Source organism: Hemitrygon akajei, chromosome 31, assembly GCF_048418815.1.
Source record: "Hemitrygon akajei chromosome 31, sHemAka1.3, whole genome shotgun sequence".
Lineage (NCBI taxonomy): Eukaryota > Metazoa > Chordata > Chondrichthyes > Myliobatiformes > Dasyatidae > Hemitrygon > Hemitrygon akajei.
This window is the reverse complement of record NC_133154.1, coordinates 17,794,062-17,865,760: the sequence shown is the minus strand read 5'-3', so window position 1 is coordinate 17,865,760 and position 71,699 is coordinate 17,794,062. Positions and strand designations below refer to the sequence as shown.

General features: G+C 46.8%; 2 protein-coding genes and 1 non-coding gene across 5 annotated transcripts; 1 reads left to right on the top strand and 2 right to left on the bottom strand.

Annotated features, from left to right (window-relative positions):
* Positions 1 to 331: 331 nt before the first annotated feature.
* Positions 332 to 482, top strand: LOC140719515 (U12 minor spliceosomal RNA). Its single transcript, XR_012096931.1, has one exon. It is a non-coding gene; the product is annotated as a U12 minor spliceosomal RNA (small nuclear RNA).
* Positions 483 to 12,160: 11,678 nt separating this feature from the next.
* Positions 12,161 to 23,427, bottom strand: rrp7a (ribosomal RNA processing 7 homolog A). The gene is made up of 7 exons (XM_073033983.1): positions 23,348 to 23,427; positions 23,101 to 23,240; positions 22,245 to 22,370; positions 15,440 to 15,557; positions 15,090 to 15,187; positions 14,537 to 14,735; positions 12,161 to 13,329 (listed from the first exon to the last, which is right to left on the bottom strand). The coding sequence occupies exons 1-7, from the start codon at positions 23,397 to 23,399 to the stop codon at positions 13,244 to 13,246; spliced, it is 819 nt and encodes a 272-aa protein (XP_072890084.1). The 5' UTR covers positions 23,400 to 23,427; the 3' UTR covers positions 12,161 to 13,243.
* A 9,376-nt stretch (positions 23,428 to 32,803) lies between these two features.
* Positions 32,804 to 66,402, bottom strand: poldip3 (polymerase (DNA-directed), delta interacting protein 3). 3 transcript variants are annotated; one of them, XM_073033552.1, is made up of 9 exons: positions 65,929 to 66,393; positions 54,935 to 55,355; positions 51,096 to 51,173; positions 49,938 to 50,057; positions 44,106 to 44,297; positions 40,822 to 40,899; positions 40,091 to 40,220; positions 39,114 to 39,180; positions 32,804 to 36,449 (listed from the first exon to the last, which is right to left on the bottom strand). In XM_073033552.1, the coding sequence occupies exons 1-9, from the start codon at positions 65,985 to 65,987 to the stop codon at positions 36,278 to 36,280; spliced, it is 1,317 nt and encodes a 438-aa protein (XP_072889653.1). In that variant the 5' UTR covers positions 65,988 to 66,393; the 3' UTR covers positions 32,804 to 36,277. The 3 variants fall into 3 exon arrangements, with proteins under 3 accessions (XP_072889653.1, XP_072889656.1, XP_072889655.1); XM_073033555.1 differs by having other exon boundaries at positions 65,933 to 66,386; XM_073033554.1 differs by lacking the exon at positions 44,106 to 44,297 and having other exon boundaries at positions 65,929 to 66,402.
* Positions 66,403 to 71,699: the final 5,297 nt, after the last annotated feature.

Genomic DNA, 71,699 nt, shown 5'->3' with positions numbered 1-71,699 from the left:
GTAGGGCGTTACAGAGTGGATTCACGAATGATGTTTCTCCCAGCCTTGTAAGACATCCAGGACAAAGGTGAGCTTGGAACTACAAATCCCATGAACCTCTATCACACGTCCGCGAAAAAAAGCGTTCCCATAATACCCCGGGAAACCCTACTTTACATATATTTTCTTTTCTATACATCGGTAGCTTGTGTGTAGGGAAATGACCGAAGGCGGGTGGGATTCATTTGATGAGAGGCATGGAATGTCTCGCCGTTAAGTAGTTGGCCCTGTCTCACCCCGACTATGAGTGGATGTGTTCAAACTCTAGTTGCAGCGGCGGCGCTAGGTCCGTATGCCTTAAACTAATGAGTAAGGAAAATAACGGTCCGGGGTGACGCCCGGGTCCTCGCCGCTTCGTGCGAGAGGAATTTTTGAGCGGGTAAAGGTCGCCCGATAGGTGACCCGCCTACTTTGCGGGATGCCGCAGTGCCGCGATCTGCCCGGTAATCCCCTTTGTGAATGAAAAACAGGCTGTGCGGGAGCTCCCCTTGCTCCATCGCTCCCACGGTGCCCAGAACCCGGCCGTGGAAACGCGTCCGCTCTCTGTTCCCACTCAACAATAAACCACTCATCGACTCTCCAACTTTAGGGCAAGGATTAAAGACAATGAAGTAAAAATTACTAACAATGAACATTCAGGCGTTGACTCTCATTCCTTTTCCGAAGTTCCTTTGCGGACTATACATTTCCAGCCCCTCCTGGAGCACCATGTTAACTCACCGCTGACGAGGGGTGTTCTCCTCCCCACCCGACCCCTCCCACTCCTGCGGGTGATGAACCTTAAACTGCTGCGAACGAGTCAGCAATTCATTCTTCCCCTGCATAATTAAAGCGTGGAATTATCTTCATCCTACCATAGTCACACAATCAAACCCAATTAAATTTAAGACAGCTCTTCTTCTTCAAAAATCTCCTTCTTAAATCCACCTTTCGCCACCTCCAGTTTAAATTCCATGGAATTATCTTCATCCTACCATAGTCACAGAATCAAACCCAATTAAATTTAAGACAGCTCTTCTTCTTCAAAAATCTCCTTCTTAAATCCACCCTTCGCCACCTCCAGTTTAAATTCCATGGAATAATCTTCATCCTACCATAGTCACACAATCAAACCCAATTAAATTTAAGACAGCTCTTCTTCTTCAAAAATCTCCTTCTTAAGTCCACCCTTCATCACCTCCAGTTTAAATTCCATGTGGAATATTTTGGAGGACCAAGGTCAATATTCACAAACACCAGTGGATCTGCAGTTTCTGGAAATCCAAAGCAACGCACACACAAAATGCTGGAAGAACTCAGCTGAAATCTAGTTTTTTTAAATTTCCCAGCCCTGAAGAAGGGTCTCGGCCTGAAAACGTCGACTGTGTATTCCTTTCCACGGATGCTGCCCGGCCTGCTGAGTTCCTCCAGCATCTGAGATGGAAATTGCTGTAAATGCTCTCAAACGCGAGAAAATCTGCAGATGCTGGAAATCCGAGGTGACATACTCAAAACGCTGGAGGAACTCAGCAGGTCTTTGAGAACTTCTCTTGACTTTTTCCAGTCCTGATGATGAAGGGTCTCGGCCCAAAATGTCGACTGTTTATTCCTCTCCATAGGTGATACCTGGCCTGCTGAGTTCCTCCAGCATTTTGTATGTGTTGCTGGGAATACTCAGCAAAACATGCTGTTTCTGTGAAGAGGGAAACAGTTAAAGTGTGCGTTGCCTCAGAATTAATGATTCAGATCCAAGGCTCTTGAGTGGTATCTGATCAGCTGATTATCTTTCCCCTTTTCTCTTTATTACTGGGAGCGCAGAACTTTCTTAGCCAACAGCCAGGCGTGTGAGCTCCATTTCACACCTCCCACTTGTTTTGTCTGCGTTCTGCCTCTTTAACTGCTCCCATTCAAAGTACATTTATTATCAAAGTGTATATACATTATAAAAACCTTGAGATTCGTCTCGTTACAGGTTAACATGAAACAAAGCCAAGAGAGCCCATAAAAGACCGACGAACACTCAATGTGCAGAGAGTGAAGAAAATCAAATCGTGCAAACAATAAAAGTCAGCAAACAGCATTCCGAACAAAAGTGAGTCCATAGAAGTGAAGCCTGGAGCAGCCACACATCGACCCTCGGCCCAGGCTCGCTGCTCCATTGTCTGCAGTGATTGTTTACCGGAAAAAAGTTCTATTAATAAAGTATTTAGTTATATTCTTTGTTTCATTGGGCTTCACCAGCGCCATCTTAATAGTTTACAGTTTATCATCCACTCCAGTTTAACACTGTCAGATACTCCCCGTCCCCAACCCCACCCTCCCTGCACCAGGCAATCCTGCATTGAACCAGTTTGGTTGACAATTGTCACCTGTACTGAGATACAGTGAGCATCTTGTCTTGTGTACTGTTCATACAGATCAGATTATAAACATGGTGAGTGAAGGTAGAACAGGGTAAAACAACAAGACAAGGTGGGGAAAGCACAGAGCAGGCGAGCAGTAAGCGGCAAGGTCATAACGAGCGAGGGGACTGTGAAGTCAAGAGTCAGTCGTATCGTCTTAGAGTTTCATAGCAGGATAGAAGCTGTCCTTGGACCTGGTGGGACTGCTTTCAGGTTCTTCTGCCCAATGGGAGAGAGGAAAGGAGAGAATATTCCAGGGTGTGTGATTATATTGGCTTCCACACCGAGGTGGCAAGTGATGACTCTATGGTGGGAGATGTGTAGAGTCCATGAACGGGAGATGTGTAGGGTCCATGAATGGGAGATGTGTAGAGTCCATGAACGGGAGATGTGTAGAGTCCATGAACGGGAGATGTGTAGAGTCCATGAACGGGAGATGTGTAGAGTCCATGAACGGGAGATGTGTAGAGTCCATGAACGGGAGATGTGTAGGGTCCATGAATGGGAGATGTGTAGAGTCCATGAACAGGAGATGTGTAGGGTCCATGAACGGGAGATGTGTAGAGTCCATGAACGGGAGAAGTGTAGAGTCCATGAACGGGAGATGTGTAGAGTCCATGAACAGGAGATGTGTAGAGTCCATGAACAGGAGATGTGTAGAGTCCATGAACAGGAGATGTGTAGGGTCCATGAACGGGAGATGTGTAGGGTCCATGAACGGGAGATGTGTAGGGTCCATGAACGGGAGATGTGTAGAGTCCATGAATGGGAGATGTGTAGAGTCCATGAATGGGAGAAGTGTAGAGTCCATGAACGGGAGATGTGTAGAGTCCATGAACGGGAGATGTGTAGAGTCCATGAACGGGAGATGTGTAGAGTCCATGAATGGGAGAAGTGTAGAGTCCATGAACGGGAGATGTGTAGAGTCCATGAATGGGAGAAGTGTAGAGTCCATGAACGGGAGATGTGTAGAGTCCATGAACAGGAGATGTGTAGAGTCCATGAACAGGAGATGTGTAGAGTCCATGAACGGGAGATGTGTAGGGTCCATGAACGGGAGATGTGTAGGGTCCATGAACGGGAGATGTGTAGGGTCCATGAACGGGAGATGTGTAGAGTCCATGAATGGGAGATGTGTAGAGTCCATGAACGGGAGAAGTGTAGAGTCCATGAACGGGAGATGTGTAGAGTCCATGAACGGGAGATGTGTAGAGTCCATGAACAGGAGATGTGTAGAGTCCATGAACAGGAGATGTGTAGAGTCCATGAACAGGAGATGTGTAGAGTCCATGAACGGGAGAAGTGTAGAGTCCATGAACGGGAGATGTGTAGAGTCCATGAACGGGAGATGTGTGGGGTCCATGAATGGGAGATGTGTAGAGTCCATGAACGGGAGATGTGTAGAGTCCATGAACGGGAGATGTGTAGAGTCCATGAACGGGAGATGTGTGGGGAGGTTGGATTCTGTGATGAGTTGAGCTGTGCCTTCTACTTTCTGCCATTTTGAGCAGTCACAGGCATCTAGTCAGTTCACATATTATACGTTCTACAAGATCTTCTCTCATTCTTCTAAAGGTTAATGACGATAAGGTCCAATTGGCCCCTTCCTTTCTCACACAACACGTGGCACCCCAGGGAGCAATACATTTAGTGGGCTACCTCTTCCTCAAACAGGGATGGGGGAGAGGGAGGCAAACCTGCACATTAAACTTCACAGGCATCAGGAGGTTATTGATGGAGTGGTGAGGTGGCAAGCTCTCACCAAGATTCTGCAGATTTGACTTGCTTGCTCCTGCACCCAAATCCTCTTGTAATGAGGGTCAGAGTCCCATTTGTCTGCCATACTGCTTTCTGCTCCAGAACACTGGCTCTCAGTGACTGGAACGGGAGACCACGCTCCACGCTCCCTAGCTCCAATCCACCCCCCCTGCTTTCAGATAATGAGATCTTCACACGTTAGATCCGAAGAGCATAACTAATTATCCCTGGCAACCCCATTCTCCTGCCTTCTCTCTGTAACCTTCGCCACTCCGACTAATCAAGAACCTATCAAACCTCTGCCTTAAGCACACCCAATGACTTGGCCTCCACAGCTGCCTATGGCAATGAATTCCACAGATTCACCACCCTCTGGCTGAAGAAATTCCTCCTCATCTCTGTTCTAAGTGGATGTCCCTCTATTCTGAGGCTGAGCCCTCCGGTCTTAGCCTCCTCCAGTATAGGAAACATCCTCTCCGCATCTACTCTGTGTAGGCCTTTCAGTGTTCAATGAGATCCCGCCCCTCTCCATTCTTCTAAACTCCAGCGAGAACAGGAATGGAGCCGTGAAACGCTCCCCACACATTAACCCTTTCATTCCCAGCACCATTTTCGCACTGCACTGGAGCCGCTCTGCATCCTGCCCGCAGTCTGCACACCCCTTTGATGGGGAGATGCAACGCTCTGTTCCCTCATCCCGATCGCTGAGGAACACTGTGAATGGCCGGGGACAGATCGCTGTCGAACCCGTCGGTTACTGCCTGCGGCCAGGAGAGAGGCCCGCTGGTGCTCACCCCCAGCCTCAGTATTTTCAGTCTGCGTGAGTAAAACAGAGCGGTGTTTCCACACCCGATCTTCACACTCCAGCCCCGCGGAACACCGTAACGAACTTCCACAGATGTACCGCTGAAAGATTTTCGGGCTAATTGTATCACGGTCTGGTACGGCACAAGAACTTTAGAAGCTGCACGGAGTAGCGGATTCACCCCCAATACATCACAGTCACACCCCCCTCCCCACTGTCAGTGGTAGCTACGAGAAACTCTGCCTCAAGAAGGCAACGTCCATCGTCAAAGATCCCCACCACCAGGACCATCAAATTCTTGCAGCTCCCAACAGCACGAGGTGGAGAAGCCTGAGGTCCAACTCCTCCAGGTTCAAGAACAGTAACTTCCCTTCAGCCGTGTGGTTCTTGACCCAACCGGAGAAACCTGATCACTGCAGTTTCCTAACAGTACGACCATCCTATTTGTTCTAATTCTGTTCCTCCTTGTAAACAATTCTGTGTGTAACGTGCTGTAAGGTTTCGCTGATAATGTAACGGTTTCTCTGGAGCTGCAATGTTTGGGTTATGACTGGAGATAACGGGGTTTGGAATGCTTTCTTGTGAGTCTGGAAGAGAGGTTTTCATGGTCTTTTGACGGGAAGTTTTGAGGAGAGAAGACGCAAATGGAGAGAGTGGGTAGACCGCTGGACGGGGAGGACGTGGAGCGAGGGTCTGAAGGTCAGCGACGATCGGAGGAGGTCGATGGTGGACGATTGGCCTTATCAGTGAGCTCCAACATCGGGCAACAGACTGGTTAATAAGATTGGGCCCTTTTGCTCTTTTTTTTCATTTTGTTTACTAACTATACAGTCAGAGTAAGAGTTATAAAGCTTAATCGTTTAATCATATATGTACTGTTTGATATTTTGCGGTACTGTTTGTAACAGGGGACACATCGCGCAGCAACCACCCAAATGAGATTTCTTAGGTTTGGTTGGGCTGGGGGCTATCGCCCCCTACACTAAGCCACTAGCTGAAGCGAGAGTTACATGTATAATTTAAGTTTAATTTATATCTTTCTTAAACATGGCTTGTTTTTTTTAAAATTGAGATACAACGTGGGATAGGCCCTTCTGGCCCTTCGAGCCACCCTACCCAGCAACCCCCAATTTAACCCGAGCCTAATCACGGGACAACTTACAAAGACCAATTAACCTACCAACCGGTTCGTCTTTGGACTGTGGGAGGAAACCGGAGCACTCGGAGGAAACCCACGCGGTCATGGGGAGAGCGTACAAACTCCTCACAGGCAGCAGCAGGAATCGAACCCGGGTCGTCGTGCTAACCACTATGCTACTGTGTCACCCTTACGGGCTGATACGTGCCTCGCTGCAGATCGGTGTTTTGTTGTACCTGCGCGTACGTGCGCTTCTGCAGGTACTGATGAGCTGGACGTTGAGGCATCTGGACGGGTAGCTGGCTGAGCAAAGCAGAGAAGGATACATTATTCCACCTATCTTCGATCCCCTAAATTCCATCTACTCCTCATCCGGCCACGTCACCGCTCTGCCCTCCTGGGGTTTGTCACTGCCTCCGCCCCATTGCCCACTCCACCTCCTTCTCACCAGTCCGCGCCCCAGACCGCTGTTACAGTACAGAACAGCCAACATCCCGTACTATAAGACCATAAGACACAGGAGCAGAATTAGGCCATCTGGCCCATCACATCTGCTCCGCCATTCAATAGACAATAGGTGCAGAAGTAGACCATTCAGCTCTTCGAGCCTGCACCGCCATTTTGAGATCATGGCTGATCATCTACTATCAATACCCGGTTCCTGCCTTGTCCCCATATCCCTTGATTCCCCTATCCATAAGATACCTATCTAGCTCCTTCTTGAAAGCATCCAGAGAATTGGCCTCCACTGCCTTCCGAGGCAATGCATTCCAGACCCCCACAACTCTCTGGGAGAAGAAGTTTTTCCTTAACTCTGTCCTAAATGACCTACCCCTTATTCTCAAACCATGCCCTCTGGTACTGGACTCTCCCAGCATCTGGAACGTATTTCCTGCCTCTATCTTGTCCAATCCCTTAATAATCTTATGTTTCAATCAGATCCCCTCTCAATCTCCTTAATTCCAGCATGTACAAGCCCAGTCTCTCTAACCTCCTTGCGTAAGACAGTCCAGACATCCCAGGAATTAACCTCATGAATCTACGCTGCACTTCCTCTACAGCCAGGATGTCCTTCCTTAACCCTGGAGACCAAAACTGTACACAATACTCCAGGTGTGGTCTCACCAGGGCTCTGTACAAATGCAAGAGGATTTCCTTGCTCTTGTACTCAATTCCCTTTGTAATAAAGGCCAACATTCAATTAGCCTTCTTCACTGCCTGCTGCACTTGCTCATTCACCTTCAGTGACTGATGAACAAGGACTCCTAGATCTCTTTGTATTTCTCCCTTACCTAACTCTACACCGTTCAGATAATAATCTGCCTTCCTGTTCTTACTCCCAAAGTGGATAACCTCACACTTATTCACATTAAACGTCATCTGCCAAGTATCTGCCCACTCACCCAGCCTATCCAAGTCACCCTGAATTCTCCAAACATCCTCATCACCTGTCACACTGCCACCCAGCTTAGTATCATCAGCAAATTTGCTGATGTTATTTTCAATGCCTTCATCCAAATCGTTGACGTAAATTGTAAACAGCTGTGGTAACTATACCGAGCCCTGTGGCACCCCACTAGTCACCACTGGCACCCCACTAGTCACCACAGCTAGTCAATTATGGTTGAACCTTTTTTTCCTCCTCCTCAACCCCAGTTCCTGACCTTCTCCCCATAACCTTTGATGCCATGTCCAATCAAGAACCTATCAATCTCTGCCTTAAATACACCCAACAACCTGGCCTCCACAGCTGCCTGTGGTAACAGATTCCACAAATTCACCACCCTCTGGCTAAAGAAATTTCTCCACATCTCTGTTTTGAAAGGACGCCCCTCTATCCCGAGGCTGTGCCCTCTTGTCCTAGACTCCCCCACCATGGGAAACATCCTTTCCACATCTACTCTGTCTAGGCCTTTCAACATTTGAAAGGTTTCAATGAGATCCCCCCTCATCCTTCCGAATTCCAGTGAGTACAGACCCAGAGCCATCAAACGTTCCTTGTATGATAACCCTTTCATTCCTGGAATCATCCTTGTGAACCTCCTCTATACCCTCTCTTTTCTAAGATGAGGAGCCTAAAATTGTTCACAATTCTCAAGGTGCGGCCTCACCAGTGCCTTATAAAGCCTCAGCATCACATCCTTGCTCTTGTATTCTAGATCTTTTGAAATGAAATGGCATTTGCCTTCCTCACCACTGACTCAACCTGCAAGTTAACCTTCAGGGTGTTCTGCACAAGGACTCCCAAGACCCTCTGCATCTCAGAGTTTTGGATTTTCTCCCTGTTTATAATAGTCCGCACATTTATTTCTACTACCAAAGTGCATGACCATGTGTTTTCCAACATTGTATTTCATTTGCCACTTTCTTGCCCATTCTCCTAATCTGTCTCAGTCCTTCTGCATCCTACCTTTTTCCTCAACACTACCTGCCCCTCCACCAATCTTTGTAAACCTGACAACAAAGACATCTATTCCATCATCCAAATCATTCATATACAGCATGCAAAGAAGTGGTCCCAATGCCAATCCCTGCTGAACACCACTGGTCACTGGCAGCCAACCAGAAAATGATCCTTTCATTCCCACTCACTGCCTCCTACCAATCAGCCAACGCTCTAACCACATTAGTAACTTTCCTGTAATACCATGGGCTCTTAACTTGGTAAGCAGCCTCATGTGTGGCACCTTGTCAAAGGCCTTCTGAAAGTCCAAATATACAACATTCACTGCATCCCCTTTATCTACCCTACTTGTAATCTCCTCAAAGAATTCCAACTGGTTCGTCAGGCAGGATTTTCCCTGAAGGAACCCATGCTGACTTTGTCCTATCTTGTCCTGTGTCACCAAGTACTCCATCGCCTCATCCTTAACAATTGACTCTAACATCTTCCCAACCACTGAGGTCAGGCTAACTGGTCTATAATTTCCTTTTTGCTACCACCCTGTTTTCTTAAAGAGTGGAGTAACATTTGCAATTTTCCAGTCCTCTGGCACCATTCCAGAGTCCAATGTTTTTTGAAAGTTCATTTCCAATGCTGCCACAATCTCTAACGTTACCCCTTTCAGAACCCTAGGGTGCAGTTCCTCTGGTCCGGGTGACTTATGCACCTTTAGGTCTTTCAGCTTTTTGAGCCCCTTCTCTCTTGTAATAATAACTGCACTCACTTCTCTTCCTTCACACACTACAATATCAGGCATACTGCTAGTGTCTTCCACAGTGAAGTCTGATGCAAGATACTCAGTTAGTTCATCAGCCATCTCCTTGTCCCCTGTTATTATTTCTTCTACCTTAGTTTCTCATGGTCCTATATCCAGTCTCATTTCTCTTTTATTTTTAACATACTTGAAAAAACTTTTACAATCCACTTTGATATTAGTTGCAACCTTGGTTTCATATTTCATCTTTTCCCATCTAATGATTTTTTTTTTGGGTTGCTCTCTGTAGGTTTTTAAAAACTTCCCGAACTTCTAACTTCCCACTATTTTTTTGCTTTCTTGTGTGCCCTTTCTTTTGGTTTTACAATGGCTTTAACTTTCCCTTGTCAGCCATGGTTGTACTATTTTGCCATTTGAGTATTTCTTCATTTTTGGAATACACATATCCTGCACCTTCCTCAATTTTCCCAGAAACTCGTGCCATTGCTGCTCTGCTGACATCCCTGCCAGAGGCTCCTTCCAATTTATGTTGGCCGTCTCCTCTCTCATACCACTGTAATTTCCCGTACTCCACTGAAATACGGCAACATCAGAGTTTACTTTCTCCTCATCAAATTTCAAACTGAACTCAATCATATTGTGATCACTGGTTCTTTGACCTTAAGCTTCCTAATCACCTCCGGTTTATTACATAACACCCAATCCAGTATAGCCGATCCTCTAGTAGGCTCAACGACAAACTGCTCTAAAAAGCCATCTCTTAGGCATTCAACAAACTCACTCTCTTGAGATCCATTGCCAACCTGATTTTCCCAATCAAACTGCATGTTAAAATCTCCCATGACCACCATAACTTTGCCCTTTTGACTCGCCTTTTCTATTTCCTGTTGTTATCTGTGGTGCGCCTCCCAGCCACTGTTGGGAGGCCTGTATATACGTGCCATCAATGTCCTTTTACCCTTGCAGTTTCTTAACTCAAACCACAAGGATACAACATCTTCCGATCCTATGTCACATCTTTGTACTGATTCGATGCCATTCTTTACCGGTAGAGCCACATTACCCTCTCTGCCTACCGTCCTACCCCTCCGATAAAACGAGTAATCTTGGACGTTCAGCTCCCAACTACAACCGTCAACACTGACATCATTCTGTTCTGTACACACTCTCTGGTTTCTATTCCCCAGCCAGTACTGGGCCAACTCTACCCTCACCCTCACCACCTTCCACCGATCAGTAAACTTGTCTTGCAGGATGACTGTGTGAAGCTACCCATTCCAGCCTTGCCTCCTGACCCAAAACACAGCTGAACCCCACCGATAAGCTGGGCGAACACTCTGACCAACACGGGGAGATTCTGTCCTGGCTCGGAGTAATGCCCAGATCAGGTCTGAGCTGTGCTGAACTCATGCCCCTATTCCCATAAACATCTGGCGCATCACCCTCTGTACCTCTCCAGGATGTTTTCGAGAGTTTTGCATCACCATGCTAGTGAATGCAGCCCTTTGCAGTGCCCGTTGTAAGATTAGGGTTCAAATCCCGTCGCTTCTTGTAAGGTGTTTGTACTTTTTCCTCGTCACAGCATGGGTTTTATCCTGCACTCCTGTCTCCTCGCACATTCCAAGCCGGATAGCTCGGGTTGGTAAGTTGTGGGCTTGCTGTATTGACACCAGGAGCATGGCATCGCCTGTGGGCTACCCAGTACAATCCTCATTCATTTGATTTCACGCAAAGGACACATTTCACTGTACGTATACCAAATAAAGATGATCCTTTCAGATTTCAGTCAGCTCCATCATGGGTACCAACTTCCGGGGGATTTTCAAAGAGTGACGCCTCAAAAAGGCAGCATCCATCACCCAGGTCATTGCCACCATCAGGGAGGAGGTACAGGAGCCTGAAGGCACACACTCAGCGATTCAGGAACAGCTTCTTCCCCTCTGTCATCCGATTCCTAAATGGACATTGAACCCACGAACCTCACTACTTTTTTATTTCTACTTTTGCACTACTTCTTTAACTTCAATATTTAATATATATACTCATTGTAATTCACTTTTTTCCCTATTATTATATATTGCAATGTACTACTGCTGCAAATATAAACAACATTCACGACTTATGCCGGTGATATTAAACCTGATTCTGATCTCGTTGAAATACTTTTGAGACTGTTGGTTGCATTTAGTTCTGTTAGTGGGTCATGCCTGGAAAATGCAAACACTCAGCTCCAGACAGCTCTTAATGCTCATCTGTGCTGATGCCCAACTTTCGTAAATAGAAGTCCCAAACTAAGGCCTCACACCAACTCCAGCCCCCACTGCCCCTTCCCTTGACCACAAAGCAGCAACCTCCTGGCGACTGAGGGCCTCTGTTGGGCCAATGTAGAACTGCAAGCACAGCGTCACACGCGGAGGACGCCTGCTGGAAAGAGGCGGAACTGCAACACAACTCAGTGGCCAACCACTGATGGGGCTCAGAACAGGAAGACCACCTACACCTCCCAGCTTAGCGCACGTAACCCACCCCATGACAACCAGCTCTGAGTTCAGGTTATCCACTCCCATCTGCACGTCATCCACATCCCCTATCCCTTCCCCATTTGCCCAAGATTATCCCTTTCCATCCCACCCTCCCAAACCTGACTCCACCTGCCCATCACCTCTCACCCGCCCTTTCCCCTCTGCAGTCCCAGTCCTGATACATGGTCTCCACCTGAAATATCAGCCACCCGTTTGCCCACTCACACCACCCTGCCTGAGCCACTGACCCCCGCCCCCAGCAGTTTGTTTTTTGCTCTGGATTCCAGCCTCTCCATCTCTTGTGCCTTCAGCTCTCAATTATCTTTCTTGTTTCCAAATGACCAACACAGGACAAGGTGTTTATGTTTTGGCTGTTTATTTACAAATATCTTAGAAAATCTGAAATAGGTTTCCAGGTATGAAGTTGAAACGCTCCAGGTTCAATAAATAGTGTGAAAGTAAACCTCCTCCTCTGCAGTGGGAGAAGTCAGGGAAGTGAACTGACTCATGGCTGCAGTGGCAAACAGGTGAATTACTGTGAGCGGCCTCAGCTTCTCTTTACTCGCTCGAAGAACCCTGCGAATATCTGTACCATTCACTTACATTCGACTGCAGCAAGGTTGTTTCGGGGAACGACAGATTGGTCCCAGAGAGTTTGATTCAGCGGCTCAACCTGCACACTCTGGCAGTGAGATTTAGCCCCTGGACTGGGAGCTTTGGCGAGGACCCAATGGTGAAGTGGTTCGAAAACACTGACAAGATCCAAGCTTACGCAAAAACCGAGCTGCAGGAAATTTATCTCTCGCTCCCATTACTTTTTAATTTTAATCATGGCATCTCAAGAGTTCCTGTCAGAACTTGACAATGTCATTGTTTAAGAAAATCTTACATTTCCCAGTTAGTAATAGGCTGTTATCTAGCGGGGCTCTGTAGGGAACATACACATTCAGATCAGCGATATGTGTAGTCAATGGGCAAGTTCCACATCATCTCCCAGTTACAAAGAACGGTGACTTTAAACTCTGCATCTCTTTCCACAGGTGCTGCCTGACTTGGGTGTGCATGCAGCCTTTTCTGTTCCTCTGCCATACCCAGCGGATGGCCCCCAGGACACAAGGTATGCCCAGTGCCCGCTGACTTGTGACTGGATGAGCTCATTCAATGTTCAGCCAGCTGAAAACGTCAGCTCCGGTTCACTCAGTTACCAGAATAATGTGATAAAGCCCCGGCCCCTATCACCCACCCCAAGGTCCTGGCCAGTCCCATATAGCTACCCCCAGTCAGGAGAAGTTATCGTCCCGAGCTGTTGTGGACCCACACATGGATACCACAGGACTGAGCACGAGGGAAGAACCCTCTCTGAAGCCCTTCCTCATTGCTGCAGCCTCGTCGTCGACCCGAATCCCACCCCCTACCCCGCTGGCCCCCACCCCGACCGGGTTTCAGTAAGGCTTGAACTTCCGTTCGGCCCTCATCACAGCGATCCTCTGCTTATCTTCTTCAAACTTCTTCCGAAGCTCGGCGATATCTGGGAAGAGAACGGCGGAGGCTGAGCTGGGGGAGGATCAGAGATGCCAGAAGATGGAGAGGGGAGAGATGTCAGGATATAGTGAGGGAGGGAGGGGAAACCCCCAGGGTGCAGGAGATGAGGGGAAATCTTACAGAGGTACACAAAACTAGGTTTCTTAAGGTTGTTGTAGCCAGGGGGTGGTATGGGGATAGGCTCCCACTGCCTATTAAATGCTCCCAATGGAGTGTGTCCCAAATAGCTTTTGACAACCAAGTTCACATGTGGTTTAGCTACTAAGCCCAGCAGAACCGTTTCTACTGACAGAATAAGGGGCAAAGGTGGGTTAAAACCACTGGCACCTTAAAACCAGTCGTTTCGGGCAGATGGGGCTTATCAAGCATGGTTGGCAGCTCATCGAGGAGAAGGAAAACTCTGATCTCAAACCTCTGCTGCCTTGCAGCTCTACCCACTCATGGGGAAGGCTTCAGGAGTAAACACCAAGGAGAAAGTCTGGAGCTGACCGGTAGTTCCTGCAGACACTGGTGTATCGGTCTCTGCCTTTCATTTGGACTCATCAGCTGTGTGGAGATTGTAGGTCTACTGTACAGGCAACAGCCTGCTCTCCATATTGTACTGCCCTGGCTTGTATATCATGTAGACAGCAGGGACGTAACATCCATCATCGATCCTGACCAACGGAGGGCCGGAATACAAAATTAAGTCTAGGCAGGGTGAATGCATGCAGGCTGGGTGAGACTAGAACTGGAAGCCACAGGTTTAATGGAAGGTGGAATATTTAAAGAGAATCTGAGGGGGAAGCTTCTTCACTCAGAGGATGGAGCGAGTGTGGAATGAGCCACCAGCAGAAGCAGTAGACACGAGTTCATTTGTAACAATTAAGAGAAGTTTGGATGGATACAAGGATGAGAGGGGTATGGAGGGATTTGGTTGGGGTGCAGATCAGGCTGACACAAATTAGATGGGTCAAAACGCTTGTTTCTATGTTGTAGTGCTCTGTGATTCAATAAAACAGGAGACCTAAGTGGGGGAAATCAGAGACACTCGTCTGTAGGACCTGGTTGTGATGGAGTGAGAACTCTTACTGGAGAGCACCGGCTGTGGTCTCACCCCTCCCCCATGTTACACTTGCCCACCACCCCATCCCGGAGTTGAAACAGAAGTAACCCCCCCCCCCGCACACCGATACGGCCAACGTCAAACTCACGCTCTCGCTTGGCGTCCTTCCGCTGCCAGCTGTAGAAGTTGAGCAGCTCTTTCTGGGCTCGCTTGCGTTTCTCCCGCTGGATCGCCTGCAGGCTGCGCGCCTCGGTCCGGGGAACACCAGGCCGGCGGCCCTTCCTGGTCACCTTCACCCAGCCCTCCTCGTCCGGGACCCCGTCCTCAGCATCAGCGGCGGCCTCCAGCTGGGGGTGGAACGAGGGGCGTGAGAGGCCCTGGCTTGTAACCCGTCATCCTCACCACACCCGCTGTGACTCACCGTCCAACCACACCCATCTACCCTACTGTCCAATCACACCACCAGCTCCTCCACATCCAACCATCAGGAACCACACACATACCCCACTCCACCCGATCCGAACCCCACCTACTCCGTGCTCATACCCACCCTGCCCGTGACGTACCCACCCAGACCATCTTCTCGCCAATAAACCACATGGCCACCCCTCCCACAGCCCCACGAGGCAGATCTGCTCATTAGCCACCCTCCACCCCCGGCACCCAGTGACAGACTGCGCCCCCCACCCTGCCGTACTTACCTCTGCTACCCGCTCATCGTGTTGCTTCATGAACTCGTTGACGTCGCTCTGTAGAGCCTCAGGGTCGATGATGCTGGATGAGTATTCCTGGATCCACTCTGGGGAAGAAACCGGACTGGAATTCAGAAGCAGCAGACGCAGCCAGCCTGGGTTCCCATTCAACAGGGGTCACACCGGCACAGTGTAACCCCCCCCCCCCCCACCCTCCTTTCCCGCTTGCCTGACTCTGGAAACACGTTTACCCACCACCCCAGGATTACGTACTCCCCCCACCCCCGCGGGGGCTGCTTTCTACCTTGCCCCAGCATTGCTCTGCCGTCACGGTCAGTGACCCCACCCGGGGTACTCACTCTGAAGGCCTGTTTTGATGGGGTGCTCCTTCGGAGACAGGACCCAAGGCTCTTGGACTTTCAGGGCGGACATCATCCCGGCTGGTTTCTTAAACACAATGTAGGCCACCTGGAAGCCCTGCAGCAAAGACAGAGGTCAGGCACCACTGTGAGAGGCAGCATCCAGCACACAGAGACACAGTCGGAAGCCAGGCACCAGTGAGAAGCAGCGTCCGGCACACAGAGACACAGTCGGAAGCCAGGCACCACTGTGAGAAGCAGCGTCCGGCACACAGAGACACAGTCGGAAGCCAGGCACCAGTGAGAAGCAGCGTCCGGCACACAGAGACACAGTCGGAAGCCAGTCCTGTCAGTCCCATCACCATAACCGACCATACCAAGGATTTGACTCCATACACTCCTCTACTCTCCCCTTCGTCAACAGGAGGTGGTGAAGAAAACAGCGCTCACCATTAAGGACCCCCACCACCTGGGACACACTCTCTTCACACAGAGTTGTAGCAGGAAACGTTCTCCCCCAGTATTAGTGTGCAAAGTGTCTAAAAGTGATTCCATGTAATGTTGGAGGAAAAAAATTAAAAATGTTCCCAGGGAGCCTTAGGAGCCAGAATGTAGAGGGGCCGTTTTGGACCCAGTCTTAGAGAATTACAGACGAGGAGGAATTTCTTTATCCAGAGGATGGTGAATCTCATTGCCACAGGCAGCTGTGGAGGCCAAGTCATTGGGTGTATTTAAGGCAGCGGTTGATAGGATCTTGGTAAGTCAGGGCATGAAACGGTACAGGGGGAAGACAGGAGAATGGGGACGAGAGGGAAATGGATCAGCCGTATTGAAATGGCGGAGAAGACTAGGTGAGCTGATTGGCTTAATTTTGCTCCCATGTCTTATGGTATTATTAGTGGCTGAAGTGTCAGTGGGAGAACATTTCAGAGACGATAACCATAACTTTGCACTTTTCAAGGTTGTTATGGAAAGAGATGACGGTGGTCCAGAAACTAAGGTCCCGAATTGGAGGAAGGCCAATTTCTAAACCAGACAGAACTTGGCAAAAGTAGACAGGGAGGAGTTACTTTGCTGACAGGTCAACATCGGACTAGTGAATCATTTTGAGGTGAATGAGAGTTCAGGGGCAACGTGTTCCCGGACACTGGAACACAAGCATGGCAAATCTGATGTCAGGGATCTAGATTTGGAAACCGGATGCACCTCAAGTGCCAGGGTGGAGCGGAGCAGTAGGGCGGAAAAAAGATTAGGAGAGCAAAGGGGGGTAATATTTCTGGCAGACAACACTATGGGGAAATTCCAAAGCATTTTTCTGTATATTAATGGGAATGAGGTCCCATAAGGAACCAACACAGTAACACATGTGGATACAGGACACAGCTCAGCTCTAAACAAACACTTTTCACCTGTATTCACTAAGGAGAAGGCTATTTTAGATGGAGAATTCAGGGTGCACAGTGGAAGGGGAAGACAGTGAAACGCTGGAACACATTATCATTACAAGAGAGGTGTTATACATTCAGTGTCCACTTCATAAAGTACACCTTCTCGTTAATGCAAATATCTAATCAGCCAATCATACGGCAACAACTCAATGCATGAAAGCATGCAGACGTGGTCAAGAGGTTCAGTTGTTGTTTGGACCCAACATCAGAATGGGGAAGAAATGTGATCCAAGTGACTTTGACCGTGGAATGATTGTTGGTGCCAGATGGGGTGGTTTGAGTATCTCAGAAACTGCTGATCTCCAGGGATTTTCACAAGCCTTGAGCTTACAGAGAATGGTGCGAGAAACAAAAAAAACATCCAGTGAGCGGCAGTTCTCTGGGCAAAAACGCCTTGTTAATGAGAGATGTCAGAGGAGAATGGCCAGACTGGTTCAAGCTGACAGGACAGCGACAGTAACTCAAATACTTTCCAACAGTGCTGTGCAGAAGAGCACCTCTGAATGCACGACATGTCGAACCTCCAGTGTTTGGGCTACAGCAAAAGACCACACTGGGCTCTACCCCTGTGGCCACGTTATTCCGTAGACTCCTGTACCAAATAAAGTGGTTACTGAGTGCACGTCTCACTGGGCTTTAAAGTGGATAACCACCCCCACCCCCCGGGGCTGATGGGATGTATTCTGGATCACCACTGATAGGCGAGAAAAGAGATTGCTAGGGCCACCAAGCAAGGTCTCCCTCCCTCAATACTCTTCAGGGCCAAGGATCCTTGAAGGTGGCAGCACAGGTCGATAAGGTAAAGGTGGAATATTGGATCCTTGTCTTCAATAGCTGGGACACAGAACAAACTCAGGGAGGTTGTGGTACTTCTTTATAAAACCTTGCTGGTTAGACAACTGCTGCAACACTTTGCATAGACAACACTATTGGAAGGACACAGGTGACCTGAAGGGTGAGGGGTTCACTAGAAAACCACAAAAATCGATGAAGGCAAGAGTGTTGACTTATCCAGACTTCAGGCTTTTAATAACGTCCCACATGGCAGGCACAAAGGATCCGAGGCATATTGGGAAACTGGATCCAAAATTGGTTTTGTGATAGGAAGAAGGCAGTGGTACACGACTAAGAAGTCTGGAAGTACCGCAGGGATCAGTGCTGGAGCCTTCGTCATTTATAATGTATAAATGACAAGATGAGAACCGGGGCTCTGAATGCTAAGATCGCAGGCAAAATGAAAACAGACAAGGAATATTATCTAAGCAGGGCATAACTCAACTGGAAAGTTGTAGAGAGTGGAGGTTGATGGAATTAAACAGACAGGCGTAAGGTGACGTATTTCGGGAATCAAATTCTGGAAGGACATATACACCAAGTATATATAGGACCATACATCATATAGGATCATAGGAATGTTGATATACAGACAGACAGCAAGGAAAGGTAGCAACACCTCTGCCACAATTATTCTCAGCACTGGCACACCACAATGCTGCGTCCTCACCTACCTACCCACTACCGGGCATTCACAACTGTGCGGCCAGATACACTCCAGCTACACGATGCCAGATGATGCCACCGCAGTGGATCGTATTTCAAATACCAACGAGTCACAGGACAGAGAGCCCAGTGACAACATTTTCCTCAATGCCAGCAAAGCAAGAGAGCTGGTCACTGGCTTCAGGAAGTGGGACGACGAAGATGCTCCTGTTTACATTAATGGTGCTGAGGACGAGAACATCCTGCGCCAGCCACATCAATGCCACAGTCAAAAGTTCACCAACACCTCTACTTCTTCATAAAGCTAAAGACATTTGGCACGCCTCCATCGACCCTTACCAAATGTTATCGATGCACCACAGTAGGCATTCTCTGGAGGTGCACCATGGCTTGGCAGGGCAACTGCTCTGTACGTGATAACAAGAAACTGCACAGAGATGTGGATACAGTCCAGCACATCACAGATCCATGGGATCTGTCTATACTTCTTGCTTCCTTTGTATGGCAGACAGCATAATCAAAGGACCCACCCACCCTGGACATCCTCGCTTCAACCTCTTCCCATCAAGCAGAAGATACAAAAGCCTGTGACTCTATACTTATAAAACTACTGATTATTTCCTTAGTACAACAAGGTAGAATCTTAACCTTACAATCTACCTCACTAAGAGCTTGCATGCTCTGTCTACCTGTAGTGTATGTGTTATTGTTTAACTTTGTGCTACCTCAATTGTACTATTCATGGTAATGAATTGATCAGTGTGGACGCTACATAAGCCGAGCTTTTCACTGTACCTCGGAACATGTGACAATAAACTGATGTAGAACACAGAACATTGAACAGGTCAGCACTGTGAGGCCCTTCAGCCCACAATGCTGTTCTGACCTTTTAACCTACTCCAAGATCAATCAATCACTTCCCTCCCACATAGCCCAGCACTTTTCTTTCAGCCACGTTCTTTAAATGTCTGTAACGTATCTGCCTCTATCTTCATGCCTGACAGTGTATTCATGCACCACTACTCTGTGTGAAAGATCTACCCCTGACATTTCCCCCTATATCTTCCTTCAATCATTTTAAGATTATGCCCTCTCAGATTAACCGTTTCTGCCCTGGGGTAAGGCATTGGTGGTCCACTCTAAGCCTCTTATCACCTTATACACCTCCATCATGTTACCTTTTCTCCTCGTTGCTCCAAAGTGAAAAGTCCCAACTCACTCAACCTTTCCTCATAAAACATCCTCTGCACCCTCTCTAAAGCTTCCACATCCTTTATAACGAGGCAAGCAGAACTGAACACAATACTCCAAGTGTGATCTGACCAGGGTTTTACAGAGCTGCAACATTACCTCACAGTTTCTGAACTCAGTCCCCTGACTAATGAGGGTGTAAATACCATAAACCTTCTTAACAACCCTATTGACTTGCGCAGCTCAGAGGGATCTATGGACGTGGACTCCAAGATCCCTCTGTTCCTCCAGACGGCAAAGAATCCTTACTCTGCCCTCTGCCTGGATTTACCTGGGGGTGTTCCCCAACAGTGACGACACAGGCAGAGAGGGAGCCATTTGGTGAGCATGCCTTCATTGGGAGAGCACTGAGAAGAGGAGCTGGGACATGGTGCTGCAGCCATAGAAAACACCAGTTAATTGCATTTGGAGTACTGCGCCCAGTTCTGGTAACCACGCTACACAAAGGATGTAGCAGAATTACGGAACAGCACAGAAGAGACTCACCAGGATGCTGCCAGGGATGGAGATCTGAGGTTAAAAGGTGAATTTGCACAGGCTGTGTTTAATCTCACTGGAACATAGGAGGGTCAGGTGACATTATAGCGGTTTATAAAATTATGAGCAGCATCGATAGGATAGGTGGTTTTAATTTTTTCCCAGCAAGCTTTTGGTGAAAGGGAAGAAACTTAACGAGGATCAAAGGGGCAGGTTTTTAAGGAGAAGGTGTTGCCGAAGGTAGATACAGTTATAACATTTAAAAGACACTGGGACAGGTACCTGGATAGGAAAGGTGTAGAGCAGGGGTTCTACCTTTCGTTACGCTATGGACCAATACCATCAAGCAAGGGGTCTGTGGATCCCCAGTGTAAAGGAATACAGGCAAATGGGTTTAGTGAAATTGAGGATGGACTAGGTGGGCTGGAAGTGCACATTTCTATAATGTACGATTCTATAATTTCACATTGTCTGGGATGGTGCATTTCAGTTATGAGAATCAATAACTTTGGTTTATTTTCTTTGGAGTACAGCAACCTGAGAGACTTGATAAAAATATGGAAAATTATCAGTGGCGCAGAGAGGGAGATGGTAAGAAACTTAACACCATCATCAGAAACTGGGAGGTGTAGGTTTAGGGCAAGAGTTCCCTACCTTTTTTTATGTCATGGACCTCGGGGTCTGTGACACCAGGCTCGAAATCCTCGGCTAAGAGCAATAATTCAGAGGTACTCAGAGGCAGAACTTTCCAGGTGTAATCCAGAACGCGTTGTTCAACTGGGTGCCGGAGACAGGTACTCTCGGAGTACGTAGGAATGATCTAGATGAGTACTTGAATCACCGAGGCAGGGAAGGTTATGGACAAAGTGATGACAAAGGCAGCATAAAAGGCACTGATGTCGTGGGCTGAAGGCCCTGTTTGTGTGTTGTGTAATTGTGTGTCGAGGAGCGGGACACAGGCTACACCTGGGTAAGAGCACTTCCCCCCGAGCACTGGATTCTTTCCTGCCATCCAGAGCAACAACCACTCTCACCCTTCTAACATGTGCAGCACCTTGGCCATTTGTTCTGGCCAGTCCTCGCTGCATGTCCTGGCTCGCCTAATCAAGACTCCCAACACCTTCAGGTAACTGGATTTGGCAGGAAAGGGTCAGTCAAACCAGCTGCGAAAGTATACCCCTCCCCCCCACCGTTCTGCAAAGAGTGATTCTGCCACTCCTGGACAAACCAACCCCTCTCCCTGCCAAACTCTGTTAAAAGGTCCAGAGAGAGTTCCATCCTCAGCACCTTTCAGTGTACTGGCCACACTCAGGATCTACAAATCCTTTTATTCAAATGACAGAACAGCTACGGGAGGGGGGGAAAGAGAGGGGGGGGAAGAGAGGGGGGGAAGAGAGGGGGGGAAGAGAGGGGGGGAAGAGAGGGGGGGAAGAGAGGGGGGGAAGAGAGGGGGGAAGAGAGGGGGGGAAGAGAGGGGGGGAAGAGAGGGGGGAAGAGAGGGGGGGAAGAGAGAGGGGGAAGAGAGAGGGGGAAGAGAGAGGGGGGAAGAGAGAGGGGGGAAGAGAGAGGGGGGAAGAGAGGGGGAGAGACAGACAGACACACAGAGGGCTGCTCAACCTGGGGTCCACAGACCCCTCAGTTAATAGAAGGGGTCCATGGCATAAAAAAGGTTGGGAACTGCTGCTTTAGGAGATTGAATGCGAGACCGTCTAGGTCAGATCTGACAAGTTCTATCCATTCTTTTCAGCCAAACCGCCAGAAGAGATGACTTGACAGTTGAGTCTTACTCGCCCACTGTCACAGGGCAGACCGCTCCCAAGGCAAACAGCAAACCAAAACTTCACTTGACCTATGACCGTTATACAGGATGTTCACTGATAGCTGAAATCCCACGAGTTGCCCCACGACACCATTCCCACACACATCGTTTAGTAATGCCAATGACAGTCAGTGGGCAGTGTATAAGGAGAAACTCACTCACGACTCTCTGATCTGAAGTCAACTCCTTTCAGACCACCCCAGCAATGATTCCCAGCTCATCCTTATGGTCTTCCAGTTCACCTCTACATTCACACGCTCCAAATAACTCTGGCTTGCAAAGATAATCACACCAGACACTGAAACATTACCTCCGCAGGTTTCCTGGAGAAAAACTTTGATTTCTTTGCCTCAGGTTTGGTTCCTGGGCCTGGTCTGTCTTGTAGTTCCACTGACACGACGGCACCGCATTGTGAAAAGAGCCTGTGCACACTCTCCTAGTGCCCAACACAGAAGGACAAAAACTTCAGGCAGATTCAGTGATGCTAAACTAATATTAAAAAATATTCTAAGGAACAGATTTTCGTGGTAGTAGAGTACAGCAAATCCCCTTTGTCTACCCAACCACCCTCAAGACTCAACGCCCAGTGTGCTGGCCCCCACTTTCATCCCTATTTCGAGGGCCTGCAACCAGCTGGCACCCTCACCTCAGTGTCCAGGGCTCATTAACAGTTAGGGAAGATTTACACGATTAGCAGTGGGAGGCATAATCTCATATGAAAAGATTGGACAGCCCAGATTACATCACTGGAGTGTAGAGGAGTGAGAGGGGACTTGATTGAAACACAAGATACTGTTGAGGTTTCTGGTGGAAGGATCAAGAGGTCAGCTGCTTTAGAGATAAGGTGAACTTCTCTCTTACTGACAGCTTTTGGGGTTCTCTTCTGCAAATAGTGCCATTAACAGAACCTCTGAATATATATATTTGTAAGAAGACTGATTCTTGTAAGCGAAGGGCTAAGAGGTTCGGGCGGGAAATCAGAGTTGAGGTTACAGCTGGATCGGACTGTCACATGGTGGAGCAGCTTCAAGAGGCTGAGGGGCCGTTCCCACTCCCAATTTCGATCTCCTCCGCTTCCCCCAGCGCCCTCCTTCCTTCTCACGGGATCCCACCCGTCTTCTCCCCTTACCCCACACCACCATCGACCTCCCGACCCTCCCCGGTACCTGGGTGCAGTAGGGCGGCACGTTGAGCACGAACAGCGTGCGGTTCTGAGGCCGGGCGGCAGCAGGTTCACGGGCCCGGTGCGGCTTCACCAGGAGGCAGCGGGAGACCGGGCTCTTGTCCAGGAACCTCACGGGGATCTCTGGCGGGGGAGAGAGGGAAGTCAGTCCGGTCCCACAGAAGACTGCACGCATCACCCCCTGCCCCTCCCGGCTCCCTGAGTCTCCCCTCACCCCTACCCCTCGGTACCTGAGAAACCCGCCGACTCCGCTCCGCCGACTCCATCACCGCGCGGCGCCATCACACGACCAGGATGCAACGCGCGACTCTGCGCCTGCGCGGTGGTGGGAGGGGACCACGGCCAGCTTCCCGAGTGACGTCACGTTCATTATGTCAATGGGCCTTCAGCTCATCTGAATGTTATACTATCCATGTCAGTCACAAAGTTAAATCAATCAACACGACATATAACATGAAAGTGAAGAATCTTGAACCAGTCACCCACCACCCATATCTTGGTGTTGAAATTAGCAAGGATCTTAACTGGGCATGGCACGTCAATCAGATTTACAGTCAAAGCAAACAAAATGCTGAAGAAACCTCCACTCATGTAGTAAATCCGTCAAGGTCACGGCATACAAGGCGCTCGTCCGTCCAAAGCTTGAGTATTGTGCGGCCATATGGGATCCCCATCAAGCTAACAATAAGAAATCCAACGCCGTGCTGCTCGATTTGTGCTAAACGATTACAGCAGGAAATCCAGTGTCACCAACATGCTCTCTAACCTTCAATGGGAACCACTTGAAAACCGACTAACTAAACTACGGTTAAACTCCGTTTTCAAAGAAGTTCACAACATCACGCCATCAAACATCCAAATTCGTCACAGGGTCAGTTCAACTCGACAGTAAACTGGACTTTACATACTGGAAACCCCTTCCTTCAACAAGATTTGCTACCAGTGCTCCCGCTACCCAAGGTCAACAAGAGAGTGGGAATCTTCTGCCGCCAGACCTGCGCAGTATTTCTGACATTAATATTTTAAAGATAGACTCAATCAAATCAATTTAGGGGATCTAGTCAAAAGAGCTCACTTTACAATTTAACTCTCATGCCGTTCACACCGACTGCGCGTTATAACAGCCGTCCGGCAGTGCTTGCGCAGTACCGGGCAGAAACACTCTTGTCCGGTTCGTGGGCGTGTGGAACAGGAGGCGATGGGGAGAAGGGTGGGAAGAGGCAAATACTTGGATGTGCACCTGATGTGTCAAACCTAGGCTGCTGTCTGGGCGCTGGAAATGGGATCAGGCTGCCAGCCATAGGCAGCTGGATACGTGCGTACAATATACTGTGTATGTTAATCAAAATGGCTTCTTTGGTTTGCTAGAGTAGGAATGCTTTTATGTCTGATAAATGTTCTCTCTCGCAGTTGTTTAGCTTTGGACTTGCTGATATGGGGATTGTATTCATTTGTTGACCAATGGGGAGTGTTATTTTGTCTTGTGAGGCTGGGAGCTTGGGGGTTTCGCGGTCTTTTCGGGGGAGGCGGGAAGGAGACGCCGAGGAAGGTGGACGCGCGCTGCACTGCTCGGTCGACCACCGGGGGTGATCCCAGGTGCGAGGACGTGGAGGTCGGAGGAAAGTGACGAGGGGTTGCCTGGTTCGATGGTTGAGCTCCAACGATGTGCACTAAACTGACTGAACTTTGATAAGTTGGCGCCTTTTACTTTATTTTCTTATCCTTCATACATACTGTATTGCATAGTACTCTTTTAGTTTTAGTAAAATCTTTAAAGTGTATTCCATAACGGTATTTGGTGTGAGTTTGATATTGTGTGTCTACGGATGGAGGGAGTTTACGCAAAAGCCGTTCTTGATACGGGATCGCAGGTGACCTTATTGTACCGGTCTTTCTACAACAAATATCTAAAGCATTTGCCCGTAACCCCATTTGACGCCTTGCAGATTTGGGGTGTGAGCGAGGGTGACTACCCGTACGATGGGTACCTATCGGTGAGATTGGAGTTCTCGGAGGGCGATGTGGGAGTGTTCGAAGCTATTGAGACGTTGGCGTTGGTGTGTCCGGACCCGGTGGAAACCGGTGGTGCTGCCCTCCTGGTGGGGACTAACTCCCCCGTTGTGCGAGGCTCCTGGGAGCTTGTAAGGAGAAAGGGGGGGGGGGAACACTTTCCGGAGACCCTCTCAGTGCATCCAGTGTTTCGAGCTGTATTCGAAGGGGTTGCCCCCCAAGGGCTGGACCCGGAGTGTAAACGAGGGACGGTGTGGTGTACGCAGGCGAGGCCCAAGGTGATTCGACCAGGGGAGGTAGCACCCGTGATGGGGACCCCCAGATTCCCCGGAGTGCCGACGGGCGAAGCCCTGTTAGTAGACGCCCCGGACGATCTTGAGGGGGAGACACGATTTCCGGCGGGGGTGCTGGTGAGGCCCGAAGTGCAGAGACCGGGGGTGATACATGTGAGGCGTATAGCCGTAAGTGAAAAGGAACACAATGGCAAAGGAAATCACCTTTAAGAGGGGAATACCGCTGGTTCATCTGTTCCCGGTGACGGTAATGTCTAGCGCCCCAGTGAGGACCCCTAACGGGGAGGGATTGGAGCATCGAAGGGAGCTGACCGCTGAAGTCTTTAACTTCGGGGATTCCCCTGTGTCGCCGGAGTGGAAACACAGGCTAGTGGAGAAGATGCTGAAGATGGAAGCTGTTTTTTCTCGGGGTGAGTTTGACGTAGGCTGCTCCAAAAGCACTCGCCACACCATCCGGGTGACGGGGGACACCCCGTTCCGAGAGAGATCCCGGCGGCTGGCCCCAGCAGATGTTGAAGATGTGCGGCAGCACTTGTGCAAGTTGAAGGAAGCCGGAATCATAGCTGAGTCTCGAAGTCCTTATGCGTCCCCAATAGTGGTGGCGCGGAAGAAGAATGGGCGAGTGCGCATGTGTGTTGACTATAGGACTTTGCATCGGCGGACTGTCCCTGATCAATATACCGTCCCGAGGGTCGAGGACGCGTTGGCCTGCCTGAGCGGAGCGAAGTGGTTCAGTGTGCTTGGACTTAAGAAGTGGGTATTACCAGATCCCGATGAGTGAGGGCGATAAAGGGAAGACAGCCTTTATCTGCCCGCTGGGGTTCTTTCAGTTCGAACGAATGCCCCAAGGCATATCGGGAGCCCCAGCCACCTTCCAGAGGCTCATGGAGAGAACTGTGGGGGATATGAATCTGCTGGAGGTGCTGGTGTACCTGGACGATTTGATAGTGTTTGGATCGACTTTGGAGGAACATGAAGAGCGGCTGTTAAGTAGGAAGGGCTGAAGCTTTACCTGGACAAATGCCAGTTCTGCAAGTCGTCGGTTAGCTACGTTGGCCATATCATTTCGCGAGAGGGAGTGGCTACTGATCCAACCAAGACAGAGGCCGTGACCACCTGGCCGAGACTTCAGAACGTGAGCGCTCTGCGCTCATTTTTGGGGTTCTGTGGGTATTACCGGCGATTTGTGAAAGGATACGCCAAAATGTGTCACCCGTTGACTCAGCTGTTGTGTGGCTATCCCCCGGTGGGAAAGAAAAGGACGGGGGACCAGAGGCAGGACGCTGGAGGATACTGGAACCCGGCGGAACCTTTTGGTTCGAGATGGGATGATCGATGTGAAGAGGCGTTCCGATCTTTGAAAAGGGCACTGACCCAGGCCCCGGTGTTGGCTTTTGCCGATCCCCAGAAGCCAGGATGCCAGTCGAGAGGGTCTCGGGGCTGTTCTGTACCAGGAGCATGGCAAAGCATTGAGGCCGGTAGCCTTTGTCAGCCGAAGCTTGTCGCCATCTGAGAGAAACTATCCCACTCACAAGTTGGAGTTCCTGGCGCTGAAGTGGGCGGTGGTGGACAAGTTGAGCGATTACCTGTACGGGGCCAAGTTTGAGGTGAGAACGGATAACAATCCTGACTTCGGCTAAGCTGGATGCCACAGGACATCGGTGCCTGGCGGCCTTGTCGGTATATGATTTCAGCCTGAAGTACCACCCAGGAAGCAAGAATGTCGATGCGGATGCTTTGTCAGGTCGGGAGCCGGGGGAACAGGAGAAGGACGAGGAGTGGGAGAGTGTCCCTGCCCCTGGAGTGAAGGCGATGTGTCAGTTTGCTATCACCGTGAAGGCCAAGGGAAGAGGGAGGCTGGAACGAGCCGTGGACCATTTGGGGGTTTTTGATGACGCCATACCCCTAGCTTACTGTGACCTGACCGCACTGCGGACTAAACTGTTGCCAGAACTGAGTCCGGGGGAAGTGGCAGCTGCTCAGCAAAATGACCCGGGCATTGGCACAGTGTGGAGAGCGGTCGAGAGGGGGATGTGGCGTTGGCTGAGAAGGCGAAACACCCGTCCGTGCCTCTGTTGTTGAAGGAGTGGCCTCGGTTAAAGTTAAAGAACCAAGTCTTGTACCGGGTCACGGCACCTCCGGACCAACCCCGCCGTTGGTAACTGGTCCTGCCGGAGAAGTATCGGCAGACTGTACTCCAGGCCTTGCATGATGATTCTGGACACTTGGGGGTAGAAGAGACCCATGGATTACTCAAAGACCGGTTCTACTGGCCCCGGACGAGGGGAGAGGTTGAAGAATACTGTAGGGGATGCAGTCGTTGCATCCGGAGGAAGACCCTGCCCGCGTTGGCGGCTCCACTGTCGCACTAGCAGAGTGCGGGACCTCTGGACCTGGTATGTATGGATTTTCTGTCGATTGAGCCTGACACCAGCAACACCGCGAATGTCTTAGTCATCACCGATCATTACACTCGCTATGCTCAGGCATTTCCCACTAAGGATCAGAAGGCGACGACAGTGGCGAAGGTGTTATGGGAGAGGTATTTTGTTCATTACGGCCTTCCCAGGCGAATCCATAGCGATCAGGGGCGGGACTTTGAGAGCCGCCTTATCCATGAATTACTGACTATGCTTGGGGTTGAGAAATCCAGAACTACCCCTTATCACCCACAGGGAGATCCTCAGCCAGAGAGGTTCAACAGGACCCTGTTGGATATGCTCGGGACGCTGGAGATTGGGCAAAAAAATAAGTGGAGTCGTCGTATTGGACAATTGGTCCACTGTTACAATTGTACTCGCAATGACGCTACAGGGTACTCGCCTTATTATCTGATGTTCGGGCGGGAAGCGAGGTTGCCCATTGACTTGTGTTTTGGGGGTGAAGTGGGTGAATTACCCGGGAAGCCCTATCTCAAGTATGTGTCCGACATGAAGAGGGAGTTACAGAGGGCGTACGAGTTGGCCGAGGCAGCGGCTACCAAACAAAATCAGAGGAATAAGATGAGATATGATCAAAAGGTGAATTTTGCCCAATTATTGTCGGGCGACCGGGTCCTTTTACGGAATTTGGGACTCCCCGGTAAGCACAAGTTGGCAGATCGATGGGCGGCCAGCCCCTATGTGATAGAGAGCCAGATGCCAAATCTACCGGTTTACCGGGTGAAACTTGAGGATGGGAATGGGCTTGTCAAGGTACTCCATCGGAATCACCTGCTGCCCCTGGGTCAAGCGGTGCGGGTGGACAAGGAGCCAGAGTGGGAGGTTGCGCCTAGTACCAGGACTCTGCGAGGGCGCGGAGCGAGGGTAGAGGCCGCTGCTGAAGAGCGGGGACGGGTCCCTAACCCGGGAATGGATACCGATTCGGAAGAGGACGACTCAGATGAGTGGCCCCTGCTCCCATTCGCTGGCGCTCCAGTACCAGAAGAGCCCTTCCCCTACTGAGTTGGGCGAGAGGAGGGAAGGTGTTGATTGTCAGATGGAGAGACAGCCAGCGTTGGGGGGAGAGAGGGGGGAACCCCGTGAGGATCTGACAGGTAGACCTGGGGTGTCCAAGGCAGAGAGTTCGCAGGTGAAGAGGGAGCCCAGTGAGGCGGAAGGGGTACGGAGATCTCAGAGGAGTAGGCGTCCCCCGGAGCAGTTGACAGATGTGGTGCCAGGAGAACCGAGTGTGATTTCTACTGCTCTGGGTAGTTATGTCGTTGCTTTCTGCACCTGGGTTGGGTTTTGTGTGTTGCAAGAAGCCTTGGGGAACTCTGGTACTGTCATGAGGGCATGACATTTGCTGGTGGGGGGAGAATGTACAATGTACTGTGTATGTTACTCAAAATGGCTTCTTTGGTTTGCTAGAGTAGGAATGCTTTTATGTCTGATAAATGTTTTCTCTCGCAGTTGTTTAGCTTTGGACTTGCTGATATGGGGATTGTATTCATTTTTTAACCAATGGGGAATGTTATTTTGTCTTGTGAGTCTGGGAGCTCGGGGGTTTCGCGGTCTTTTCGGGGGAGGCGGGAAGGAGACGCCGAGGAAGGTGGACGTGCGCTGCACTGCTCGGTCGACCACCGGGGGTGGTCCCAGGTGCGAGGACGTGGAAGTCGGAGGAAAGTGACGAGGGGTTGCCTGGTTCGATGGTTGATCTCCAACGATGTGCACTAAACTGACTGAACTTTGATAAGTTGGCGCCTTTTACTTTATTTTCTTTTCCTTCATATAAACTCTTTTAGTTTTAGTAAAATCTTTAAAGTGTATTCCATAACGGTATTTGGTGTGAGTTTGATACTGTGTGTACGCAGAGCATAAACTTGATTCTCACAGCACCTGCGTGTACGGGAGGTGGGGTTGGTGAGTGGCTGGATCTCCTTTTCCCCTAGGCATATACCAGCCTGTTGGGTAAGTGTTACATGTGTATCAATGATTCAGTGCCACTCCACCCGAGGCATCTCTTCACAGCTCTAAATTTACATCGATGTCAGAACCCGACCCACGTGGTGGGTCAGGCAGCATCTGTGGAGGGAAATGGGAAAGTCAACACGTTGGGTCAAGACCCTTCTTCTGGACTGCTCATCATCTCATCTCCATCTAGTCCCCACCCAGTCCCAGCTACAAGCTCTCCCAACTTTCAGCTGCCCGGTTCCGCACCGTCTTAATTTCACCAGTCCAGCTGCAGGGTCCCGATCTGAAACATCGACTATTTATTTCCCCCCAGTATCAGAATCGCGTTTATTATCACTGATATATGACATTAAAGTTCTTGTTTTGTGGCAGCAGTACAGTGCAAGACACAAAAAGAAAGCTAAGTTATAATAAATAAATAGTGCAAAGAAAGTGAGGTAGAGTTCATGGATCATTCAGAAATCTGATGGTGGAGGGAAGTTGTTCCTGAAACCTCGAGTGTTGGTGCTCAGACTCCTTTACTTCCTACCTGATGGTAGTAGCAACACGGTATGCCCTGGATGGTGAGGGTTCTTAATGATGGATGCTACCGTTTACAGATGTCCCAACACTGCTGATCTGCCGAGTTCTTCCAGCATCTTGTGCATTGCTCCAGATTCCAGCATCTTCAGCTTCTTCTGCCACCAGCAGACCTACCTATTCCCCTGCAGCATTGGAATAGGTACAGGACAAACTTATCTAGTCCTGTACAGGAAGAATTGACACTGACACCAAGACCATTTCTCAGAGGTGGCGAATTCCTGCTTTCAATCCCCAAGAGGTACAAGCCCTGGGCAAAAAACCCTTCATACTAAACAAAGATCTATCGTCTTATTTCACCCCTTACACCACACTCCTTTACCAGACCTGTGTAAGGTCACTGGCAAGATGGAGCAGACCAAGAGGATGGGATTCTGACCAGTGGCTTGAATTTGGCCCATGTTCTACACAGGAGGGTGATAGAGCCAGAAAGGTACTTGGATCTGCAGCTGATGTCAAACCAAGACTGCTGTCTTGAGGTGTAATTCGGCTGCCGGATAGCATTCATCCATCATCCCAGAATCAAGCAAGACCAGCAGACGAGGTGCAAAGCTGCTGCAATGGAGCATGGCATTTCCATTCTGGACAGGAGCCTTCTCTCAGCTAAACCCCAGCCCACAGCTCAGCGACTTCTGAAATGCTGGAGGCAGATGTAAAATCATCATAACTCAGCAGTGCCGTGTACCGGTATTTATTCAGTTATTTAGAGATACAGTGCATAACAAGCACTCCCAGCCCAAAGAACTGCACTGCCCAGGGAGCCATCTATTTAGTCACAGGACAGTTTACAATTTATCAACCAGTAAGTCTTTGGACTGTGGAAGGAAACCCATGCGGTCAAGGAGGGAATGTAACAACTTCTTATGGACGGTACTGGAATTGAGCTCTGAACTCCGATACCCCGAGCTGTAATAGCATCATGCTACACTACCGTGGTGCCCTTGGTCAAACGCCAACCACAATATCCGGGGATTACTAAATATCAGCCATGTCTCTGCTTTTCATTATGAGATCAGTAGGATTGTCCTGATGGGATATTAAGGTTATACCTCGGACCTTTGGTGAGTAGAGGAATTTGACAGCATTACCAGTGTGTAATAGGAGTCAATGACCAAACACAAGAAACAAAGACGCCCTAGGGAAAGCATGGATAGTGCATGAGATAATCAGTGCATTGCAGACACTACATCCGGAATGTAGATTTCAGGAACTTTCATGCTCAGTTTGAAGGAATCACTGATCCATTATTTCAATAAAAATATTCAAAATATTGGAAGTTTAGCTTTATTTGTCATGTATACATCAAACTGCGTCATTTACATCAATGACCAACAGTCCAATGATACGCTTAGGGACAGTTCGCAATGTCACCCCACCAACACAGTACGCCCACAACTTAAGAGCCTTGTCCATGTTTTAGGAATGCAGGATGAAACTGGAGAACCTGGAAAAGACCCACATGGTCGCAAGGAGAACGTACAAACTCCTTATAGACAGCAGCAGAAGTTGAACGCTAATCTTGGTGGTGCTGTAAAGCATTATGCTGACCACTGCTGGAAGACTGGTGAAAATTTATAAGAATCTCCACCACAGGAGGGACAGGTTCACTGTCTTTAGCCATGGGCAGATGATCAGACTTTTTTGATCAACACACACAAAATGCTGGTGGAATTCAGCAGGCCAGGCAGCATCTATAGGGAGAAGCGCTGTTGACATTTCGGGCCGAGACTTTTTTGATGCCATGATCTGCGATGTGAACTGCTCTTCATGAAAGGGCAGTGGAAACGATCAATGGCCAAGCTGAAAATGGAACTGGATACGTTCTGAAAATGGAGTATTTGGCTGGGCTGTTGGGAAAGGAACATTAGTGTGTAACTGAGTAATTCTTTTAATGAACCAGGCATGATCGTTGGGCTGAAATACCGAGGCCCATGTACAAGGAACAGCAACAAGTAGGTAATGTGAAGATTTGTACTTATTTTATCTTTCATTTCCTTGCAAAATGTCCCACACTGGTCTACAGCCAGTAAAGTGTTGTGCAGAACCTGTCAACCAATTTGCACACAGCTCCCACAAAGTGGAACAATGATGGTTAAATTTGTTGAGGGATGAGTCATGAACAGGAAGACACAAAACTTCCAGAGAACAGTAGACCAAATAACACGTGATATGAAGGAACTGCAGCTTTTTGTTTTGATTGGGCATTGAGGTAGGGGTGATTGTGCGTGTGTATGTTACTGAGATTAGCTCTATTCTGTAGAGGGACTGCTGAGCAGATCTGGATCAAATCAAGTTACCAAGTAACTGGTTAATATTGCTCAGCAGGCTGGCTGTGTGTGCCGCACAACTTTACAAACAATACATTGTGTACCTTTAACTTTTAATGTTGTATGAAAGAAAGACAAGACAAATATTTTCTGTACAATATCTATTTAGTTGTATTGTAAATGAGGAACAGAACACACTGTTTAAGGTAAACGTATTTACACAACCTGTCTGACACCCGGTGCTGGTCTGTATCAGACACGGTCTTTGACAGGTGCACAAAGCACAGTTTAAAATGGTCAAACGCCAAACCTGCTTACAAAGGCCACTGTCCAGGCATAACGACATGAGATTGTGTGCATGATGTCAAAATGGTGAGAGCACTGCCCCTCTGCCTGTGTTCACCCGCAGCTGCCTTTATCCTGCATCCAGAACATGGGAGCCCGCCTCAGACCATAACCAAGCCCAAATTATATCCCTTGACCTGATCTCGAGTTACAGTACCTTTCCCAAGTTGACACACAAGTTCAGCACCACAGCATCTGGAACAGCTGTGAGCAGACTGTGAGTCTCAGGTAATTCACATACATGCATCTCAAGTATAGGAGAGGATAGGAGCACACTTACAAAGGTGAGACACAGCTCATCCCTACTGAGCACTAACAACAAAATCTGCGGGTCTAATGCACATCTCCAGCTAAAACAAGTGTTCGTGGAGGCTTTACTTCTTTAAAAAAAATCAAAAGTACATTTTAACCAAATTCATCCGCCCTAAGTGGAACATATCCGTGGTTACGGTTCTGGTATTTTTCACACAGAAGTCATCGGTAGGCAGCTCCAGATTTTATTGGAACACTATCGGGAGTGAAACAAGATGGTCTAAGTGGATAGGACACCATGGCTGCAAAACATTCAAGACATCTTAGAGAGAGCCTGCACACACTTGGGGCTTAACAACAGTGTTCACACCAATCTAGTCAACCAACCAATCAGAAACACAACCAACAAGATCCCCAGGCAGCCAGGAGAGAAATGAGCAGGTCTGATGATTTTGGTTAAGGAGAAGATATTTTCCATCTTGTTGAAGAAATGCCTTTGGATCTCTTCCACCCAGCGCTGCCCTGTGCCAAGGCTGACTCCACACAAAGGCGAGTGGTTAGACTTCAGTGGATGATGCATCTCCATTTATGGTTTAAGTGAGACCGTGGCCTGTCTTGGTACAGGAACAGAGGACAGCTCAGCACCAATCTGAGCTCCATTCGTCTCTGAGCAGCTGCTCTCCAGCATGGACAACACAGCAGGTAGCCAGAACCGCCCAGAAAAACAGAGTGAGGGCGGGGGAAGATCCCGGCTACCTTGGATACAGCTGGAGCAAAAATAATGTGTGGTTGTTGGGACAGGGTTACAGGTCTGTTCTTTTGGCCTAATCCATTCCCAAAGGGAACCATACAGTTACCACTGATTTATTAGGGAAAAAAGCTCTTTCCCACGCATCCCCCTTATCTTCCCCTTTCTGATCAAAGTAAATGTGCAGATAATGGGCACGTTTTAACCAGTCAGCAATACATCAGAGGCATTTAGAATTTGAGTCTTGCCATTGATTCTTCCTCAACAATGAATCAACCAACACAAGTAGGGGCCTGCATCTCATTCTGACTATAGTTCAGTCAGTATTCAGGTATTGTTGACTACAACCATTTGTTATTATCACAATAGATCCCATGCTCTTTCCACCTAAACCGAGCGCTGTATATCCTGATGCTAGGCACCAACCTGTTCAGCAGCATTGCCTCAAAGCCCAGCTGCGTCCCTTTGACTGGCACGCAAAAAATATTGAACTTCACTGACGCTCACACGCTTCAACCATGAGTAAAAATTACACCCTCCTCCTCGATATAATCCCTAAATGATCACCCAGTCATGTCGACTTACAGCTAAAAATAAACACAAACAGGAATTTACACTATAGAAACGATCTAGGAAAGGTCTGGAAATTGAGGAACCTGCCAAATGTGCAGAGCTAGAGGTCCACGTTCTTCTGCTCCTGTTGCTAGTCCTTGGGAGTGAAACTCCCCAGAGCAAAGAGAAAGGGGCAAAAACTTCAAGGATATTTTAAAATGACAGAATGATAGAGTTATTCTGATCAAATAGGGGAGGACTTTTTCACTTTGTTATAATTCTTTAATACGATCTACTTATCCTTGCAGACATGGGCTAATTCACTCTAAACCAGGGGTTCCCAACCTGGGGTCCATGGACCCCATGCTTTATGGTATTGGTTCATGGTGTGAAAAAGGTAGCGAACCCCTGCCCTAGATGGACACCCCATCAGTGACCTCCGGCTGCAAGCCACAAGCAGTAAACTGAACACATTTTCCTTTTAAACACAACATGACCTTGTATTGGCAAAATATTTCTGATCTAGATCCTTTATCTCTCACAAGGTCACTCATTAGGCTGTGAAATTCTTCCACTTCTTGAACAAGAGGCCGAAGAACTTATTAAATGAGATGATCAAATACTTTTGCCACATTTATTAAATGTAGGAAGTTCCGGGCAAGCCAGCTCCCTTGCTGAGGCCTGTCGTTTGAGTGCCAGGTATCAGTGTACCTGGCAGTTCACCTCTTTAGCAGTTCAGGTTCCTCATGGTGCAGGGAGACAGCAGCCCGAACAAACACAGGAGACATACATCTCGACTAATCTGGAGAAATTCTCCAGGGTGGGTAAGTAAAGCTTTAGTGTAGAATCTCAAATGGAATTCTGAGTCCGCAAAACTGCTGGCAGCTGCATGCAGAGATGCAGCGAGAGTGGGAGGGGCAGCAGTGACAGCAGAGTCTTCACCCCAAGTGGCTCCATTCCACTGCTTGTGAATGCCCTCAGCAACACCTGGAACCACAGCCCTCGCAGAGTGCAGACGAGCTCCCGCCAGGCCTGGGCTTGTGGCTTAAACCATGCAAAACCAAGCACATGTTTGAACATGCAGTCGGTGAGAAGCCAGTCTCATCATATTAGTATTATACACAGCATTGCAATTAAGTCTGCCTGCACCATAAAAAGGGAATGGTGATCAATAAAACAAGTAGGGAATGCAGTTTACTCCTGCCAGGGACACTGATCTAGTCTGCTGCCTTTCCTTGGTCAAACTTGGGGAAGGTGTGTGAGAATAACAAGGTGAGGGGCTGCTCAGAGCACAGAAACGTGGTTCAACTCTGTTCCCTGTGGGGAGAAGTGGAGCTCCTGAGAGACTGGGTAGGTTAAAGCACCACATCTCTGTCACGCAAGCCACCTTCCATCAGAGACAGGGGTGAAATGAGCAATGTCCTTGGTAGAATCGTGATCAGATTGGCCTGTGGAACAACCTATATCACCAGCACAGGAATGCACTTAGACCGGGTGGCCAATGAGGCAAGTTCACTGGCCTAGCCAAGCAGGTCAGGAGACGGCATGCTGACGGACAGGGCCAGAGAGAATGATGCATCTGTGATAGGGCAGAGGGGACCTCAGCTACTGCCCCGACAGCATCAGGTGGAAGGGACCTAAAGGAGGTCAGGAAACTATTAAGACGCCAGAGGCCGAGGAATTGGGCTGTGGTCGAGTCTGAAGGTGGTCTCACTGATGCAAGTTAGAGTTTGATCTTGAAAGCGGTGGGATGGGCTGATGTCGAGGGTCCTGAGGATTTGAAGAGCGCTTTCAGGATGATCTCCGGGTCGACCTCTGCCGGAGGCTGGTTGGATGGACGGGGCTTGACCCTGGGGAGCTCGGGCTTCTTCACCACTGGACTGTCGCTCAGTCTCCTGCAGCAAAGGTTGGAGGTGATCAGTGATCGACAACCCTGGCGTTTCAGTCCCCTGTCCTCTCCGCCCACCACCCCCACCCTCAACAGCCCCTCCTCCACATGATGGTGCTCATCTTGCCCAGACTAAACCAGCCAAATAAATGTGTGTGAACCCACTCTGCCTCTGGAAAGCCCCACGAGCATTTGGTAGAATAGCAGCAATCGGCAGCACCTAGTCACAAGAAGCCGTGGACTGAGCTCTGGCAGCCGTGGAGGCTGTAGATGGGAAGAGGGAGATGATGAAAAGTCTCCCACTGCTCTCTACGTACAATAAAACAAAATTGTACCAGCAGGCTCAAGGAGGGCTTCCATCCCACTGTACTAAGACGCTAGAACGGATCTCTTATACGGTAACACAAACTCTTGACCTCAATATTGTTTTACCTTGTTCTACCTCAATGCACTGTGGAATGGTTTGATTTGTATGAACAGTGTGCAAGACAAGCTTTTCACTGTTTCTTGCTACACGTGATGATAAACCGTCCCAACTCGCAGCCTGTGGATGTGCTTTGGGGAGAGCACAATCCCAGGGTGCCTTCCTGGGCAAACTCTTTTCCTGACAAGTAAACAGCTCCCTATCAGCCCCAGGGCAGTCAGGAGTCCGAATGCAAACCTGGCGGCGGGGTCTGGGTACACAGTGCCAATCCCAACACCTTCCACATTTGTCAGTAAGGGATCCTATGGGCACCAAATGAACGAGCCCATGAGGAACCAGCAACAGAGGTGGCACATCAGGCAGAGCAGCCTCACACCTACGAAGACCACGGTTCAATCTTGACCTCCAGTGCAGTCTGCACGTTCTCCGTAATCACATGGGTTTCCTCTGGCTGCTCTGCTTTCCAAAAGCGTGTGGGCTTTTTTGGTCCCAAGTGTGTAGGTGAGGGGTAGAAGCTGGGGCGTGTTGATGGGGCAATGGAGGAGATCGGTTGCTGAGAAATAAGCTGGGGAGTGTGATTTATGGACCAAGTTGTATTGTAAGCAAATGAAGAAACTGCCCCAGGTCCAGAAATTGGTGTAGGCAGTGGGAATAGTGGATAAAACTCATACCCAACACAGCCACATGACTCAGTACAGCATGTAGTTACTTACTCCCGTCCCACCCTGCTACAGATTTCACACTGCTGGGTATCCCTCAAATCCGCCATGGATAGTCCCAAGCTCGGCAAAGGAGGGTTGGGCATGGGTCTAGGGTCGGAGCTACAGAACAGCTAACAGAAACTCCAAAAACCTCATCCCTGGGAGAGGAACAATTATCGATGGGCTACATACACTTGGGGACAACTTCAATTGTAAATCATTAGGAACCGTTCCAAATGCTGAGACACCAGGTAAAAATCAGTAGCTGAATCTCTGGCTGGTGGTTTTCCAGAGGTACCCCTGCTTAATCCTGGTGCACATGGAAAGAGGAGCAAGAATACGCAACTCCCATCATCCAATGTGATTGTGGCTGATCTACACTGACCTAATCTTCTGTTTCAGTTTCCCACAACCCACCATTCCTTGCACTTTCAAATATTAATCCATCTCCACTTTAAATTATCTGTCCTCTACCACACCGCACATGGAATTCGACAGATTTAACGCCGTCTGAGGGAAGAAATTTCTCAAATTCTTCGTTTTAAATGACTGACCCCTATGCTTCCCTCAACTACTGAAACCATCTCAACAGCTAGCCTTTCAAACCCTCTCAGAATTTTATGTTTGAGTATTGCCCTGTCATTGTTCTAAGCTTCAAGGAACACAGACCCAAACTGTACCTTCTCTTGATAGGACAACCATCTCAACTCAAGAATTAGCCTGGTGAACCTCCCCTCAACTGGGTCCAGCGTTATTATTATCCATTTTAGTTAAGGGGACCAAAACTGCACGGTATTCTAGGTGTGGCCTCACCAACACCCTGTACTACTATGACAAAATCTCCCTAAACATAAACTCCCATTCCTTTGCAATAAAGGCCAACATGCCATTTGTCTCCTTAGCTGCTTGCTAAGTTTTTGAGATTCATTCACTGGAACAACTGGATCCCCTCTTAACTTCACTCATTTCCAGTCTCTCTCCATTTTGATATGGAGTGCTGACGTTATTCATCGCCACACTAAGTTCCACTTCAATTAATCTGTACATCCTATTTCAGAATCAAAATGTCTTCCTCACCACATGTTCCTCCACCTAATCTTGTATAAGTGACGGGGTTGGAAGCCTTGCATTTCATTCCCTCCCCCAGGTCAATAATGTAGACAGTAAATAATTGAAGGACAAGAGCTAATCCCTGGGGCATTCCACTAGTGGCATTCCCCAGACTCAGCTATTCTAGCTGTAACCCACACAATGCTGGAGGAACTCAGCAAGACAGTCAGCATCTATGGAGAGGAATAAACGATTGAGACCCTTATTCTAACTTTTTGCCTTCCACATGACTGCCAGTTTTCAATCCATGCACCAGCTGCCTACGAGGTCAAAGGCCTGTTGAAAGCCTAAATATATTAAATGTACAGGTTTCCCTCTGATTAACTGGCAGAGCTCAGCTGGTTTGTGGAGGAGAGCAGGAGCTGGGATGTGGGGTGGGGGAGGAACATTAGGGAGACACCTCAGTATACATGTTATATTTCTCTAACCAACTTACAACAGGATTGGCTGCTCTGAAGTGATGACGTTTCCATTCATGTGAAGGTTGCATTTCATTGGCTGACCTGTGGAGGGGAAAGGGCATATCCAGTGAGAAATCCCCAAACAAACAGACTCATGCCTGGAAAGTTTTAACTCCCCACCCCACCCCCCACAACCCTGGGCAGTTTCAAAACTCCCCCAACCTCAGCCAGTTTCAATAACCCCCAATCCACACTGTTGCAAGGCCAACCCACCTACCAGTGTGACCCTAGACTGAGCCAAGTTTCCACAAGCCTCAGGTGCTCCAGGAGAGGAGGAGAGGATCAACACTCTGTTCATTCCCATCTGTATCAAAATGATTTTGCTTTCCATCTGAAACCCCTCCACCCTAACTGAACCCTCCTCACCCTCCACAAAGCATTAGGATGCCTTCACAACCCTTCCTTATCACTGTGCAACAACTAACACCTCGAGAAACCCGCTCAGTCTCTGTGCAACATCAGTGTTTCCTTTTAAATCCTTTCTCCCGTCCTCAAACTGCACTGACATTGCCAAAGGGAACTGAGGCACAATCGACTGGTGTGCAGACCTCCCTGCCACGGGAGAGGGACCGACATCAGACACACAGTCGGGACCCAGTGCTGGGGGGTGAGGGTGCAATTTTGCTGCAACCAGCCCACTGTGACACTGAGAAATCCAGAGCCTCCATTCTACAGGAGCTGGAGAATGGAAAACAGAGAATGGCTTTGGGGCAACCACTTGTCTCTGGAGGAAGGGACTCCTGCTCCCAAGGGACTGAGGTACTGGCCAATCTCTCTTTAATGGGCTTTACGTTGAAGTTCAGGGCAGGTGTCAGCACCAAACTTGCCTTGCTCTTCAGCGCTGATGTATGAGGCACTGGGAACAGGGAGGGAGGGATTCCAGTACAACTGCCCCAGACATCGGTTGCTACAACCCAAACTTCAGCAGGACGGGATTTACAACAGCACTTACCATCTAAACATCTGTTGTTGTACTTCTTGTAAGCCGTGATGGCATCGTCTTTTCTGACGAAGACGACTTCTGCAACTCCTGGGTGTACGAGGCGGGCACGCTTCAGAGCGCCACAAACACAGAACAGCTCCTAGAAATGGGAGGAAAAGCAAAGAGTGAATCCCGGAACCCATGCTCACCTCTGTGCACCAGCCACTCCACCACACCCCCTTGGCTTTGTTCTCGAGCAAAGACCCTCGCTGGAACTACAGAGTGAGGGCTGAAAATCAGGGATTTACACAAGCACTGAAGGCCAGAGTCACTTCACGGATCTCTGGCAGCCCCATCGCAGGAACCGAACTACACACCAGCTCCTGCAATAACTGCACTACAAAACGCAAGGTATTATTCTGCACTGTCTATGATAATTCCTTCCCTCTAGGAATGGAGCAGATCCACAACCTGCCAGCACTGCTCCATGCCCAGGGAACAGGAAGTGGAGGGAGTTGGCACTCATTGCCATTAACCCACACACATTTAGGACACTCTTTCTTCTGTAAATCCCCACACCGTCTCTGCCATAAAGGCCTTTTCAAGAACAGCCTTAGACAGCTCTTTCTCCATAAATCAGAAGGACTGCAGTGGTTCTCAAGGAGGCAGCTCACCAGGCGTTGGCAGGGGAGGGTGGAAATGACTGAGACACTTGCATTCTGGAGAAATCAAATCTAGATATGGAGCCCAATCAAACTCACCACTATATCCTCCTCAGTCACACGTGGATGGAGATTATTCACAGTCATTTTCGTTCCTTCCAATGGGCTCAGATTTAGCTGTGAAGGAGAGCAGAGACTTACTGCATTGATAATAACATGGGCAGAGCATAACTTGAGCCCTTAGCTCTGGTTACCGGTCACACAGTAAACATCAGCAGGGGATGGACTGAACTGCTGGAGTGCCTAGGGGTGATGTGGATGTAGCACTGGCCACGCCGCAGCCTAAACTGAGATTGGAACCTACGCTGGGGATGTGCGACTGGATCGGACACCTCCCTGGGAGACGCGAGACCAGACCAGACACCGACCCAGGAACGCCAGACCAGGTCCCAACCCGGGAACGCGAGACTGGGCCCCGCTCGAAACATGCTCCCGCAACACCATCGGGGGCAGGGGAGAGCTGAAGGCAATTTACACTTCAAAGCCACAAGAGCAGTACTTAACAAACACAAGCAGCCATAGAGTTGAAGGAAGGAGTGAAGCCCAAAGATAAAGCAATGAATAAAGATGTGAACTGTCATGAACCACGATTAAAAACAGAGACAAACAAAAAAGTGTCAGAACTCTGAGATGGGTTACAAAAAGAAAGGAGCATACAGAGGACCATCAAAATGGGGCAGCAAGGCAGTGTAGTGGTTAGCACAAGGCTTTACAGTACAGGTGACCCAGGTTCAATTCCCAGTACTGCCTGTAAGGAGTTTGTATGGTCTTCCCGTGACTGCGTGGGTTTACCCTGGGTGCGCCGGTTTCCTCCCATACCAGACGGTAGGTTAATTGGTCATTATAAATTGCCCATGATTAGGCTTGTGTCAAATTGGGGGTTGTTGGGCGGTGCAGCTTGAAGGGTCGGGAGGGCCTATTCCATGCTGTATCCCAATCAACAAATAGTTTTTTTGGTCAAAAGAACAATGTGCATCTTCAAATAAACAACTCTGATAGTGTGAGTGAAGATAAGAAGACAGCAGAACAAAGTGAAAATGACAGCATCCTAGACTTCCAACACAAACAAACGCTCTTTCTTTTACATTAGTGACAAGGCCAGTTTCACCTCATTGTTCCCAGCCTAGAAGATAATAGTTTTGCAGTTAGTTCTTAAATGGACATCTCATAATCAGAAAAAAACTACAAAAAGTTGCAAACGCAGCCAGCTCCATCATGGGCAACTGCCTCCCCAGCATCAAGAACATTTATTTATTTATTCAGATACAGTGCTATAGACCCTTCCAGCCAGGCCACCCAGCAGTTCCCAAATTTAATCCTAGCCTAATCATGGGACAATTTACAATGACCAATTAACCAACCAACTGGTATGTCTTTGGACTGTGGGAGGAAAGTGGAGTACTCTGAGGAAACCCAGAAACCCATGCGATCATAGGGAGAGCGTACAAACTCCTTACAGACAGCGGTGGGAATTGAAAGTGTTGTACTGACTACTAAGCTACCTTGCCGCCCCAATCTTCAGATGGTGTTGTCTCCAAACATCTGATGGACTTCCATCACTCAGGACATGCCCTCTTCTTATTGCTACCATCAGGGCGGAGGTACAGGAGCTTGAGGACACCCACTCAACGTTTTAGAAATAGATTCTTCCCCTCTGCCATCAGATTTCTGAATGGACAATGGACCCATATACACTCCCTTGCTGTTTTTTTGCTCTTTTTGCACTGCTTATGTAACATTTATTCATATTGTAATTTATAGTTTAAAAAATTATGCATCACACTATACTGCTGTCACAAAACAAGAAATTTCACAACATATGCCAATGATAATAATTCTGATTCTGATAACACAAGCAGCATTGTCCCTGTGCTAGGAGTAATAAAGCTTCAGAACGCTGATGCAACGATGGCAGGTGAACGAAAGAGCCCCTGGGGGGAGAGTGAAGGGGTGAGGCTTGTTAAGTTGAAGCGCAGTGCCTGCAGAAAGCACATTCTTGATGCAAGGGGATCAGATCACAGACACTGTGGAAGGTACAGCCAGATACTGTGATAAGAAAGCTGACAGGAAAGTTCTGATTAGAAAGCAACTGCAGTCTGCCAATGTATACACTTTGGGGCAAAGCCTATACCTTCTCCTGTGGGTCGCAATTCTATTTTATTAAGCTGTTTGTGGTAATATTTTTGTTTATATTGTGTGTGTGAGATATGCGTTTAGTAGATGCACTGTGTTCTGGAAGAACGTTGTTTTGTTTGATTGTTATATGTATAGTCAGATGACAATAAACTTGAACTTGAAGAACGGCAGGTGAAGTCTCACCCTTCCCCCCACGATTGGGGAGTGTGGTTCAATTCCCTAATGCAGCAGTGAGCAACAAACTGTGCGCAGGGATCTTGAAAGACACAGAATGCACTCTGAGTATTGGCCCTCTAGATAGGAGAAACAGGGCCAGTAGCATCTGGTTGTTCTGTGAGGAAGAACCATCCTTTTATAGGCCAGTAATTCTCAACGCAGGTAAATTTTGAGCACTGTATTACTTCAACCCCCTTTTGGCGTCACTTGTGCCGAATTAAAAAGTGCAGGGAGCAAGGAACAGGAAAGAATTTCCCAATGGGCGCAATGGCACCCAGAAGTACAAATCAACACGGGAAATGGGTCTGGCTCAAGTGGACAACTCAGTTGGCTGAAGGGCTTGTTTCTGTGCTACACGACACAATGATGCGATGTACCCTAGATTTCAGCAACCTACGGCAGCAGTGTTGCATTTGAAGATGCAAGCACAAAAGTCTAACTGAGGGACTCAACAAAGTGACTGTCTGAAAATTTCCGGTAGTTGAGAAAATAATTGCACCAAAAAATGGCAGAGGGCAGGACCAAATGGTTTCTAGCTCAGGAGTTGATGAGATCACTTCGGATGTCTCAGCTATATTTTTCCAGAATTCCTCTCCATTGGAGAGCTGTTCCTGCAGGTTGGAAAACTGTGCACACGACTGTGCCACTTAACAAATGTTAAAGAGGTAAACCGGGGAATTATACACAAATTGGCTCAGTATAAGAGCAAATTCAAAAATAACATGAAAGCAGAGTTTCTAAGGGTAATTACAAGACAGCAGCTAAACAGCACACCTACAGACTGGGTAAGTGCTTTGTGAAACACCTCCCCCATTCAGACACCAGACTTCCAGTCCCTATCACTCCCATTCTCACACATCGGGAACTGAACTGCAACAGTTTGCTTTCACTGCTGGGTCAGATTTACGCCTGTGAATCTTGGTTAACCGTCAAGGTACTCGGACTTTGATGCATTGAGGAGGGGTGGGTACCTCTGGAGGCTTCACATCTTCAGCTGGCTCCGGCTCCACCGCGAGGGCTGGTGCTCTTGATACATTTGTCGAAGGTCCCGAGCGAGTGAGGGTGAGGGGAGGCTGTGGAGGAGCAGTGTACGAGTCGTTCTGGACCACTTTGGTCAACGGAACAGACTTTGCAAGAGACAGCTTTGAGGCAGTCAAACCAGGCTGCAAAGAGCAGAGGAAACAAAACAGGGTTAATCCTGCTCAGGTAAATTTAACCCAGGCACATCATACACTAGTTATTTACGTCGATCATTATGACTAGATGATTCTTTGGACAGTTATGACACTTTAATACTGAACATTTAAGAATTTAAAAATACTGGACAGAGACTGAACAGGTCTCAGATTTGTAATACAACCCATATCAATATAACTAAAATCTCTGAGCAGTTAAGAACCTATCTTACATAATTCATTTATTCAGTGCCGTGTCGTATGACGTGGGTGATCATGGTCCTAACCATGATTGTTCTTGGTAAATTTTTCTACAGAGGTGGTTTGCCATTGCCTTCTTCTGGGCAGTGTCTTTACAAGACGGGTGACCCCAGCCATTGTCAATACTCTTCAGAGAATGACTTCCTGTTGTCAGTGGACTTGAGATATGCACCAGCTGCACACGTAACCACCACCTGCTCCCATGGCTTTATGTGACCCTGATCCAGGGGTGGGGGGCGGGGGGTTAAGCAGGTGCTACACCTTGCCCAAGGGTGACCTGCAGGTTAGCGGAGGGAAGAAACACATTACACCTCCTTTGGTAGAGACGTATCTTCACCCTGCCACCCAAATCTCACATAATAAATCCTTCTAATGATGAGGGTCCTGCTGTGCCTGTTCAGTGAGCACATTCTACTCACATTTCCTGCGTTTAGCAATCATCTTCCATTGCATTGTCACTTTACAGTTCTGTAACTTTAAATCATTTCTCCTATACATTTTCAGATCAAATCACATGGGACTGACTTGGACCCCTGATTTATTGCTCCTGACAACACAGCAGCACTACTGTAATGGGCCCTGTAAAAGTACAAAGGTCAGATGGAAGGACCAGAGATGGCAAGTTTCCCAGGGACTGCAATGGGGCAGAGATCCATGGATTCTGCAGAGCTGCAAACATTCTGTTGGGTGGGGTGGGTCAGAGCTGGCAAATATCAATGCTGGGTGCACCGGATCAAAGATATTTAGAACATGTAGGTTAGAATGGCTCACAATGGGCAAATTCCCTGCTAGGGTGGGATTGTTTGATTTATTTATTGAGATAGAGCACAGAATAGACTCTTCTGGTTCTTTGAGCCATGCTGCCCAGCAGGTCCTAATTTAATCCCGGTTTAATCACAGAACAATTAACCTACCAACCGGGATATCTTTGGACTGTGGGAGGAAACCGAAGCACCCAGAGGAGACCCAAGTGGTTATGGGGAGAACGTAGAAGCTCCTTACAGACAGCAGTAGGAATTGAACTCAACTCACTGGTACATTAACGCGCATAGTGCAGCGATATCAAAAGCCCTGCTGGCAGGAATGTGGAAGATCACAGCGTCTAGCTGAGTCGGAAGGTTTACATGCAGCAGTATTTCCTGATTAGCATTCTCGCATCCACACTGAGACAGTCTACCCAAACATAGCGTGGAGAGGTGGCATAGCAGGAAGAAGCACAGATAAGACATGAGGTGCAAGGTTAGTGAATCTGCAGGACTTAACACATGCGCTGAACAAGGAAAAGCAGTAATCTCCTAATCAATAGATCAGATCAAAGCTCTGCAGTCCCATTAGATCTAGCTGTGAGTGGTGGAAGACAATTAACAGGAGAGGGCAGTTCAGAATCAGAAACAGATTCAGGTTTACTATCGGTGACACACGTCACGAAACCTGTTGTTTTGCGGCAGCAGTACAGTGCAACACGTAACAAGTAAATTATAATGAGAAATATTTAAAAATAAGTAATGCAAAAATAGAGAAAAATGTGAGGTAGTGTTTATGGTCCGTTCATAAATCTGATGGCAGAGGGGGAGAAGCTGTTCCTGACACGTTGAGAGTGCGTCTTCAGGTAACTGTACCTCCCCTCCGATGTTAGCAAATTGTTTTGAAGTTCAAAGTAAATTTATAATCAAAGTACGAATATGTCACCATATCCAACCCTGAGATTCATTTTCTTGCAGGCATTTACAGTACAGATACAATAGAAAGCTACACACAAAGTGACAAACAATCTATCTGGAAAAGACAAACTATGTAAATACAAGATAATAAATAAATGAAAAAATTATACTGAGAACATGAGTTGTAGAGTGAAAATGAGTCCATATGTTGAAGAATCAGTTCAGACTTGAGATTAACCAAGCTCATTCAAGAGCCTGATGGTGAAGGGTAATAACTGTTCCTGAATCTGGTGATGTGGGATCTATGGCTCCTGTAACTCCTTCCTTATGGCCACAGTGAGAAGACAGCATGAGCTGGATGGTGGGGATCGTTGATGATGGATGCTATTTTCATGTGGCAGCGTTTCTTATAGGTGTGCTCAACGGTGGCAAGGGCTTTGCCTGTGATGGACTGGGATGTATCCAGGGCATGTCCTGGATGGCAAAGGTCCTTAATGAAGGATGCCACCTTCTTGAGTCATTGTCCTCTGAAGATGTCCTCGATGGTGGCGAGACTAGTGCCCACGATGGAGCTGGCTGTGCAAGAATCCCCATCCTCAGCAATAGTGGAGAGAAGGCTGAAACATTCACAACTACGCTCAGCCTGATCTGAGAGCTCCCCGCTACCACAAAAGGCAGTCCTTAGTTAACTTGATTCAGTCTAAATGAAGTCAAAAAACTGACAAGAGCACTGGATTTGCAACAAGGTCTTACAGGACCAGACAGCAACCAACATCCCAGCCGTAGTACTGGAGACCTATGTCACAAAATTTGCTGTACTTGTAGCTTAGCTATTCCAGTACAGTTCGAAAGGACACATCAACCTAACGTTCTAGAAAAATGCCCAATTACATCCTCTTTACAAAAAGCAGGACGTATGCAATTCAGCTAATTAAAGCCGAATTAGTTTGCTTTCTATCAATGGCAAAGTAATGGAAGGTGTCAGCTACACTGCGATGAAGCAGCACTTATTCTGCAATAACTTGCTTACTGTTACCAAGATCAAATTTGGCCAGATCCACTCAGACCCAGACCACAGACGAATCCATGTGTGGCTCAAAGGGGGAGGAAGAGGCAAACTGTAGTGATAGGGATTTCAATGGTGAGGGGAACAGACAGGAGGTTCTGTGCATGGAGCTGAAAGAGATCTTAGATGAATTGTTTGCATCTGTATTTACTCAGAAGATGGACACAGGGTCTACAGAGGTGAGGCAAATTAGGCTGGATAAATTCCCAAGGGTGTTCCCTTGGACCTTGAGGGAGGTTAGTTCAGAAATTGCAGGGGCCCGAGCAGAGGTATGGACTTCAGCAAGGCCTTTGACAATGTCCCACATGGGAGATTGGTCAAGAAGGTTCAGTCACTTGGCATTCAGGATAAGTTAGTAAATTAGCTTAGACACGCTTCATTGGAGAAGCCAGAGTGATAGTAGATGGTTGCCTCTCTGACTGGAGCCCTGTTACTGGTGATGTGGCGCAGGGATTGTTGTTTGTCATCTCTATCAGTAATCTGGATGATAATGTAGTAAACTGGTTCAACAAATCTATAGATGACACCTAGATTGGGAGTGTAGTGGACAGCGAAAAAGACTATCAAAACTTACAGTCTGCGACCTGAACCAGCTGAAAAATGGCAGATGGAATTTAATGCAGGCAGTTGTGAAGTGTGGCACTTTGGGAGGACAAACTAGGGTAGGACTTGCATGGTGAGATGTAAAAGGATGTGGTCTGTTCTAGGTTCTTCCAGAATTTGCAGTTTTATTTCCAGTTTCTACAATGTTTCATCTTTGAAATCAATGAATGATTGATGAGCGGGAGCAGGGTGGAAAAAAACATGTAATAATAGACACTAAATCATGGACCACTGGAGAACAAACTATGGTCATCACCTAACATGCTGCTTCGCCAGTAAACCCACATCCAAGAAATGCACTCCTCCCCATTCATGAGAAATGCTACAACTTCTGCAAGAATCTATTGAGTATGCCCACAAGAAAATGAATCTCAGAGCTGCTTATGGTGATATACATGTACTTGCACGTACACATGTTATTTTGGTTAGATACTAACTGCATTTCATTTGGCTTTGTATCTGTGCTCGGCACAATGACAATAAAGTTGAATCTAATCTAATCTAAAACTTTGATAATAAAATTTACTTTGAACGTTGAATGTGTTTAGGCAGTGCATTCCAGATCACCAACCGATGAGTAAAAAATATCCTTTTCTTTCATCCTAATCCTACACAAACAGAAACTCCTTTGTCTGTTAATTTCCAGAAGGCATTTGATGAGGTGCCACATAAAAGACTTATCCATAAGATAAGTATGCATAGAGGTGAGGGTGATGAGTTAGCATGGTAGAGGATTGGTTAACCAATAGAAAGCAGAGAGTTGGAATACATGGGTGTTTCTCTGGTTGGCATCAGTGGTGAGCGGTGTTGCCGCAGGGGTCGGTGCTGGGCCCGCAACTGTCATGATATACATTAACGATCTGGAAGAGGGGACCGAGTGTAGTGTATCTAAGCTTGCTGATGATACTAAACTGAGTGGAAAAGCAAATTGTGCAAAGATACAGAGAGTCCGCAGAGAGATATGGATAAGTTAAGTAAGTGGGCAAGGGCCTGGCAGATGCATTACAATGTTGGTAAATGCGAGGTCATCCACTTGGAAGGAAAAATGAAAGAGCAGATTATTATTTAAATGGAAAAAAATTGTAGCATGCTGCTGTGCAGGGGGATTTGGGAGTGTTTGTGCATGAATCACAAAAGGTCGCTTTGCTGGTACAGCAGGCCATCAAGAAGGCAAATGGAACATTGGCCTTCATTGCTAGAGGAATTGAATTTAAGAGCAGAGAGGTTATGCTGCAACTGTACAGGGTACTGGTGAGGCCACACCTGGAGTAATGCATGCAGTTCTGGTCTCCTTACATGAAGAACGATATACTGGCTTTGAAGGTGGTGCAGAGGAGGTTCACCAAGTTAATTCCAGAGATAAGAGGGTTAGACTATGAGGAGAGATTGAGTTCCCTGGGACTGTACTTGCTGGAATTCAGAAGAATGAGAAACATATAAAATTATGAAAGGGATAAATAAGATAAGAAGCAGGAAAGTTGTTTCCACTGGTAGGTGAGACTAGAACTAGGAGAGATTCGGGGGAGTAGATTTAGGACAGAGATGAGTAGGAACTGCTTTTCCCAGAGAGTGGTGAATCTGTGGAATTCTCTGCCCAATGAAGCAGTGGAGGCTACTCAGTAAATATATTTAAGACAAGGTTGGATGGATTTTTGATTAGTAGGTTGAATTAAGGGTTATGGGGAAAAGCAGGTAGGTGGGAGATGAGTCCATGGCCAGATCAGCCATGATCTTATTGAATGGCAGAGCAGGCTCGACAAGACAGATGGCCTACTCCTGCTCCTATTTCTTATCTTCTTATGCTTCCTGATCCTCTAGCAACTTACCCTCATCACAGATCACACAGAACTGGAGGGTGGCCATTTGGCTCATTGTGCCAACTTGGATTCTATCAAAACCCTTCCTAATTTTGAACACCTTCATTAATCCGCATGACCTTAAAAGCACAAAACCCTAACCCAGAAAGTCACGTTATTCTTCTGTAACAAACCTCATGGAAACTTCAGACACCCTGAAGAACAAAGTATAAACTCTCACCCGTTTTTGAGTGAAGTTGTTTGCAACTGTGGTGGTGACTTTCATGGTTTTGTTTGCCATGGGGATTGAACGTAGAATATGGTCTTCCTCCTCCTCTTCAATATCCTCTTCATCAATAACCTGAGATGAAGAGTACAGTTAAGACTGCTTCACAGAGTTTTTTCTGAATCCAGGCCATTACCAAATGCTTCACATACAAACTGTAAGCCTGTTCGGCAATTCATTGCTGTTCCATATTATAACTCCATATCTTTTTTTTTTTACCCTGTATCTCTTCATATTAAGGAAGGTAACCCAAGTTTGTGTCATCTTTCCTCCTTTTGGAATCTGGGATAATCTCATTGCTATAGTGACTCCAAGCCTAATTTACCCTTGCCTTGGTGTGGTGTCTTGAACCATTTATAGATTAAGTATGGTCTAACCTGGAAGCTGTATAAATGCAACATTACTATCCTCCTTTCGTCTCTAACATTTTCAAAGTCAGATGAAAATGAAACTGCTGTTCCAAAACACTAGAATGGACAGTAATGTAACTTCAACCATTGCTACTGTTCCCCAATGTTACACAGTACTGTGCAAAAGCCTTAGGCAACCTAGATCTTTTATAGGGTTTCAGATGGTATGGCCTGGACAGACCCCAATCTCAACATCATTGAGGCAATCTGGGATTACCCAGAGAGACAGAAGCAAGCGAGACAGCCAAAGCTCTTTGCAATCCCAAGCTCAATTAGCATCAAATATGAATCCGAGGTTGCCAATAGCCTGGTTCAGTTTTACACCCGTGACACGGAAATGGATGGAGTTAGAGAACCAATTTTCCAATGGGGAATATTTGCTCAGGTGAACATTTCTGGGCACCTGACACCAAATACTGGAAAAGCAGCCTGACAACTTAGTATCTGCTGGGCAAATACTGGTGGTGGCGAAGTGCATCTCAGTACAGTGCAGCAATAAACCAACTCAGTCATACTGTTTCTCAATCCCTGTACACCTCTGCACTGCATTCCAGTGTGACATGTATGAGTAAGCACAATATGTTGCTGAAGTAGGGTTTTTGCTACATTGTAAGTAAAGACGACGCAGAGGAGGGACTGAAGATACCATCTCTTCCTTTCCTGCCGAAATGTCTGTGGTGTTGCAAAGTCACACAATACTCACCTGGCCAGGGCTTTGATCATTCACCACATTAATCTGCATTCCCAAGGGATGTGACAACACGGGAGCAGAAGACTTTTTCTGTGAATGAGAATGAAAACACCTACATCAATAGGTTAAGTTTAAGACCAGCTGAATGTCGCTGACCTGAGACACCACAGAGAAATTAAACACATTTATAAACCAAAAGTTTCAAGTATTTAACAGCTAATTACTTTCTGAATTTTAATCTAAAGTGTCAGAGATGATGACCAAATTACATGTGACAAGTTGTCACAAATTACCAGCTCATATTTTAATGAATTGATGATAAGGAAAGGTCAAATAGGTTAGGACTTTATTCCTTGGAAGGTAGAAGTTTCAGAGGACATTTGATAGAGGGATACAAACCTATGAGAGGTATAGATAGGGTAAATGCAAGTACACTTTTTCCACTGAGGTTGGTTGGGATGACAACTAGAGGTCATAGGTTAAGGGTGAAAGGTGAAGTTTAGATATAGAAAACCTACAGCACAATACAGGCCCTTGGCCCACAAAGCTGTGCTGAACACGTCCTTACCTTAGAAATTACCTAGGGTCACCCATAGCCCTCTATTTTTCTGAGCTCCCTGTACCTATCCAGGAGTCTCTTAAAAGTCCTTATCATATCCACATTCACCACCATCGCCAGCAGCCCATTCCACACTCTCACCACTCTCTGCGTAAAAATAGCTTTAAGGAGGGCACGAGGGGAGACTTCTTCATTCAGAGGATTGTGAGGATGGAATGAGCTGCTGCGCAAGTGGTGCATGCGAGCTCGATTTCAATGTTTAAGAAAAGTTTGGATAGGTATGTGGATGGTAGGTGTATGGAGGGCTACGGTCCCCATGCAGGTCAATGGAAGTAGGCAGCTTAAATGTCTCAGCATTGGCTCGAGAGTCCAAAAGGCCTGTTTCTGTGCTGTACTTCTCTGTGAGCCTGTGGTTGTGAATTAATGGATTACAGAACTTCAAACAGTTTGTTCATGGAGTCCTCCAGACCACCATCTCCATTGCAACTAATATATCTACTGATACCAATTCCATTTGCCCTCAAGTCATACCTATTCAAATGTCTGCCTAAATACCTCTTAAATGTAGAGATTATATCTGATTCCATCACCTCCTCTGGCAGTGCATGCGAGATATCAACCACCCTGTGTTAAAAAACTTCCCCCTGAGATTCCCTTTCAATCTCCTCCCTCTCACCTTAAACCAAAGCCCTCTTGTTTTTGACACCATAATTACACACACTTCTATCAGGTCACCCCTCAGCCTCCTTCACTCCAGAGAAAACAAACCAAGACAACCCAATCTCTCCTTATAACTAAAATCCTGCAATCCAGGCAACACCCTGGTGAATCTCCTCTGTAACCTCTCCAAGTTATTAACTCTGTAACTCCAGCACTATTTTCTTTTTCCTTTCTAAACACATCTCAGGCATCTCTGAAGCTTCAAGAGCAGTGCACCTACATCTTCTTCCTCCTGTAAAGAACACTTTTTTGTTGTAGTTCATGTTCTAATATCTATACCTTTGTTCTGAACTTCTTTAGGAAAGGGAAGACCGCTTCATATCCACTCTGTCAAATCTGTTCATTATCGGCTCTTAACTTGATCACCATTAGGAAGACTGAATCAAATCTCCACTGGATGTTTACTCAATACCCATTTACTGTTTCCTCTTTTATGGAAATATAGTTGTAACCCTTAAGTCTTTACATTTTACAGAAGTTATAAATTTATAATGTGACAAAATGGAACCTGTGAGATCCCAGAGTGCTTTGCAAATTTGTTGGTTGGTTTGATGGAGGCTTACAATAAGTGTTTGTACGTTTTATAGCAGGCGGTGTGTGTTTATGGCAGGTAGTGTTTTGACAACAGAGAAAAACAGGACACAGCTGTCAAGAGAGGAAGAAGCTCAAGAGATAAATGGACTGATTAAAGGCAGAATCGGCGGATGCAGATAAAGAAGGAATACCATTATGAGATGGAACGACCTTAAAGACTTGAAGCTGATGAATCACTGATCTCCATAAAAGTATAAATATGGTTTGTTTTTTGCAGTAAGATTGAAACTACCCTAACAACGACAAGGTAGACTTTCCCTTGCAAGTAATAACATGAATTTGCTACAGTTTGTTACTTATATTAGAAGACCTAGCTGAACGGTACACAACACTTTCCACCCTAAATGATGGTACTTTGCAAACTCCTGTATAAGTAGACTGAAGTTGAAGTACCAAGGAATCATATTCTCTGTGACTCTATAACCACTGTTCCCCATCAGCTTCCATACCAAATTGATATTGTCATATAAATCCATCTTTTTCCAAAACACTGACTGTCGCAGCAAACTCAATATGCCATCAGCTAAGTTGTTACTCTTAGTATCAACCCCAAATTAGCAGTGGAAAATGCTGCAGCTTCTCCTTTCATATCCAGACATATGGCTTTTTAAAAGAGATAGAGAAATGCCTTTTAAGCATTTTCCAGGATGCTGGTGTTCCAGATAAGGCCAGCATATCTTGCTACAGTTCCTCTAGTGAAGGTACTCAGTGAACAATGAAAACTTAGCTGAATCATAATAATGTGACTCAGAGGTTGTTTGCATGCATCTACTGCCCCTCGACTTTCTTGATGGCAGATATCACGGTTTCGGGAGGTGCTAACGGGGTTTCCTGGGAAGTAATTGCAATGTATTTTGTTGATGGTGCAGTCATGGAGAAGGGTGGTACAGGGGTTTCAGTCTGGTGGGTTACTTGGTCCCTGATGATTCAAGCTTCATGACTGTAGAAGCTGCATTCACTTTAGCAAATGGAGACCACTTGATCGTCTCATCATGGCTGATCCATTTTTCCTCTCAGCCCCAATCTCCTGCCTTCTCCCCATATCCCTTCATGCCCTGACCAATCAAGAATCTATCAACCCCTGCCTTAAATATACCCAATGGCTTGGCCTCCACAGCTGCCTGTTACAACAAATTCCCACATTCACCAGTCTCTAGCTAAAGAAATTCCTCCTCATCTCTGTTCTAAATAGAAGTCTCCCTATTCTGAGGTTGCATCCTCTGGATTTAAGAGTTCCCCACCACAAGAAACTTTCTCTGCATGTCCAATCTATCTAGGCCTTTCAACGTTGGATAGGTTTCAATGAGATCACCCCCCCCCCCCCGATTCTCTTGAATTCCAGCGGCTCAGAGCCATCAAATGCTCCTCATACAATTAGCCTTTCAATCTTTCAATCCCTGAATCATCTTCGTGAACCTCCTCTGAAACCTTACCAACGTCAGCAGATTCTTTCTTAGATAAGGGGCCCAAAACAGCTCACAATATTCCAAGTGAAGGCTCACCAGCGCCTTACAAAGCCTCAACATTACAACCTTGCTTTTGCCCACAGTACTACTTCAACAAGGAGGAGCCCTGATTCATCATCTGAGAGAAGACAAGTGAGGACCAGAAGGACATTTCCTTGCCCATGTTTGTTCTGCGTGTTGTCCAGTCACCTAAAACCATTAAGTATCTGGACAGCACTTCACATTTGTCAGCTTAACTGTTAAAAACATTTTACAGATGAATGCTTTGCAAAATTAATTCCAGCAAAAACAGAGAGGAAAAGCACAGCATGCAGTGTTGGCACAGAGCAGTTCTGCTCACAAATGCTGTTTGTTTTATACCTTGACCTGGACATTACATTAATACTGGTGACTAGGCTAATGGCAGCTACATAGTGACCGGAACGCCAGACACCAGCACCCCTGTAAATAAATGTCAATTTATGAGCTTTTCAGTGCCAAATATTCTGAGGCTGTAGGTTAAAAGTTTCAACCTGTGGTACTTGGATTGTTTTGGTTATCCTTCCTCCCGTGTTGATGGTTCCTGAGGCTGGAGCAGTGGCCACTGCTGGAGCACTTCTCCTGGCACTCAGTCGCTCCCGAGCATCCAAAACCTTCTTCACTGCCAGCCCCTTTTCACTCGCATCCTGGTTTTTCCTTGAATTGATCATTTCACGGGCGTCAAGAACCTTTGGGGTGCCCCCGGTTATTTTTGAGCGCATGTCCTTCTGTCCCAAGCGATCGCGAGCGTCTCTCATGGTTAACCGCTGCCGGGCATCTGTGATGCCAATCTTCTGCCGTGCATCAAAAGTCCTCTGAAAGCTGCTGGCTGGCCAGCTTGTGCTTAAGTTTACAAACTGATCTCCAATCCGCGACTTAACACCACCAACAACGGGCCTGGGACTCGATAGCGGTCTGAAACAATAAAAGAAGCACAAATGAACCATTCAGAGTCAAGCACAAATTGAACAATGCTGCAAGCAAAATACTGCAGAGGCTGGAAACCTGAAGTAAATTTAGAAACACCAAGGTCAGGCAGCACATGTGGAGACAGAAACAGTTAATATTTCAGGCCAGTCAGACTGGGGACATATCACCAGCCAGGAACACTCATTTAGGACAGTTATCGCAGCTTGAACATGCCATTGCTCTGGGTACCAAGAGGGGTGAGCACTACGCTCTGCTGTAGCCACTGTGATTTCACAGAGATGAACATTTACACTAGATCTGACAGAGGTGGCACTGGGTGCAGATGGGAGGATAAGTATCACATACAGCCCAGCAGGAGTGTGCTTTGCGTAGGTGAGAGAGGTACGGGTAGGGTACAGACCATATCTGGGCTTGGGTTCTGTGTTTATTTATGTATTCAAGGGACGTGGATGCTGCTGGCTACTGGTCACCCCCAACTGTCATTATGTGGAACTGGTAACTGCCATGCTGGGCTGAAAGCACACACTGTTATACAAACGGCAGATTTTCTTCTCCAAACAACATTAGTGAAACAGATCTTTTAAAAACAATATGGTCACTATTTCTCTTACTAACCTTTGATCCCAAACATAACGGATTACCTGAATTAAGTTCCACACCTGCTTTAGTAGGATCTGATCTCTACACCGGTGGTTTGGGAACCTGGACAACAGTCAGGCAACTTAATTGATACACTACCACCTTTTTAACTAAGGGTAGGGAAGTCCAAAGCTAGGGGACATACGTTAAGGGAAAGAAGGGCAATATTTAAAAAGGGACATGAAGGGCAATTAAAAAAAAATAAACACAAGGGGTGCTCAGTGTATGGAATGAGCTGCCAGAGGAAGTGGTTAAGATATCACCTAAGAAGCACTTGCAATGGAATGTAGGAAATGGGATTGACTAGCTGAGTAGACAATGTGCTTTGCATGGACTGATTGAAGCAAAGGGGCCGTATCTACACTGTATTGTTCTAAGAGTCTATTGTTTTTTATATATACAGGTGGACTGTTCAAGGTACAGGCAGCATCTGGGATAACTTGAGTACAGCAGGATGCACAGGAAGGTTGGAGCAAGATGGTGAAGAGAGTGTGGCTTTCAGGGTCCAGGGTTTGGAAACAATCAGTATGGTGCACACTGGGGGGAAAGTCTCTTTCAAAATTCAGGGCAAAGTATATCATTTGAGGAAGTGTGAATAAAAAGTTGAGGGAAGAACGGTGCATTATACAAGGATAGAGCCAAAAGGATCAATACACAGGGTCCAGGGTCCAGGCTGGGCCAAATGAGCATTGGGGCAGGGTATTGTGACTGTAATGTAATTGTTGTCATGAGCAACAAGAGTGCAGAGTCCAACAGTCATATGGATTTGGAGGTGCAGAACTCTTCAAGTACATACAGTACAATGATTAAATTTTTTCTGTAAGATCACGAGGGATGGATCAGTACCTGATTTAGTTTTAGGGAATAAAGCTGGGCAAGGGGATAGGGTGGTGAAGCCACGGTATTTGAGGCAACATTCATAATCCAGTTATCAGTTTTGGAAAAGGACAAATATAGGGCAGAGTTAAAGTTTTAAACTGGGGCAAGGTCAATTTTACCATGCTCCAATATGATTAGAAGTGGGTTCGAGAAAGCTAATTGAAGGCAGTGTAGAGTTAAAGCAGAGGAAGCATGGAAGGAAGAAAAGTATGTTTATCCATTTTTATTTTATTTTATTTAGAGATACAGCTCTCTGAGCCGTGCCTCCAGCATCCTACCAATTTAACCCTAGCCTAATTACGATGACCAATTAACCTACTAACCATGTGGGACCCCTGCATTCATGGGGAAGACATACAAACAGGTGACGTCAAAATTGAAGTCCGACGCCCGTGCTGTAATAGTGTCATGCTAATCACTACACTACTGTAATGCCTGTAGCTGATAATGCTAATAATAGAAAGAGGGGGTTAAAAAACATACAGGTCAAGATAAAGCCCAGGGGGTATGTGTGAAAGTTAACTTGATTCGTTACATGAAATCAAGAAACGGCTGACAGTACTAGGTGCATTAAGGGCTGTGGTATAAGAATGTCTGCACTCCAGATTTTCTGTGCCTCGTGCCGATCTGCTCTAGTATAGTTATAATGGCGGTATCTCCTCCACATGGAAATTGTCCAAGTATGTCTCATTCACAGAAGGCAGAACTGATAACTGCCAAATCCTCACCATTAGTAAAGGAAGCTGTTGCCAACAACGCTGTTAAGCAGCACTTACTCATCAATACCCTGTTCGTCGATGCCCAGATTTCACCAAAAATATTCGGCTCCATCTCCAACAAGTGAGTATCTAACTCCTTATCCTTGACATCAATGGCATTGCCATCGCTAGGTCCCCACCACAGATACGTTGGGGCGACATGGGAGGAGGGAGGGGTGGAGTTTACTTCTGACTAGAAACTTAACAGGAACACAAAGTTCATGGCTATGAACACTCTAGAGGTTCCTCGAGATAGCCGAAGGCAAGGCAGGAATGTGACCAAATACAGCTTGACACCATCAAGAACTTTACAGCTCTCCAGTCACCACCCTGAACATTCATTCCCTCCAGCACTGGCACTCAGTTGCTGCACTGTGAACCAGCTACAAAATCCACCATAGTTACTTGTCCAGGCTACTCTAACACAAGATAGCTACCCAAGCCTATACCATCAAGATGAATAGGGAAAGCAAGTACTTGTTCCCCTCCAAACTGAACACGTCCTGACTTTGAAATGTATCGCTAGTCATTTGCCACTTGGTCTAAATCCAGCATTTTGTGTGTATTGCTCAAGATTTCCAGTATCTGCTTGTGTTTATGAGGTGCTAAATGAATACTTTTTTTCTGCATTTACCCAAGACAGAATAAAACAGAGTTCAGGGAGAGTAACAGTAATGTTCCGAAGCATGTTCGCATCAGGAAGGAGGACGTGCTGGATGTCTTGGGATGCATAAAAGTGAACAGATATCCAGGGCCTGGTGAGGTGAAGCCCAGACTGCTATGGGAAGCAAGGAAGGTGACTGCTGAGCCCCTATGGACATTTTTGCATCTTCTTTCGCCACAAGGGAAGTACCTGATGACTGAGGGCAGAAAAATAGTGTTCCTTTATTCATAAAGGACAATAGGGATACATCACATAACTACAGGCCAGTGATGTTCATACCTGTGGTAAGATATTATTGGAAAATAACAGAGGAACAGGATTTACCTTCACTCAGAAGGACAGAGAATGATTAGTTCAAGGGAAAGCTTGCCTAACAATTTTGAATTTATTGAGGGGATAATTAAGCTACTAATGAGGAGAGTATGGTAGATGTTGTCCAGATGGACTTTAAAGTCATGGAGTCACAGAAAATACAGCACAGAAACAGGCCTATTGGCCCATCTAGTCCATGCCAACACCATTTAGACTGCCTACTCCCATTGACCTGCACCAGGACCATAGTCCTCCATACCCAAAATATCCAAACGTCACTTAAACGTTGAAATCGAGCTCGCATGCACCACTTGTGCTGGCAGCTCATTCCACATTCTCATGACCCTCATGTTCCCCTTAAGCTTCTCACCTTTTACCCTTAAGACATGACCTCTGGTTGCAGCCTAACCCAATCTCAGAGGAAAAAGTCTGCTTTCATTTACAATATCTATACCCTCATAATTTTGTATCCCTCTATCAAATCTCCTCTCAATTTTCCATGTTCTAAAGAATACAGTCCTAACCTATCGAATCTTTCCTTATACAGTGGTCGGGTCTCTGGCAGAGTCTGCCCCAGGTCCTCCAGACCCGGCAATATCCTCATAGATTTTCTCTGTACTCTTTCAATCTTGTTTACATCTTTCCTGTAGGTAGGTGATCAAAACTGCACACAATTAGGCCTCACCAACATCTTACAGAAGTTCAACATAACATCCCATCTCCTGTAATCAACACATTGATTTATGAAGGTCAATAAACCAGGAGCTTTCTTTACGATCCTATTTACCTGTGACACCACTTTTAATGAATTATGGTCCTGTATTCCTAGATCCCTTTGTTCTACCACAGTCCTCAGTGCCCTACCGTTCAATGCAAAAGACTTAACCTGGATGGTCCTACCAAAGTGCAAAACCTCGCACCCACTTGCATCAAATTCCATCTGCTATTTTTCAGCCCATTTTCCCAACTGATGCAGATCGCTCTGCAGCCATGATAGCCTTCCTCGTTGTCCACTACACCCTCAATCTTGGTGTCACCCGCAAATTTGCTGATCCAATTAACCACATTGTCTTCTATATCAATGATCTAGATGATAAACAGCAAAGGACCCAGTACTGATCTCTGCAGCACTCCACTAGCCACAGGCCTCCAGTCCGAGAGGCAACCATCTATCACCACTCTCTGGCTTCCTTGAATGCCGAGCGACTGAACCTTCTTGACCAAACTCCCACGCACGACCTTGCCAAATGCCTTACGAAAGTCCATGTAGACAACATCCACTGCTTTGTCTTCGTCCACTTTCCTGGTAACTTCCTCAACAAACTCTCTAAGATTGGTTAGACATGACCTACTACGCACAAAGCCACAGGATTTGTGGTGGCACCTTTAACGTGGATTAATGACTTGGATATGAATGTACAAGATAAGTGAATCTGCAGGTAATACAAAAATTGGTGATATTGTTTGAAATAAAAGGGAAGATTGGTAGCTCAGGTTGTTTGCTGAGACTAGAGGTTAGGTCATAAACGTTTTGTCACCAATCGAGTGACAGCATCAGTGCGCAATTGAGTGTTGTTTCTGTCGAGTGCTCGTGCTTATACTGGTCCGACTTCTTAAAAGCTTGGCTCTCAATGGAAGACTCGATATTGAACTGGATGCAATTTACAAACTTATGCATCTGTGGGATTGGGGCCAAGGAAACAACGCTTACAACGGTGAAATAACCAGGGATATGGTCCAGCGGAAATCACTCAGCTATCTGGTTGGTCAGGATCCAACAGAGATCAGGAGTCAGTGCGACACCCAGCCAATCAGAACAAAGAGTCGGATCAATATAAACGTGAGCACTCGGCAGAAACAACACTCAATTGCGCATTAACGGTGATGAAACACTTGCAACCTAAACTCCGGTCTCGGCGAGCAACGCTACACACAAGATCCTTTAAAGCTAGAGCTTGGAAAAGATCAGCAAGAACGTGGAACAGAGCTAAGGCAAACAGAATTAAATCCTGACAAATGTTAGTGCCCTAGCCAGTGTTACTGAACAGAGGGACTTTATGGTAAAAACGCACACATCCCTGAAAGTGGCATCATGGATGGAAAAGGTGGTGAAGAGGACATATGGGATGCTTGCTTTCATTGACTGACACATCATGAAGATTTATAAAACATTGGTTAGACCATATCTGGCGTACTGTGTGCAGTTCTTGTTACTGCACTACAGGAAAGATATCATTACTTTGCACAGTGTGCAGAGTAGATTTGCCAGGATGTTGCCTGGATTGAAACATACTAAAGAGGCAATGGATAGAGTTTTTATCTTTGGTGTAGAGGAGGGTGAGCTGAAAGACCTTGAAAATTATGAGGGGGACATAGGGTCGAGTGTTAAAAAAAAGATTCCCATGCGAGACTGTCCCAAGTGAGGTCGGAGGTTTGGGGGGGGAAGCTAAGGGAAGATTTTCTACCCCGCAGAGTGTTATACGGCCAGCAACATCATGGTCGACACTCAGCTGGAGGGCAGAGGAAGCGCGCTAAGGATCAGATGAAGAATGCTTTAAGGAAGTGGATGGAGTCTGGAATGCAATGGCTGAAAAGATAGTGATGGCAAATAATCTCCCAACATTTAGGGAGCATCCAGACAAGTACTTGAATAGGATAAGGAAATATACAACAGGATTATGGCTCATCAATTCATTTGATTGTTAGATTAACGATGGCAGTTATTAACAAATAAAATAAAGACACATGCAAAAGCCGCAAAGTGCGGGTCAGAGCTGCAAGAAATGCCTAACAGACCACTCAGTGTTAGTCAGAGAGAATATTATGATGGACTATCTACAGCAGAACTGGGAAATTCAAATACAGACCACGTTATATAACATTATTTAATTCAGTAAAATAAAAAGATTGATGCTGTTCTTTAAGCTTACATGGAGCCTTGTTGGAATAAAGACAACCGTTGAAGGGAGATAGGTCAGGGTGGGAGTGAGATGGCTAACTAAAGGGAATTGGAAACTCAGGGTCGCTCCTGCAGACAGAATGAAGGTGTGTTGCAAAGCAATCACCCAATCTGCGTTTAGTTTCTCCAACGTAAAGGAAACACTATCATGAGCATCAAGTGGTGGAAAAAGTGCAACTGAATCACCAATTCATTTGAAATGATTTTGGGTTTCTGGGTGTGAGGTGAGGTATGGTCAAAGACAAAGTGCTGTGAGAAGGGGAGAGATTGACCAACCTAACATCAGTGGTGGACAAATTGTAAATGCATTTTAGGGACAGATATAAGCATTTAGGGAGGCATAAATTTAATCATTAGTCAGTCTTGTTGATTATAATCTAAAGAGTTGTTTCTCTTTTACTTATATGTTTATATAATAACTTGTTTGTCTCCAAATGTTTAGTGGATTTTCAGTAATTTGAAGTATAGCTGATTCTGTACATATGTAGTTCCTTTGTCTCTAAGGCCTTTATCAAACCTTCTCAGTCCCGATCAAGGGTCTCGGCCCACAACATCGACCGGTTATTCATTTCCATAGATACCTCCTGACTTGCTGAGTTCCTCCAGCATTTTGTGTGTGCTGCTTCAAATCTTCCCTTCCTGCACAAGATTCTTAAGAAAGTTATTTTGAATCAACTCTCTGAATGAGACCAATGCTCTAGAAAAGTTTCAGTCAGGTTTAAGGGCAAACCACAGCACAGAGACAGCCCTTACAGAAATTGTCAGCAACCTTAGCCTCAGCACCGATCCAACAGAGTCTCAGTTCTAATTCTTCCAGATCTACATGCTGCCTTAGACTCAACTGATCATAACATTCTCCTAGATTGTGTTGAGAACTGGTTTGGCCTCTCTAGTAGTGCCCTTAATCGTTTTGTTCATATATCTTAGAGTTAAACTTTTTTGTCTGTCTTGAAGACCAATCTATTAGGAGTTATGATGTATATTCTGTTGTTGTTCAGGGAAGCTTTCTCTTCTCCCCGTACATGCTCTCCTTTAAGAGACATCATTAGAGAGCTCTGTGCACATTGCTTTGGATTTCCAGCAGAATTCCTTGTGTTTATGAAATTCCTTTGGTTGGTCCCAAAGCCAAAAGAGATAAACTTCCTGATAAACTTGAGAACTTTGCTCCCCTTAGAAAATCAGAAATAACTAGCCTGGGTGTTATCCTTCATTCAGATTTGATTTTTAAATCACACATAAAGATAGTGACCAGAGCAGCATTTCTACACTTAAGAAATATTGCAAAAGTAATGCATGTCCGTTTCTGTCATGTAATGACACTGAGAAACCACAACTCACGCTTTTATATCAAATAGACTCGACTACTGCAATGCACTTTTTACTGGCCTTCCAAAGCAATCTCTTGACAAACTTCATTCAGTATGCTGCTGCTAGACTTTTAACCAAAACCAGGATGAGGGAACATATCACTCCTGTACTAGCCACTCATCATTGGCTTTCTGTCTCTCTTAGAATTGATTTTACAGTCCTCTTAAGTTTTTTCTTTAAAGTTCTTAACGCCCTGGGACCAGAATACAGCACAGAATCACTTTCATTTATCCTGCTCCTGATGGAGCTCTCAGGTCTTCTTCTACTGGTCTTTTAAACTTAATCTCCCTCAAAAGATAATTGACAAGTCATCTTTTTGAACTACGCTTCTAAACTGTGGAATTCCATACTTAAAAACTGTAAGGGGTGCAGACTCAATTGACACTTCTAAACACCAGTTAAAAATCTATTTAGTTGTCCTTGCTTTTATCTAATATCATTGCCTTTTATTTTATTTTCATGTTTGCACTTTATTCCATTGTAAGGCATTTGAACTGTATCATTTGTATGAAGAGTGTTCTACAAATAGTTATTATTATTATAAGCCTGCAATGCCATGGCTGTACAAATCAAAGTTGTATGTTGTCTCACAGGCTATTCTTATTAGACAATTCCCTTATCTGTCCAGCTTGAAACAGTTTCCAGTATAAAGAAAAACCACAAGGAAGGATCTTTGTTAGATTGAGTTGATTACAACTAGAGTTAGTTACCTGATGCTGTGGTTTACTGTTGTTAGAGTGAGTTGGTTACAGTTTGAGTTAGTTACCTACTGCTGTGATTTACTGATATTTCTTTGTTAAGAACAACTAATAAAACCACAAGTTTTGAGCCTCATTCTTGACTTTTGAAGAACCCTCTGGGCAATATTATCTCCAGAGCCAACACCATTTTTGCTGTTCCTTACTGTAAGGCAGTGTCATTGCCTACTCTTTCCAGAGCTGCCTTAACAGTTTAATTGCTCTTCTGGACCTTGCAACATGATCTATTGGGAACAGGACTGCTGCAAAATAACTTCCCTCTGAAATGTCCCATTTATATCTGGACTAAGGATAGTAAGACAAGTGTGTGTCTCATCGTAGGAAAGACATAACCCAAGTAACAGGATACGTGGAAGGAGATCCAAGCTCCATTTATGTAAATACAAGACTTGCTTGAATTCCATGAACTCAAACTGTTTCTTAATGCCTGATAGGAACCTTGTCAGATTACAACATTCTTACAGTGCACTTTGTCAATAAAAATTCTAGAATTATTAATCTATTTGGGACAGTGTTACCAATCAATGCATGGAATAATTAAGGAATAATTGCATGGCCAATTGATATTAGTTTTTTTGAGGTAATACAGAGGAATAACATTTGATTTAGTTTGAGGTGGACAAAGCTAACTCTTTGCCAAAGTCCCACACATCCAACTGACTCCCAAGTGCAAAGTGGGATTAAAAAAGTCATGAGAAGAAAGCACAGCATGCCCAAGGTACTAGACAATCAAAGACCAACTAAAGACAAGATGGAGATTTGTACAAGACACTAGTCAATGCATAATGAGGTGAGGTTAAAAACTGCTGATTATTAGGGAACTGCTGCTCTACATTTCCACTTAGAGTGATACAGATACAGGCCCTTTAGCCCAGTGAGTCCATGCCAACCACAGTAACTACCAGCTGGTCCCAATTTCCTGCATTCAACCCAAATCCTTCCAATCCCCTCCCCTTAATATACCTGTCCAAGTACACTTTAAAGTTTATTGTTCCTGCCTCAACCACTTCCTCTGGCAGCTCATTCCATATACTCAACCACCCCCTGCATGAAAAGACTGTCCTTCAAGTCCCTTTTAAATCTCTCCCCTTCTCACCCAAAACCTATGCCCCTTAGCTTTAGAACCTTGACCCCCACCCCCATCCTGGGGAAAGAAATGTAACAATCCACCACTTGTGTTCTTCATTATAATAAGCATTTCTATAATGTTGCTCCTCGTTCTTACATTCCAAGGACTAAAGACCTAGCCTGGCCAACCACTCCTCATAACTCAGGCCTTCTAGTCTGGCAACCTCCTCGTAAATCTCTGCACTCTTTGTTTAACCACCTATTTTCCAAAGTAAGGTGATCAAAAACGTGCACGGTATCCAGAAGTAGTCTTGCCAATGATTGGAAACAGAAGAGCAAAGGCTCTCCCTCCAAAGCCAGAGACCTGGGTCCAACTCTGAACTTGCAGTGCTCCAGTTTCCTCCTACCTCCCAAAGATGTGCACGTTGTAAAAGCTTTAGGGAGGGTGCAGAAGAGATTTACTAAGTTACCATGGGACTTTAGGTACGTGAATAGACTGAAGATACAGGAGTTGATAGCCATTAGCAGGGGATTGGGAACTAGGTACCACAGAATGTGTTCTTGGCAATACAGCCACACTAACATTCAGCAATGAGCAAGATTTGCCATGGATCACCAGGGGTAGTAGCAGAAGCGGATTCAATTGTACAGGATAAGCTACAACTCTAACAGTGAGCTGGAATGCGGAGGTAACCGATACGCCATTTAATGGCAAAGGATGCCACAAACTCATTCTGGCTGCTGGGGAAGAGGAAGGAAAGAATGAGATTGGGGCCCGGGAAAGAAAGCTTTAAGAGGATCGAGGAAAGAGTGAAAGAGTCCGGGGGTGGGGGTTAGTGAAGGGGTCTGGGGAGAGAAGAGGGTGAGGGGGGAATAACAAAGTGAGGCGGCCTGGGCCCGCACTCCTCACGACAACCATTCTTGCTCACGGACAAGACTGACAACACAATAGCCAATGACAACGCCGGTTCTCAGCTGGGTAGCCAATCGGGAGCCCAGGGGCGGTACAAACTTAGGTGCGCGACGCGAGATGAACTTCCGTTTCCAACGAGTTTGCAATGGGGCCTGGACGGAGAGGCTGAGCTCGGTGCTACGAGCCCCCGCGCCGAGACCACCGTTCGCCCTCCCCCGGCCGCCAGCACACTCTTCTCACCTGCCTTTAACGCGCAGCCCGCGCCTCCGGATGATGTCGTCCAGCGAGGAGTCCGCCATGGCCGTACGGATCGAGCTGGGCGGGCGGTGGGGGATGGGCACGGCGGCCGGCGCGGCTCAGGGAGGTGCGGGGAGCAAAAGCGCAACCGGATCAAAATTTCGAAATCACAGCCCGGCGTCAGGCGTGGGATTCGGGAGCGCACCCTGCCATCGGCTGCTGACACTTGCTGCGACTTAAACAGGCGACACAGCCCCTCGATGTCGCTCACCATCAATGCAATCACTGGGGACGGCCAGCCCCCAACTCCCGGCCTTTATCCTGAACCCTCCATTGCGAGGTGGAGGATCCCAGGGGCGCAGACATTAGGTGCTGCTGGAAGGGGCAGGACGGCATCGGTCTGCCCGGAAGGTGCTGGTCTCCCCGCATGCCGACGAGCTGGCTACAGGGCTGTGCACTGAATTTCGGTGCGGCCAATGCAGATCTCGGTGGGGATGGACTGGGGTCCTGCTTGTCACCGGACACTGAAGGGCTGGGCCTCATGGGCGCGTAATTTAAAGAGGAAACAGGGAGTAACGTGTTGACGCACTGTCAGAGAATGTATTGAATTAACTGTCTGAAGAACACAGAAATATGTGATATCTACAGTGTAATTTATGAATAAGTTCAAAGTAAATCTATTATCAAAGTACTTCAGGTTTAATATCACCCGCATGTGTCCATACAGTTGTTAACTTTGCAGTAGCAATGCATAATATAGACATAAAACTGTAAAGTACAGTAAAATATATGTATATTAAATAGTTAACTTAAATAGGTAGTGCCGAAACAGGAATTAAAAAGTAGTGAGGCAGTGTTTGTGGGTTCAGCGTCCATTCGGAAATCGGATGGCAGAGGGGAAGAAGCTGTTCCTGAACCGTTGAGACTTCTGACGGTAATCGTGAGAAAAGGGCATGCCCCGCGTGGTGGGGTTCCTTAACGATGGATGCCACCTTTTTTGAGGCGCAGCTCCTTGAAAGATGTCTTGGATAGTAGGGAGGTTAGTACCCATGAGGGAGGTGACTAACTCTGCAGCTTACTTTCATCCTGTGCACACCCCACCCCCCCCATACCAGTCGGTGATACAGCCAGTTGGAATGTTCACGGTACATCTGCAGAAACTTGACATATCAAGCCTCCTCAAACTCCTGTAGTTTCCTTTCTTTATAGCTGGGTCCAGGTTAGGTCCTCATAAGAACACAAGGAATAATAGCAGGAGTCGGCCATCTTGCCTGTCGAGCCTGCTCCGCCATTCAATAAGATCATGGCTGATCTGGCCATGGACTCATCTCCACCTACCTGCCTTTTCCCTGTAACCCTACTATGCAAAAATCCATCCGACCTTGTCTTCAGAGATATTGACACCCAGGAACTAGAAATTGCTCACTCTCTCCACTACTCTATGAGGATTGGTGTGTATTCCCTCATCCACAATCAGATCTTCGGTCATACTGATGTTGAGTGCAAGGTTATTGCTGTGACACCGCTCAACCAGCTGGTATATCTCGCTCAAGATTCATAAGACCTGTGCCTTAAGGTCTTAAAATGAGCCTCGGGTGCGTATATGGTGACATAGACTCAGATAGTCATGAGGGGTGCAGAATCAGGCCATTCAGCCCATTGAGTATGTTCCACCATTCTATCACCACTCAGTCCCTCACACCCGCCTTTTCTCCATATCCTTTGATGCCCTGACCAATTCGGAAACAGTCAAATTCCACCTCAAATATACCCACAGTCCGTGGCAGAGCATTCCACAGATTCACCACTCTCTAGGTAGAAACAAAAATCCTCCTTGCATCCGTTCTAAAGGGTCACCCCTCAGTTTTGAGGCTGTGCCCTCCAGTTCTGGATACCCCACCACAGGAAACATCCTCTCCACATCCACCTTATCCAGTCCTTTCAACGTTCAGTAGGTTTCAATGAGATTCTACCCCCCGGCCGCACTCTTCTAAATTCCAGTGAGTACAGGCCCAAAGCTGCCAAACGCTCCTCATAAGTTAACCTGTTCATTCCTGGAATCATCCTCGTGAACCTCTGGACTTTCTTCAATGACAACACATCCTTTCGGAGATATGGGGCCTATTTTGAATGAATGAATGATCTTTCTTGTCATTATACGTAGATACAATGAATCTCTGTTTGGCTTCCTCTCAGGTAATTAAATAAAGCGGTAGATAAAAACAAGACAGTAATAGGAAAACAGTATTAAATAGATAAGTAGCAGAAAATAAGTTGCTGCAGCGCCAGAATATCACAGTAATGCAGTTTTAAGTATATATTTGAGGGAAAAAAACAGTTGAATTGCTTTTAATGTTTTAATTAAAATCACAAACAACTTGTCTTCTAGATCCATGGCAGCTTTATTTCAACCAATCAAAGTGACATCCCACAGTTAGTCTGAACTAACCAATCATGTCCTTGCCCATCATAAACAATGAATACTCTGCTACCAATGAGGTCTTGTCACTAAGGCAGCGAGCTATTTACTGCTTACCTGTGATATGCTTTACTACATGCATTTTGAATGATATTTTATTAAATTATTTATAGTTTATGTACTGTGTGTGATGTATGTTGTGTGACACACCGTGCTCTGGTGGAGTGTTGTTTCGTTTGGTTGTATATATGCACAGTCGGATGACAAATAAACTTGAATGTCAGTACCACACTGCAAATCACAAAAATTCTGCAGATGCTGGAAACCCAAAGCAGCTCACACAAAATGCTGGGAGAGCTCAGTAGGTCAGGCAGCATCTGCGGAAATGAATAAACACTCGAAAGGAAGGGGGAAGATGCCAGGATAAAAAAGGTGGGGAGAGGGGAAGGAGGATAACTAGAAGGTGATAGGTGAAGCCAGGTAGGTGGGAAAGAAAGGGTTGGAGGGGAAGGAATCTGATAGGAGATGAGAGTGGACCATAGGGGAAAAGGAAAGAGGAGGGGACCCGGGGTGGGGGGGGGGGGAAGAGGTGATAGGTGAGAAGAGGTAAGAGGCTAGAGTGGGGAATAGAGGATGAGGGGCGAGGAGGAAATTTTTTTTTAACTGGAAGGAGAAATTGATATTCATGCCATCAGGTTGGAGGCTGTAAAGTTGGGTGGGGTACAGTTCTTTGAAATGAAGTTGAACCATGAAAGAGTGTGGAGAAGGGTGGGTACAGAAATCTGTGAAAGATGGGGGAGATGGTTGGGTACAGTGACCTGTGAGAGGATGGGGGAGAAGGTTGGATACGGTAATCCGTGAAAGGGTGGGGGGTTTGGTTTAGACCTGTGAGAGGATGGGGGAGAAGGTTGGAATCAGTAACCCATGAAAGGGTGGGGGGGATGGTTTAGAGACCTGTGAGAGGGTGGGGTAGTAGACTGGGTACAGTGACCTGTGACAGGTGGAGAGTTTGTGGGTGATGTTATCACATGTATACACGATACAGGTGTTGGCAAGATCCTGTGAATGGGAGTGTCACACTATCTGGGGCAAATCAGTATGCTTGCAGCATGTTCCACCATCAGAATGAGGTTTATTATCACTGATGTTCATCATGAAGTTTTCCAGCAGCAGTACAGTGAAAGACACAAATGACTATAAATTACAATAAATACACTGGGCAAGAGTAATAGTGAAGTGGTGTTCATGGACTGTCTGGAAATCTGAAGGCAGAGGGAGAAGAAACTGTTCCTAAAGCAAATGGACATTTCTCTCCCTCTGTTCCACAATCTATAAGGTTAACTGCAGCATCTCCCAAACCTCTAAATAACCTCTACCAGCTCCAAGAGTAGGGGCAGTAGATGTGTGGCATGTCCGCACCTCTCTCCTTCATTACATCTGTTGCCTGAGCCATGTCACGCCGGATCCCTTGTCTCTGGAATGTTTCCTGGGACACACACTGAGGCCTGTATCAGCTGCCGCTGTGAGACCGGTAACCTGGGGAGCGATGCCCTCAAGTCTGCCCAGAGCCTGCTCATCTTCCGGTGGCACGAGGTCACTGCAACCAATATTGCAGGGCCTGAGACTCGCATACGGAGGGATTCACTGTAGCCGGTCGTTGCTGCTGGCAAGGGCTCCGTATGGGGAGAGGCTGTGGTGAATGGCCCGTCCTACAGAGACTCGGTCTACACTTCTCACTGCCTTGGCGGAGCAACCAGCATCGACGACTCCCCCCACCCCTCACAATCTCTCTTCTCCCTCCACCCCCGTTGGGCAGAAGCTACAAAAACCTGAAAGTACACCCCACCCGGCTGAAGAATAACCTCTACCACTGTTACGAGACTATTGAATGATTCCTGAATATCATAAAATGGATTATTGACCGCAATCTTTCTTAGTTATTGCCTTGATTTAATTGTTTATCACTGCACTTTTACATATTCTGTTCCTGGTTATTTTTTTCCCTTATACTTCCTCAAAGTACCATTGTAATAATCTGCCGGACAAAGTCTCTCACTGAACCTCAGTACGTGCGACCAACATTTCAAATGGTGTGGGCTATATCACCCCATCGCACTCAGAGGGGCTGCAACGAGGTACGAGCCCTCAGACAGTTTGCTCAAGGGAAGTGCCTGAAGGAAAATTGCATGCGATGTAAATGTTGTGGAAAAAGAGTGGAAATGTAGGACGTCATACCATGACCGTGCAGAGGGTTGCAGTAATCAGAATCTGACTTATTATCACTGATCAATTATGTGAAATATGTTGTTTTGTGGCAGCAGAACAGTTGCAATATATTTAAAAATTGGTGCGGCACAGTAGCATTGTGGTGAGCACAACGCTTTATGGTGCCAGAGACCCAGGTTCAATTCCTGCTGCTGTCTGTAAGGAGTCTGTACGTTCTCCCTGTGACCACGTGGGTTTCCTCTGGGTGATCTGGTCTCCTCCCACAGTCCAAAGACGTACTGGTCAGAAGGTTCATTGGTCATTGTAAATTGTTCTGTGATTAGGCTGGGATTAAATCAGGGGATTGCTGGGCAGATCTAAGGGCTGGAAGGAGATATTCCACACACGATCTCAATCAACCGATAATAACATTGTAGTTCATGGACCATTCAGAAATTTGATGGCGTTAAGAAGCTGTTCCTGAATCAGTGAGTGAGGGTAATCAGGCTCCCGTACTTCCTCCCCGATGATAGTAACGATAGTGACGGATGAGTCACCAACTCTTGAAGATGTCTTCAATGCTGGGGAGGGTTGGGCCCCTCACGCTGCTGGCTGGTTGTAGAATTCTCCGCAAAGGAGCAAACAAGCCAGGCCAGTTAGAATGCTCTTCACCGTACCATCTGTAGAAACTTGTAAGAGTGTTCGGTGACATATGGAATCCCCTCAAACTCCTGATGGAGTAGGGTGGCGTGGAGATTATGCATATCCAGAACAGGGGCTCCCAACCTTTGCTATGCCATGGGCCAATACCATTAAGCAACCCATGGATCCCATGTTGGGAATCCCAGAAGGGCACAGTTCCGAATCCTGGAGGACAGGGATGAGAAGGATAATTTTCCATGGAAATCGTATTTTAAAAAGAGCAGATGCTTGAAATACTCAGCAGGTCAGGCAGCATCTGTGGAGGGTAGCCTTCAGAACTGGAATCCCCTACCCCAGAGCTCCATGGCAGCAGAGTCATTGAGGTTCCGGATGCGAGGAACAGAAGGTATTGACCCAGAAGCCAATGTTCCTGCACAGCTCCTACCAGTGCAGGCATGATGAATTTCTTTGGCCTCCTGAGGCATCTCGCTGTGCTGGGAGACCAAGT

What these genes read in the sequence shown, in the direction of transcription:
- rrp7a (XM_073033983.1), bottom strand. Translation starts at nt 23,399, where the DNA reads ATGGCGCCGCGCGGTGATGGAGTCGGCGGAGCGGAGTCGGCGGGTTTC. An exon ending in GGAGTCGGCGGGTTTCTCAG is followed by an intron (nt 23,241 to 23,347) that starts GTACCGAGGGGT and finishes CTCCCCCGCCAG; the next exon opens with AGATCCCCGTGAGGTTCCTG. An exon ending in ACGATGAGCGGGTAGCAGAG is followed by an intron (nt 14,736 to 15,089) that starts GTAAGTACGGCA and finishes TTCCACCCCCAG; the next exon opens with CTGGAGGCCGCCGCTGATGC.
- poldip3 (XM_073033552.1), bottom strand. Translation starts at nt 65,987, where the DNA reads ATGGCGGACTCCTCGCTGGACGACATCATCCGGAGGCGCGGGCTGCGC. An exon ending in AAACAATCCAAGTACCACAG is followed by an intron (nt 51,174 to 54,934) that starts GTTGAAACTTTT and finishes TCTCATTCACAG; the next exon opens with AAAAAGTCTTCTGCTCCCGT. An exon ending in ACAACTTCACTCAAAAACGG is followed by an intron (nt 44,298 to 49,937) that starts GTGAGAGTTTAT and finishes TGCTCTTTGCAG; the next exon opens with CCTGGTTTGACTGCCTCAAA.